The sequence below is a fragment of the Dromiciops gliroides genome, chromosome 4, assembly GCF_019393635.1.
Source record: "Dromiciops gliroides isolate mDroGli1 chromosome 4, mDroGli1.pri, whole genome shotgun sequence".
Classification (NCBI taxonomy): Eukaryota; Metazoa; Chordata; class Mammalia; order Microbiotheria; family Microbiotheriidae; genus Dromiciops; species Dromiciops gliroides.
In genome coordinates, this window is record NC_057864.1 from 322,236,522 (window position 1) to 322,308,610 (window position 72,089).

Here is a 72,089-nt window from a genome sequence, read left to right on the forward strand (position 1 = left end):
TTTATTCATTAAGGTAATGACTCTCCCACTCCACATAGAAACACACACGCAAGACCTCACATCACACTAACTTTATACTTCTCTGATACACTCATCACATAATGTTGTTTATTACAGCTATATATGTTTTAATCCCCCACTAAACTGTAAGCTTTATGAGAGCAAGGACTATCTTATCTAATTTTTTTAATTTTCCCTATTGCTCAGAAAAAACACTCTGAATATGGTGGGTATTTAATAAATGCTAATTGAATTTAGTTGAGTTGAATTATATTGAATTAAAGTTTAATCATCCACTCAACATGGAAACAAAAGCAGTGAGCCACAAATCAGTCAGAAGGTTTTTTTTAAGAATGACTATTATATTTTAGTGTTTCATACCATAAAGATGGATAGGTAAGCCCTCCATCTGTGAAATACTCCTTAGATGGAAATTTAAAGGAATTATTGTACACAGAGGAAAAGATAAAAATGCAATCTCACCTCTTCCTTGTCATTTCTTTATCCAAACTACCAAATATAAAACCCATTTTTTTCTCAGGGAATATGACAGATTTTACCTTCTTAAATTATTTCTGTATGGTGAAAGTGTGAAGAAAAAATCAAAACATCCATTCCTTTAATGCAAGGAAAATAGCTCACCCCTGGAGATTTGGTACCTCTGAGCCATGTGCTTTATGCCAAATCTCCCCATGAAAAGTCTAAGGATTTCTTTCATGGTTTCCCTCCCCCCACCCTTCCCTTCCCTTGCTCCTAAATAAACTATCACCTTGTTCTAACTATGTTTTGTGTGCAAGAGGGTGTAATTCTTTAAAGAGGAATTCCCAAGAACCCCAACCCCAACCCGTACCCCATTTCCCACTATATCATCTGGCGCCCGAACGTTGTAGGGACGTGGGATTTTCCTCTTTCCTCTTAGCACACAAAACTGGGGGGTGGGAACCTCCCTTCTGGGTTTCCTTTCTCCCTCTCCCGCCTGACTCAACCTCCCGTTTGAGTCACAGAGAGGTAGAGAGAGGGTCAGCTTTCGCACGCGACAGTGGAGGGCAGCCTGAGTCTCCCTCCCTCGCTGAAAGCTCAAAAAGACGTCTGGACCACGCTTGGCACAAAACCTGGAGGTAAGACTCAACCTCCTGTTTGAGTCACAGAGAGGTAGAGACGGTTGGCGTCTGTACGACAGCAGAGAGCAGCCTGGGACTCCTAGATGTCCGAACCACGCTAGGACCCTCAGACTACACGTTTCTGGGTAAGAACATTTATGCTTATGTGTCTATCCCTTACCAGCTCTCTGCTCTTGGTTCAGACTATTCTCCTTAGACAGTAGTTATGGGACAGAAAGGGAGTGTTCCGAAAAATTCACCTCTGGGGTGCATTCTAAGAGATTGGACTAAATTGGAACTTAAAAACCTGAGAAAGAGGTGCATGATACATTTTTGTAACAATTTATGGCCACATTATCCTCTAGGAAGTGAAGGAAATTGGCCTGTACACGGCACCCTTAATTATAATACCATCTTGCAATTGGACAAGTTTTGCAAGCGTGAAGGGAGATGGACAGAGATTCCATACATATCGGCTTTTATGAGTTTGAGCCAGAAATCAAAGGGAAAGGATGAGGTCCCCTTGCCGGTTGAGAATCACCGAAAGCCCAAGCAATTCGCTAACTCTTCGGGCACCTACTCTGAGACCTCAGCCTCCCCTCCTCCTCAAACTCATTCCCTACCTGTTTCTCGTTCCACTCCTTCTCCGCCTGCTTCCATACCTATGGGTCAACCACAGTCATATCACTCTATGACTGAGACCTCTCCTTGCCCACCGGCTGATCTCAGAACCAATTCCCTGTGCCACACGGGGAGTGGATATCAGTCTCCCTCTATCCTGCTCTACCCCATTTACAATCGGGGGGAACTCCAATATGTTCCCATTTCTCCTGTTTTTTCCATTCAGCCGACCCCATCTGCTTTACCTAATCTGCAGTCACCTACGGCTATCTCCCTTTCCCCATCTCCACCCATGCAGCAGCCAAAGACTGTTTCCCCTCCCCCACCTACTCCACAGCCAAAGGCTGTCACCCCTCCCCCACTGGGCCCTGCGCCCAATCCTCTGTCTCCACCTGAGCTATCTCCCCAACCCAGGTCCTTACCAGCGTCTCCCACTACTTCCCTGCTTCCATTAAGGGAATTTCCCATTGGGAAGGGCACAACAGTAAGGCATGCCCCTTTTTCTATAAGCAGGTTATCTCAGATTAAAGAGAAATTGGGGAGCTACTCAGAGAACCCCACAAAGTTCATAGATGGCTTTAAGTCTGTGACACTGGAGTTTGACCTTTCCTGGACTGATTTGCAAATTATTCTTGCCAGCTGTTGTACCCCTGATGAGAAAAAACAGATTTGGGACCTGGCGGTACAAGTTGGGGATGAACACTCGCAGGTTGGAAATTGGGTTGGGGTCCCTGGTTTTACAGCTGTCCCGGTCATAGAACCGAGATGGAACTATGATAACAGGGAAGACAGAGCTCGTAGAAATCACATGATCACCTGCCTAGTTGAGGGAATGAGAAGGGGGGTTAAGAAACAGGTCAATTATGGAAAGGTGAGGGAGATAACACAGGGGTCTGATGAAAATCCTGCTGTCTTCATGAGCCGCTTAGCAGACTCTCTGAAGAAATATACTAACCTAGACCCCCAAAGAGATGTAGGAATTACTGTCCTCAATATTCATTTTATCAGCCAGTCTGCTCCTGACATTAGGAGAGAGCTCCAGAAGTTAGACTGGAGTCCCCGGATCCCATCCTCACAACTCCTTGACATTGCTTTTAAGATTTTTAATAACAGGGACCTTGCCGTAGCCAAAGAGAGAGAAAAGATGGCTCGTGCCCGCTCCATAGACCAAGCTCATATAATAGCAGCAGCCATCACCACATCTGCTACCAGCAGAACTCTGGCTGGCCGAGATTCTGGCAGCTGCAGTAAACCGGAACACAGAAGTGGGGGACGCCGCACGAAGGTGAGGTCAGCTCTCCTACCTCTTTGTCCCCAGGGCAGCACCCGAGAGATTGGCTTAGCAAAAATCCAGGGCTCTGCAGCTTGCTCTCCTGACCAGCATCGTGTCAGGCCTATGGCCAAGCTGGACATAGGAGGCAAGCCTAGGAATGGTTTTGGGGCGACCTCTGTCTTACTCTCTGGTTCAGGTCCTAGCATGCAATCAAGGCACAAAGTGGGGATGGGATAAAAGGACCCTTAATGTAGACAGACACTGCCTATCACAGAATTAGGCTTGAACTCCCTCCTGTAAAGCAGGCCACACCCTGTCCTGCAAAAAGGTCCCACTTGACTCCTGATCTGATAAAGTCCCTTTTCCTTTTTTTGCTCTGGTCAGTTTTAATTTTTTTTTGTTTAAGTCTGTTCCATCTAGGCTCAAGGATTCATGACACTGTGCCTACGTGTTGCCTCTGGACTCTCTGGGCCCCTCACAACTCCGAGCATTCCGGGCCTTCTCCACTTCTCTCCCCTCCCCCTCCCTTGCGCCGTGATTTCTTCGACCCCCGGTCAGCATGAAGCAGTTTCAGAAGAATCTTCGTCCCCTTTCCTTATATATAGAGAAGTGGGGAATGTCATGGGGCGCAGAGCACCCCAGAATTTCTCTGGGGCACACCGAGGAATCTTCTCCTTGAGAAACTAAACCAGAGGACAGATAAGGCCTAGAGGAACCAAATCGGACTGAGCTAGCTTGGGATTCCTACCCTTCATTCCGGTCTCCCTTATCCTGGGGAGATAAGTTTGGGTGTGGCTTCGGCCTTTGTGTTCTGAAGAGGGATCCGTAGCCACCCCTCACCCAATTCCTCTAGTCACTACTAGTGGGGGATGGTCCTCCACTCCTCACCCAATTCCCCCAGCTACCACCAGTGGGGGATGGTCCACCTTCATTAAAGGAACTTTTCACGGGCAGATGGTCCACCCCCATCAGTCCTCTATAAAAGTACCTTCCGGTCTCCTGTTCGAGGAGATTTGGTACCTCTGAGCCATGTGCTTTATGCCAAATCTCCCCATGAAAAGTCTAAGGATTTCTTTCATGGTTTCCCTCCCCCCACCCTTCCCTTCCCTTGCTCCTAAATAAACTATCACCTTGTTCTAACTAAAAAAAAAAAAAAAAAAAAAAAAAAAAAAAAAAAAAAATAGCTCACCCCTTTAAAAAATCTTATAAGACCACTTCTAATCAATCGCATAGCCTGCTAATATGAAATATTTTCCATTTATGATTGTTCCATTTCTAGAACCCTTTTTTATTCTCTTAATCATATATATCCTCAGTAAGTCCAGTGATTCATCCAGAGGCACACAGAAACTGCTTGCGTGTTAATGTCCATTAGACTATAAAGTACATTCCCAATTTTGACTATCCCATGTATGTTAGTGTTACATATCTCATATAACTTGAGACTTAGTAACACATAAAAGAATTTGGATCATTGTTGATGGAGTTATTTTCCACAATAACAAAATCCCAGATCCTTAAATTATTGAATTATTAATGCAAAAGAGCTATGTCGTGGGCATGAATAGGTGACAAAACATTATAGATGAGGATTTATATAGGAAAAATAGTGTAAAACAGTGATATCAAACACAATTAGAAATGGGGGCTACTAAACCATACATAAAGATGTCTGTGAGCCACACGTTGACTTAGAAAACCACAAATTGGCATTACAGAAAGTTTATAGTCTTTCAATTTATTTTGCTATATATTTCCCAATTACATTTTTTGTTTTTGTTTTTGTTTTTTTTGTTGTTTTTTTTTTGTGGGGCAATGGGGGTTAAGTGACTTGCCCAGGGTCACACAGCTAGTAAGTGTCAAGTGTCTGAGGCCGGATTTGAACTCAGGTACTCCTGAATCCAGGGCCAGTGCTTTATCCACTGCGCCACCTAGCCGCCCCCCCAATTACATTTTAATCTGGTTTAAACCACACTCAGGCATGTTACCAGCAGCATGTTTGATGCCTCTATTGTAAAGGATACCACCAAAGAAAGGTATGCTAGAACAAGATGGAAGCTCACCTAGCATGAGCTATGAGCAAGACAAAATTAGATGGAGGGACAGCTAGGTGGTGCAGTAGAAAAAGTGCCAGCCCTGGATTCATGAGGACCTGAGTTCAAATCCAGCCTCAGACACTTACTAGCTGTGTGGCCCTGGGGAAGTCATTTAACCCTCATTGCTCTGCCCCTCCCCTCCCCCGCCAAAAAAGAGATGTAATTAGATGGGTTGCTTATATTCTCTATTAGTATCTTTGCATTCTGTACCAATGTCTTCATCGCCCCAGCCAATACATTCTTCTAGAATTGTTCACTGCTCTAGAACTGAAACTTCTTGAAATAATTAACTAGAGAGCCAAATGAAAAATACACACAAGACTTATACATAAGAAGGAAGAAGTGGGTCTTATGATTTTATCCTTTCAAACATATTTTAATGAGCATTGATTAACTCTTAGGGAAGAAGCAAAAATTAAAATTATGAACAAACAATAAATTAACAAGCATTTATTAATCAACTACTTTGTGTCAGGAGTTGTGGATACAAATACCAAAAAGATGTGTGTGTATGGGGGAAGGGGGTGGAAACTCCCTAATCTCTAAGAATTTAGAATAGAAAAACTAGGAGGGTAGTAGATACCTGCAATCCTCTAACTTTCTTATGGAGAAAAAAAAATAGGTGAAGATTCTGAATCCTGCTTCTTTCTCCACCACTGCTTCAAGGAAGTACTGATTTGCTTATAGTGTTTCTTCCTGCTCTAAGCCAGGCCAGGGCATTTCCAAAACAACATTCCACTGAAGACAAAGCCAATCCACCTGAAAATTTTTAAGGAGATATTTTATAAATATTGCTAAGGCATGTAAGTTGGAATTGGCGATTTCTGATAACCTTCCAAATTCTGAGTTGATTTAACATTATTCTAATATTCTATTTTATTTCTGCTATCTTTCAGGTAATAGATTGATTGGTAATTATATAAAATACTTCATATACTTCCCCAAGCTCTTTACTTCTGAACAGAAAATTATTTAGATGATAGTGTTGATGAAAAACATTATAAATATATAGGTCATATTTCATATTTGCAAACAATTATTTGTGCTATAGAATATAAATACAATTTCCAAGAATTATGGGAAAATGTTAGGGCAGCTATGTGGTGCAGTGGGCTTAGAACCAGAAAGATTCATCTTTATGAGTTCAAATCCAATGAACTTAATAGCTGTGTGACCCTGGGTAAGTCACTAATCCTGTTTGCCTCAGTAACTCATCTATAAAATGAGCTAGAGAAAGAAATAGCAAACCACTCCAATATCTCTGCCAAGAAAACCCTAAATGGGTTTCACAGAAAGTCAGACAAAACTGAAAAATTACTTAAAAACAAAATAAACATAAGCTGTTAACAATAAATTATTAACTAAATTTTAGGGTTTTTAAAATAAGATCAATGAGGTTGTTTATAAAAATACTACCAAACTTTACAAATGCTTACTATCAACCCTGAACAGTCTTGGAAATAATGACACTTTCATGTAATATCCAAGTTGGTATTATATGCCAGTAGTCATCTACACAATGTGACTTTTAAAGAGAGTTGAGAAAACATGAGTTAAACCTCATATTTTCCCCACCAGCTTGTATATTATGTTTAGGCCCACCATTGAAGGGTAAGCAATTTTATTTAAACTCTCTCTCTCTCTCTCTCTTCTGTTATAATGTAAGAATAACATAGTAAATTCGAAATTCTTGCTGTTTCTCATATATGACACTCTATCTCCAATAACCATTCCTTTTCACAGTCTGTTTTGCTGCTAATGCTTTCCCTCTGTGATAAAATAATGGAGTTTAGCAGATGCCCAGGGGCCCCATCTGATTGATTTAATATTGTTTGAATTGGGTGAAAATGAGCAACTGACTAAGTGCCTACTTGGGGATGATTAGATTGTAGCTACACCTGGCCAGCCCTGAGTGACGTGTGGTTGTATGACTGACACTAACAGGGGACCACTCTCGGCCAACCAACTTGAAGGAACTCCCCTTTGGGGGAGGAAGAGAGAAAGCAAGAGGGAGATCGCTGGCTCTGGGAAGCTCTCTTTCCTTTTGGTGAGCTCCAGGAGTGTACCAGAGAGGGACTGCACAGCTGATTCCCATTAAAACTACAGATCCCAGGTGGTGAGTTATTAGAAGCGAGGCCAGCTCTTCAAGTTAGCTGAGCTGGAAGCAAGTTTGGGGTTTCAGTCAGTCTTTGCTAGAGCCAGGGAGCTTATCCGTTTTTCTCTTCCTCTATTCCCTTGTCCCTGGCTTTATTAACTTCACCTTTGTTGTAAAGTTTATTCCCATTAATAAAGCCTGGTTTGTTTGTGGAAAAGAGGCTGTTAATCTCCTTTCTTATTAGCCTGGGAGAAATAACTAAAAAAAGGCAGTTTGGAAGGGAAGAAACTTTGGACCTAGAGGTCTCTCATTTTCTGAACCCCAACATTACAGTGAGCCACCCAATTAATTCTCCCCATAATAAATTTGGCCCTTACACCTCCAAAGATTACCTTTGAAAGTGTACACACATCGGGGGCAGCTAGGTGGAAAAGTGCATAAAGCACTGGGCCTGGATTCAGGAGGACCTGAGTTCAAATCCAGCTTCAGACGCTTGACACTTACTAGTTGTGTGACCCTGGGCAAGTCACTTAACCCTCTTGCCCTGCAAAATAAAAGTGCACAAACATGTGCACACATACATGTATACTTTTTTCTTACCCAATTGAATGTAAACTCCTTGAAGTCAGAGGCTTTTATTTTTGTCTATGTATCCTATCATCTGGCATAGTGTCTTGTAAATAGTATGTGCTTGGTAAATTTTTGTTGAGTGCTTGCTTAATTGAATAACCAAATCTCCTCTGAAGTATCAATAATTCAATAGCTTACCAACATGGCTAGTAGAGGGAGACTGGAACACAGGTAACTTTTGATAGGGCATAGGAGGGGACCACAAGAATGATTTTGAGCATGGAAGATAATAGACCTAAGTAGGGTGCCTTGGGCATAGTTCCAGGGGCTACTGGTTGTCCAATAGTGAAATAATGTTGCCAATGAGGTGGGAAGGAAACAAAGACAAGCATAACCTGCTTCACACCTTTGCTGGAACCTTCACTCCTATTGCATATTCCTTATTGTGAATAGAGTAATGGATGACTAAACTTCTACACATTGTCATAGAAGAGGGAATATATTGAAGTAATATTTTAAAATAGAAATATTTCATTTGCATATTTCCTATCTGTTCTAAGTCAACCTATTTCCAAAAATGTATAAATAGCTTAAATGCCATTGTATTATTAAAAAATCAATAATGTTAATTAGTTCAGTAATTTTTTTTAAAGAGCCACTGAAATCATAGGCATCTTCATTTTTGATGGATACTGGCAAAATGGCAACAACACATTCCCTAATGGAACCATACAATCATAAAATATTTCATGCATAAATATCGAAAATAAAATTAACATTTTCCTGAGATGGAAAACATTTCAAAAATTATAGTGTGCACAGCACTAAATTGATTTTATAAATGGATTCCCGAAAATCATTTAACAGATGGTTATATTTAAGATGCCACTCAAAGTGCCTGAATACTTTAAAGGTGGAGTCACTGATGCCCAAGCCCTTGTTGGTAACAAGAATAAGAAAGGACTTGAATTCTCAGAGGAGACAACATTTGCAACAAGAGTGATTTTCAATAGATCAGACTCCCATTCAATTATATGTTTTGGCTTACAGAACAAGGACATGGAAAATAAATCAGTCTTATAACTACTCATTCAACCTAATTTCACATAAGCAACAATCAATCATCATTAGTCCCCCAAAATTTTGCATCTGGATCATATTATAATTTTGATTGTCACTGAATCAATTACTTTACACCATTACCTCCTTGTTGTAATCATAAAGAGCATAAAAATATTTAGCAAGTCAAATTGTTCCATGATATTTTTAAAGACATTGATTTTTTCAGAAAAGTGACTCATTAGGAGATCCACTAGCACTTATTAGAATAGTGTACCCATCAAGTCAGTTATCAGCTATTCACTCTATTATCTTTCCATTGAACTACTGAATCAGCTGGAAGTACATTGAGAGCACTGGGGCTGGAGTTGGAAAGACCTGAATTCAAATCCAGTCTCAAACACTTTACTAGTTGTATGACCATGGAAAAGTAACAAACTCTATTGGTCTCAATTTTATCAAGTGTAAAATGGAAGATAATAACAACACCTACCTCAAAGGGTTGTTATGAGTATCAACTAAGATAATATTTATAAAAGTGCTTAGCACAGTACCTGGAACTATATGAAGGCTTATCTCCCACTTCCTCACCACTTCATATAATTTAGGAGCCCCCCCTAGCACCAGGATATGCAGTGTTTTGCCATGCTTCTATTCAAAGGAGTTTCCTGCTACCTATCTGTTCTATTAAGCTCATCAATCAGAGTTACCAGCTTCCCTTTTAGAACACAATGCCCTTTGCAAACCTGTTAGACAATAGAAATTAAATGTACCATCAGAGTACAGACACCCCAAATTGAGAGTGATGATAATACCCATGTATATGTGAAACCTCAATCGACCACAAATGATTCCACACTTAGCATTAGTTTCTAAAAGAACCCACACCTTTCGAAGATGGCCCATTCCATTTTTAGCATCTTTAAAATTAGATTGTTTTTCTTATCCAAACTTAACTTCTCTCTTTTCTACATCTGGCTGTATCTCTTATTTGTACCTTTTTTGGACAAGCAGAATAAGGTTAATACCTCTTCAAAGCTACAGCCCTTCACATATTTGAAAACAGTAATCATGTCCTCTGAGTCTTTTCTTCTGTGGGTTAAATGTCCCATTTCCTTCAACTGACTATTCTATGGCTATGCTGCAAGTTTTCTAGGCAGTTCCTATACAGTTAGGTGATATTGGATAGCAACAAACTGCAGAAGCAAAATTAATGATTTAAAAGTATACTGGAAGGGGCAGCTAGATGGCGCAGTGGATAGAGCACTGGCCCTGGATTCAGGAGTACCTGAGTTCAAATCCGGCCTCAGACACTTCACACTTACTAGCTGTGTGACCCTGGGCAAGTAACTTAACCCCCATTGCCTGCAAAACAAAAACAAATAAAAATATACTGGAAATGGAGAATAGCTATGGATTTCTGGAAAACTGCAGCATCAGACATGTCAATGTGAATAGAAGTATCAGAAATGATATTAGCAACCCTAGAGCAAAGAAGGAAAGGAAGACCAGAAGTATCCAAGTGAAGGTGCAAATTAACTCAGATCCTGCAATTCTCCAAAAGCCAAATTGTCTTCATGATATAATTGCCCCAGCCAAGATGTTTGTAATTATCCTTCTATATATTTGCCTTTTAAAAAAAGCATTTCCTCTCTTGAGAATAGAGTCAGGGTATAAAAGCCCTGTTTATAATTGCTTATCTTGTCTTCCAAAGTAGAATCTCTTTCAAATCATAGAAGGCTAACATCCATAAACACAATTTATCTATCTGATACAGTGGTGGAGACATAGCTATAAACTAACAAAAGTTGCTGTCTAGTAAATATTATAGATGTAGTTTTATGTACAAGAAATGTTTCTTCATTCAGAATTAATGTTGAAATCTTAGCAAACTGTTCCATCCTACTCTCTCCTGGAATACTAAAATTTTAGTGAGGTTGAGTGTTAAGTACTGGTTCAATGAAAAGAAATTAAAAGAAGAAACACAATCTAATATGTAGCACTTTCATATTGGGTAGATCATGACATAGAGCTTTCAGATACAAGATTACATTTCTTATTTACAAGATAAAATAATTTAGAAATATCCCAAAATGTTTAAGTACAAAATGATGGAAGCTTTATAAAAAGAGTAATTTTATAGTAAAATTTTGATTCATGGTCATAGATGGAGAGCTAAGGGGAATCTCAGAGGCTATTTATTCCAGTATTATAATTATGCACATAAGAAAATTGAGGAGCAAAGAGATTAAATGCTTATTTCAAGATCACATAGCTAATAAGCGTCAAAAGTGAAATTTGTCCCTAGATCTTCGGCTTCATTGGAACTGTTTCCATTGTACCATAATACCCCCATGAACTCAGATGTTATCATTCAGACATCTTCTCAAGAGTCTCATTCCTCTTTGAGTTCTTTCAAACATTTAAAAATGGTAAACATCGTATGAGGGGGGAAACAAGTTCTGTAGTCTCTTTAGTAAAATATTTCCATTATCTTCCTGACATAGCATGAACTCTGTAGATTCTAAAATATGATGATGTCACTACTCTGCATCTGCTACCCTCCCTGGTTTTTTCAACTCCAAGGAACAAGTTGTCATTCCCACATTAAATTCATCACCCCCAATTCCATCGCTTTGTTAACTCAAGTCTTGACTTTGGCCACTTCTATTTGTTAAAGCATCAAGAATATACAGGTACAAACTCTGCCATAGACCACACACTATTTGCATATCAGAACTCAGGGAGATTTATGTCCATTGAATGAATGTAATCGGGGCAGTTAGATGGTGCAGTGGATAGAGCACTGGCCCTGGATTCAGGAGGATGTGAGATCAAATCCGGCCTCGGACACTTAACAAATACTAGCTGTGTGACCCTGGGCAAGTCACTTAACCCCAAATGACTCACAAAAAAGAAAAAAAAGAATGAACTTAATCCATTAGATCCTATATCATATTTCCCATAGGTGCCGCTGAATGTATTTTCCTTACATGTTAAAAAAAATAGTTGAATTTGTACTTCACTTCTTTGTCAAGTCATCTCTTCCAAATGCAAGTTTTAAAATGGTATTTTAAAACTATAAAACAGGGGGCAGCTAGATGGTGCAGTGGTTAAAGCATCGGCCTTGGGTTCAGGAGTACCTGAGTTCAAATCCAGCCTCAGACATTTGACACTTACTAGCTGTGTGACCCTGGGCAAGTCACTTAACCCCCACTGCCTGAAAAAAAAAATTAAAAAAAAACTATAAAACAAGCATTAAATCAATATACAGTACTTTTTTTCCTTTTATATCAGATTTATATTTAAAAAGCCATCACTTTGCATACACCATTGTCTTACTTTCAAGGCATTTAACCAAAAAAGGCTTTCTGGTTTTTGTCATTCAGAAAACAGGAAAGCCTTTAACTTTGTACTTTCTTTATGACTAACCCTGATTAGGCCCTGAGATCTAGAAACACTATTCTTGTGTTTATTGTGAATTCATTCCTTTTATTTTTCTGAATGTACATGTTGTCTTCTCCTTTAGAATAAATGTTCTTAAGATCAGTGGGTTTTCATTCCTTTCTTTGTATCAACAGTATAACAGTGTCTTGCATGTATATTTTCCTTCATAAAGTATGTTAATTGATTGATTGAAAGCATTTGGAAGTTTCTGAGGATTGTCAAGTATTTAAGAAAAAGAAAAAATAATTGTCATATGAGAAAGGAAAACTATTTTACTTGATAATTTTGAAAGGAACATTAAAAAAAAGTTATATTGAGGTATTCCATCAGTGTAGTAAATTCCTTCCACAACTTCAGACAAAAACCTCTTTATAACAAACTTTATAGAGAGCTACTTGAATTACTAAGAGGTTAAGGAATTTACTTTGTCCTGGTCTCATAGCTAGGATGTTACAGAGGTAAGACTTGAATCCAGATCTCCTTGACTTGAAAACCAACTCTCTACCTAATATACCACTTGACTCTCATGAAAGTGTTAGATACTTTTAAAATCTACAAAAGGAGCTCATGGAATAGTGTAGTAGAGAGTCTGTCAGAATCAAGGACACCTGGATTCAACTAGCACCTTGGACATACACTGACCAAACAACCTGGCCAAGTTATTTAACTTCTAAGTGCTAAAAACAGCTCTCCAAGACTCAAAGTTGAAAAACAGCATCTGATCTGCATCTGTAGAAGAGTTTTAAAGGGAATTCCATACACAAAGGAAATCAGATTTCTAGACCACTTTAAAGAAAATTTATAAACAAAGATGGTATAATTTTTAAAAGCAAAAGAGGAACACCTTTTGGTTTAAAAAGTAATTTTATCTTTAATATTTAAAAAAATTAAATGCTGAATTTTCTCTTCCCAATGATAAAGCAATATTGAAGAAAGGTAGAAACTGCTTCATGGGCTTTGACACTGTTGGTATTCTGTATGCTTGATGCTCAACAATATGCTTCCCGCTGTTAAGAGGCTCAGAATTGCACTTCTCATCACTGACTTCAACTTTCATTTTGTTTTATTCTTACTGTGAAATCCGCTTAAGGAGACCACCCAAGGTTCCCACGAAAAATGATCTTTGTTGTGGTTTACTACAAATGCATATGGGTTGTGTCTACACAAGAAGAAAGGATCTGTATACTCAGTAAAAAATTTAGTCATGTATTCATATGCATTTGGTTTGGTTCAGTTTGGTTTTATTTTCCTATTTTTATATTGCTCAGTTTTCATCCAGATATGTGGTAGCCTATACACACAGCCACAGACAACAAAGTATTCTACTTGTAAGTGTGAAATTATAGACATTTAGAGCTTTTCTGTCCATATATGCAATTAAAAGGCCAAGACTACAGTAAGATGCTTAGAGGTAACAGTGCCCTGAGCTCTCTGGACTTACCTTTGCCTATGCATCTTTTCCTAGACCACTTGTCTGCATGAGAGAATGGAAAAGATTTGGAATTTAAAGACAAGAGTACTCCTAGCCCTGGAAGTATTTGGCAGTTATTGGGAAAATAGTAATTAAATGAATAACCAGAAGTAGGCCAAGCTTCAGATATTAAAATCAATAAGTGGAGGAAATAGAATCATAAATCCCCTCTGAGAGAAAGAGATTCAAGACCCTAGACCAGGAAGTTTAATAAAAAAAGAAAAAAGGATCATGCATTGGCTAGCTAGAAGGACTCTAGGTACTAAAAAGGATTGGCACTTAAAGCAAAAACAAAACAAAACAAAAAAAAACTCCTATTGCAGTGAGTTGCTCTCTAGCAAAGAATCTATGGAAAAGAAAGACAAGTAACTAAATAACTGAGAAAATACAGAGTTTTTATATAGCCCTTCTCTTTCGCAGGCTCATGTTTTTTGTGCTTTTCTAAAGAGCTATCTTTCTAAAGAACAAAATCTTAAACTTTTGAACTAAACAAGCAAGATAGTGCCTGTTTTTTGTTTCAATTAAAAATATATAGTACTGTAGCCAATGATTTCAGAAGAAATCAGAATCTAAGAAGCAGAGAGTTGCTTTCCTGCCATATGTTCAGTGGCAGCATCCAGCAGGGACCACATATCTAGAGGAGCAGTATCCAGGGGAGCAATGGTCCACAAAGACTTCTCACCCAATGGTTCAATGAACAAATATTTATTAAATGCATACTCTGTTGCAGACGCTAATAGTGGGGATATGAATACAAAGGTAAGACAACCTCTGCCTTCAAGGAGCTTATGTTTAATCAGTGAACACAATATTGCTTAGGGAAGTGGTGGCCAAGGAAGGGATTTTTCAGTCTAGGAAGTCACAAGAATTATGAGGAAAGCCATAGACTGTAGATTGTCAGGCCATTTTCCATAGCAACAGTAATATTTGTTTATTTATTGCTCCCAAGAAAGAATAAGAAGTTGAATGAGGTTTCCCGTGTGTGTGTGTGTGTGTGTGTGTGTGTGTGTGTGTGTGTGTGTACGCGCACGCGCACATGGAATTAGGGCATAAAACAAGATGTACATGCTGGGTAGGACTCTGTACCTTGCTATATAGTTGGATAGGAACCACCATTCATTGTGTTTGTTGGAGGGTCAGTATACATCTTCTCTATCTCATAACTTTAAGTAACTTGCTACTGTTTATAGCTACAGGGACCATGGAGGGACAGGTCATCTTTTTATTTCTCTAAAATGTCTACTGCTCAGGCAATCCACTTAACTCTCTGGAATGTCTGATCACAAAACTCTCACACTTGGGGTTACCCCCAGGGTGACTCTGTTGTGCTCTTGTCTGTACTCAAGTAGGAAAAACAAGAATAAAAGGAGATAAAAGCATTCTCCTGCTAACTTTTATAGACAAAGGACTAATTTCTTTTACAAAAGTCCTTATTTCTTAGAATTTTGGCTATCCAAATACAGTGAGGACAGATAAAGTCACAGGAAACCAACCAGGAGTTATTTTTGTTCTCTTAAGAAGCTGCCTCTTACTCTTGATTCCTTTCTTGTTATATTTTCTCAGTTCTTTGGAAAACAGGAAGGTGTTAGGTTGGGCTTTTTCTCTTTTATGTTTTGGTTCATTATTCTTCTAGACAGTGTTGTACAAGCATCATCATGGTGAAGAATTTTATTCTCTCTATTCCATTACTAATGGGATATATAGCTATTTTGCATGAGTGCCATAAACTGAAAACATTAGTTTAAGAAAATAAAAATGTTCTTCACTTTTATTAGTGAGGTACATTAAAATATTGCCACAATTTTTCTGTTCTAACAAATATCTCTCAAAAGATTATTTTAAAATATTTTGAGATATAGCAAAGCAGATAGAGTAGTAAACTTAGAGTCAGGAAGACATGGGTTAAAATTCCAACTCCAGGACAGTAACTGTGTGACCATAGACATATAGGGTTGTCTGTATGTAAAAGTAAAGATAATAATACTAATACATTATATTTGAGAGGGCAGCTATGAAGCTCAAATGAGACAACATATGCAAAGTTCTTTTGCAAATTATTATTATTATCTCTTCATATTTTATGAGGTTCAGTTAGAAATGCTTCTAGGACAAGTCAATATTCTGCTATTATTCATTTATATTGAATGATCTATAGAATGTTACACAGATACATAAAATGTCTGCCTTTAGTAGATGAAGAAAATTATTAGGATGTAAGCTCATCGTCTATAAGATCACTGAAAGCATCTCCAAACCAAGGCAAACACTCTCTTAATGAAATTTAGATCTCTCCCCAAAGGGGAAAACCAAGAATGCAAAGTCCAGTTCTTGAGATTTAAATTCCCTTATTCCGAAAAAGGAAGGAAACGAGGGAAAGACGATGTGTAATGATTGGAATGACGCCACCTGCTGGAGACTTACTGTAGAAGAGTTCCACCCATGAAGCGAAGGTCTTTGAGGGCAAGACCAGGAGTCTTTTCTTTGGCATCAGGAAGTGACGCTGGCTAGTGGGAGGAGGAAGGAAGAGACTGGCGCTCGCTCTGGCGCTCTTTCCTCTGGACTCTGGCAGAGAAGGGAGCTAGAAATGTGCTCTCCCTTTAATAGATAGGAATCTAGGCCTTTTTCTCTCTTTACCAAATTCTTATTCTCCTTAATAAATGCTTAAAAGTCTAACTCTTGCTAAAGCTTATAATTTATTGGCGACCACTCATTAGATATTTTAGACAGTTTAGCTAGAATTTTAGCCCTGAACAGATGCCTGTAAAAATTAAAAGAAAGGTTTATTAAGCAGGGAAGAAAATCTAACATGATTATTGGTGCTATCCAGCCTATTACTAAATAGGATGCCATGAAATAGATTGCAAGGGTTTATTTAAAGTTTAAACAAAGGCAGGTAAGGAATTTGGAGGAAAAGTGGGCTTAGAAAGGCCCACTCCTGGGGCAGCTAGGTAGTGCAGTGGATAAAGCACCGGCCCTGGACTCAAGAGGACCTGAGTTCAAATCTGACCTCAGACACTTGACACTAGCTGTGTGACCCTGGGGAATTCACTTAACCCTCATTGCCCCACCACCAAAAAAAGAAAGAAAGGAAGAAAGGCCCACTCCCAAAGTAAAGGGGTGTGTGTGTGTGTGTGTGTGTGTGTGTGTGTGTGTGTGTGTGTGTGTGTGTGTGAGGAATTTCAGGGGTAGAGGATGTGGGCTTTGATACACAAATCAGAAAACATTCAGTTCAATTCAAAGTCTTGATGAAGTGATCTCTTCAAAAAGAAAAAGGCTTATAGCTGAAGATAGGGTCCATATCCATAGGATTGCATATTCTACAGGTCAGATAAGTCTTTGATTGACTTCCCAGTTACTGAAAGTCCAGCTAGGCTTACTCTCAGTGACACAAAGGATTGTTGGTGTGCTAGCTAATGAAGCCCCTGGAGTAAGCCCCTTAGTAAATATTTTAATTCATTCATGCATCCATTCATTCATCCATCCATTCATTCATCCATCCATCCCTTATACTGGTAAACAGGAGAAGAGGTCATGTGATCCTGGGCAAGTTATTTAACCTCACTGCTCTGGGCAACCCTATAAGACTGTAGGTTGCAAACATGTCAACCTGCATTAGTAGAGGAAGTCCCTTATCTGATGAACTCTTTATCCCGCCCCCCAGAAAAAAAATCACAGGGACAGGGCAAATTCCTTTTATGAAACAAATATGGTGTTGATACCTAAACCAGGAAGAGCCTAAACAGAGAAAGAAAATTATACACCAATTTCCCTAATGAATATCAATGTAAAAATCTTAAATAAAATATTAGCAAGAAGATTACGAAAATTTATCACAACAATAATACACTATAAACAGGTGGGATTTATACCAGGAATGCAGGGTTGGTTCAACATTAGGAAAACTATCAACATAATCAACCATATCAATTATAAAATTAACCAAAATCATCTGATTACCTCAATAGATGCAGAAAAGACTTTTGACAAGATACAAAACTCATTCCTATTAAAAACACTAGAGAACATAGGAATAGGTGGGGCTTTCCTTAAAATAATAAGCAGTATCTACCTAAAACCATCAGAAAACATTTTATGTAACGGCAAAAAGTTAGATGCATTCCCAATAAGATCAGTGGTGAAACAGGGATGTCCATTATCACCTTTATTATTTAATATTGTACTAGAAATGTTAGATTTAGTGGTAAGAGAAGAAAAAATGAATTAAAGGAATTAGAATGAGCGAAGAGGAAACAAAACTATCATTCTTTGCAGATGATATGATTGTATACTTAGAGATTCCTAGAGAATGAACTAAGAAACTACTTGAAACAACAACTTTAGCAAAGTTGCAGGATATAAAATAAATCCACATAATCTTAATCAGTGTTTCTATACCCAACAAAGCTCAACAGCAAAATATAGAGAAATTCCATTTAACTGCAGACAATATGAAATATTTGGGAGTCTACCTGCCAAGACAAACGCAGGAACTCTATTAACACAATTACAAAACACTTTTCACACAAATAAAATCTGTTCTAAATAATTAGGAAAATATCAATTGTTCATGGATAAGCCAAGCTAATATAATAAAAATGATAATGATACCTAAATTAATTTACTTTTTCATTGCCTAAAAATTACTTTATAGAGCTAAAAAAATAATAATTCATCTGGAAGAACAAAAGGTCAAGAATATCAAGGGAACTAATGAAAAATAATGCAAGGAAGGTGGGCTAGCCATACAAAATCTGAAGTTATACTATAAAGTGGCAGTCATAAAAATTATTTGGTACTGGCTAAGAAATAGAGTGGTGGATCAATAGAATAGGTTAGGCACAGGAGACACAATAGCAAATGACTTTAGTAATCTACTGTTTGATAAACCAAGACTCCAGCTTCTGGGATAAGAACTCACTATTTGACAAAAACTTCTGGGAAAAGTGGAAGATAGTATGGCAGAAACTAGGCATAGACTTGCACTGCATATCAAAATAAGGTCAAAATAGGTACATAATTTAGACATAAAGGGTGATACCATAGTTTACCTCTCATATCTATAGAGAAGAAAATAATTTATGTCCAAACAAGAGATAGAGAATATTATGAAATGCAAAATGGATGATTTTGATTACATTAAATTAAAAAGGGTTTGTACAAAAAAAAATGCAATTCAGCCAAAATTAGAAGGGAAGCAGAAAACTGTGAAATAATTTTTACATCCAGTATTTATGATAAAGGCTTCATTTCTTATATATATAGGAAACCAAATCAAATTTATAAGAATGCAATTCATTCCCCAATTGAGAAATGGTCAAAGGAAACAGGCAGTTTTCAGATGAAGAAACCAAAGCTATCTATTGCCATATGAAAAAAAATGCTCTAAATCACAATTGATTAAAGAAGTGCAGATTAAAACAACTCTGAGGTACCACCTCACACCTATCAGATTGGCTAATATGACAAAAGAAGGAAAATAACAAATTTTGGAGAAACTGTGGAGAAATTGAAACACTAATGCCTTGTTGGTGGAGTTGTGAACTGATCCAACCATTCTGAAAAGCAATTTGGAACTATGCCCAAAGGGCTATGGGGTAGTGCATACACTTTGACCCAGTAATCCCACTACTAGGTCTATATCCCAAAGAGATCATAAAAAAGGGAAAATGACCCACATGTGCAAAAGTATTTATAGCAGCTCTCTTTGTGGTGGCAAAGAATTGGATATTGAGAGGATGCCTATCAATTGGTGAATGGCGGAACAAGTTGTGGTATTTGAATGTAATGGAATACTATTGTGCTATAAGAAATCATGAATTTGATGATCTTAGAAAATCATGAATAGACTTGCACATTAATCAAGCATTTTTAAGCATTTTCCATGTGCCAGGAATTGTGCATGGTGCTGAGGATACATATATAACCAATAAAACAATATCTCTCCTTGCATATTCTAAGTCACTATAGTGATTTTTATTCTTATTTGACCATCACTTTTGTTCATCAACACCTTGGTTTTATCTATATTAACTTCTCTTTTCTGTTCTTTGATTATTGTCATTTCTGTTCCAAATTCTTCCCCTCTTTTTTCCCCATTTGTGCTCTCCATCAATTTCTTCTGCAGATGAGAATGCTTATTATATTCTTTAAATAATTTGGGTTTACTCTTTCCTTTGAGAGCTTGCTTCATGGAATTTGCCTATTATATATTCCATACTGTTGTTGGGAATCTTTCAGAGGAAGCAGAAGTTTCTTTCTCTTTTGGTTTAAATTCTTCCTTATCTAATAGGAATTTGTTCATTCTCCATGTGACCCAACTTTTAAGGAATTATTTTGGGGGATATAACATATCACTATCAGGAAAAGTACCTTTCATTTTACAAACACAATTTTCTATTCTTTTTAACACTGAAATTGTATCAATCACACTGGTTCACTTCCCTTTTCTATAAGTAACTTTTTAACTGTTAGCATGTTTATCTGAGCAAGTAACCTCTTAGTACTGTATTCATTAAAAAAAAAACTTTCTAAATTGTGTTTTCTTGTCACTTTTCCAGTGCTTCTAGCTGTTATATTCCCTAAATTGCAAATAAAATGTCCTTCTTAAGTTCCATTTGTATTCAGGAAAGGGGTCCTCTTCTTGAGCACCTCCTTCCTATCACATTTCTTTTCTAATTGTTATACATTCATAAATCTTATCTTTCCCTTCTATAATTGATATTTGTGATTATGCATCTCTCAACTAAAACCTCATAACTTTCTAACATCTGCATTATATTTTGTGATAAGGACTGAATAAGGACTGTCCCTGTGATTTTTTTCTGGGGGGCAGGGTAAAGAGTTCATCAGATAAGGGACTTCCTCTACTAATGCAGGTTGACATGTCTGCAACCTATAGTCTTATAGGGTTGCCCAGAGCAGTGAGGTTAAATAACTTGCCCAGGATCACATGACCTCTTCTCCTGTTTACCAGTATAAGGGATGGATGGATGAATGGATGGACTAAGCTCTGGGGATATAAATAGGAAAGTAAGAGAGCCCCTACTTTCAAGGAGTTCACATTCTAACAGAGGATACAACAGACAGAGAGGCTTTTAACTTCAATGCAGATGAAAAGGTTGTATGGTCCTTGGAGTGTAAAGCTAGAGTAGATGGTAATGCATCATTCTAATGTCATCTTCATTGATAAAGTGATTTCATTTTTTTTGGATGTTGAACCATATAATAGTACCATGGACTTAGTAAGAATTATCATCGGCAGACCTTAAGTAGCTGTGACTATAGGGCTTGCAGATGCAAATGTCAAGCCATATCTTCCATGGGGGTGCTTTCTAGGGGGATAGCTGTGATACCTGAGTCAGAAGTAGGACCTTTGGTCTGGGAGTGCTATTACCTCCAACTCTGACTACCTGCTCATTGGTGGCAGTTGATGAGTGGTTGGCATTTGATTTTGTCCAAAATGTGATCTTTTTAGAGCATCAGCTTCTATCTAAAACAAAGTTACAGTTTCTTATGCAAGCATTGGCTTAGTAATAAGGATTTTTTCTCAGTAGCTTCTCTCCTAATGATGGTTTTAGGACCTGGGTTAGAAGTAGGTTCTCTATACTAAAGCCTGAGCAGAGGTGGTGGATAAGGAAATATAGGTGGTTTGTCTCACCTGTCATATGTCATATCCTTTCTTTCTCTAAGAGAGTCTTGCTACCTCAAGCCTAATCCTTGAATAAAAAAATGCTCAATATTTTCTCATATCAATTCATCCTTGTTTTTACGCTAAAATTATATCCAGTTTATTTTTTAATCAAAACTAGTGATAACCGATATTTTATACATTAATACTATGTTGCTACTTTAAATTATGATTTTTTACTTAGTCCTTTACAACATATTTCTTTCTCTTTATATTTCTCCTTGGATTCCTCTTTTTCTCTTCCACATATCTCATTTTCCATGTTTCTCCCCTTCTTGTATTAATGATTCTTCTTTCACTACACTTTCTAATTCCACTAAAGTGGAAATTTGTTTAACATGATTGTACTGTATAACCTCTATCAGATTGCTTGTTGTCTTGGGGAGTGGGAGGGGAAGGGAGGAAAGGAGAAAAATTGGGAACTCAAAATCTTACAAACATAAATGATGAAAACCATCTGTACATGAAATTGGAAAAAATAAAATACTATTTAAAAAAGAATATGTCAAATAATTTTTTTCTTTTGATGGGCATACATCAATTTTTGTTGATTAAGCTCAGGTTTGTATGTCACTTTGAGCTACAACTTGAGTTCCTTTACTTTTGGGGATATATTGTGCCAATCCCAATTCCAGTTTCTTATAATAATCTTGTATTATGCTTTTTAATTCATTCATTCATGCAAACATGAATTCTTTAAATTTGATGTTCTCATTTTAGAGATGAGGAAACTGTGACCCAGAAAGTGATTTTCCCAAAGTTACATAACAATTTAGGTCACCTAAACTCCAGGTCAAGTCCACTGATTCCAGAGCTGATGCATTTTCCACTATAACATAACATCAATAGTCTCTCAATTTGCAGGTAAGTTAATAGACCCAGAGAGACAAAATGTTTTAGTAACGTTCACCAAGGGACTTAATGGTACAATTTAGAGTTGAGGATTTCTCATTGAGGACAATATCCATCAGTCAATATTGTGTCCTCTATGGAGTGTTTCCTATATATTTACTAAGTGCATCTCATAGCACCTCATCCATGTTCCTTTTCATCTGAGAGCCTTTCCTCACACTTTACCCTCTAAATTGAAACCATTAGCCAAGGGCCAAGGACTCTCTATTCTCCCTCTTCATCTGACATCACTCATATACCTTATCCCACCATCCTCTCTATTCCATCACATACAAAGGAGTCCTCCTTGCTAAGGCAAAACTCTCTCCATGTACCCTTGATCTTATTCCCTTGAATCTTCTCTAGCAACATTTCCCTTTTATCATCCCCACTATCTCTAATCTTCACTTTGTACATATTTACTTTTCAGCTGCCTGGAAACACATCCATGTCACCCCTACCCTTCAAAAAACCCTCAATTAATTCAACTATGCTGGCTGTCACCCTACAGTTCCTCTCACTTTCATGTTGAAACTCCTTGAGAATGCCATAGAGACTCTTGCTTTCATTTTCTCTCTTCAAATTCTTTTCTCAACTCTCCATATTCTGGTTTCTAAACTTCTTATTCAACTGAATAATCTTCTCTCCAAAGTTACTAGTAATCTCAGTTGTAAATTCTAATGGTCTTTTCTTGATCCTTATCCTTGACCTCACTACAATCTTTGACCCTATCAATCACCCTCCTCTCTTTGATACTCTCCTTTAGTCTTTGTCATACTCCTCTCTTCTGATTCTCCTTTTAAGTACAACAACTGTTTCTCAGTCTCCTCTATTGATGCTTGCCCCAGGAAGTGGGCTCCTTCTTAGTCCACGATCAAATAGTATAACACCCTCTTTTAGGCTTTTAAAGCTCTTCTTCACCTGACCTATTCCTCCCTCTCTAGTCTTCCTACACTTTACTCCCCTCAACACATTCTGTGACCCAGTGGCACTAACCTCTTTGCTGTTTCTTGAACAAGACATTTCATCTCCTAAAAGTGTCTTTTCTTGGACTGGCTCTTATACCTAGAATGCTATTTATTACCTCCTTTCTACTGCCTGGCTTCCCTAGATTCCCTCAAGTATTAAATCAAATCCCACTTTCTGCAAGAGGACTCTCATGGTCCCCATCCTGGCCCCCATATCAGTGCCTCCCTCTGAGATTATCTCCACACTCACATGCACATATGTAATACTATATTCCATACGTAATGTGTAATATTATACATGATATATAATTATATATATAATATATAGAGTATATATGGAGAGAGAAAAAGAGAATAGTTGTTTGCATGTCATCTCTCCCATTTTAATGTCAGCCCCTTGAGGGCAAAAGTCATGTGATTTTATTTGTATTCCCAGTACTTGGCACAGTAACTGGCACATAGTAAGTATTAATTCCATGCTTGTTGACAGATTGACTATTGGGCACTGACATTATACAAAGATATTTTTTCACCATTCATTTGCATAGGCCAGACTCATAACATTGCAGGAATGTTATAGAGGGCAGGAAAGGGCAGTCCCCTCTCCATTTTTTTTTTAAGTGAGGCAATTGGGGTTAAGTGACTTGCCCAGGGTCACACAGTTAGTAAGTGTTAAGTGTCTGAGGCCGGATTTGAACTCAGGTACTCCTGACTCCAGGGCCGGTGCTCTATCCACTGCGCCACCTAGCTGCCCCTCTCTCCATTTTATAAACGTAAAATCTGATACGAAGGGCTCAGAAATGTCTGGGATTGTGTAATAGTTTGGATAGTTAATCAGACACATGAATAATAGGGAATTACCTACCAGTTCACATCTCATTCTTGGGAAGGAGCCTTAATGATTAGACTTTCCTACTTCATAATGGACTACTACTTTATATTTCTTTGGTGGGGAGGGAGTGGTATATGATGCCTATGTTCCACTCTAGTGTAGACTTCAACAAATTTAGAGTTCAGTGAAGGATAATTTTTGTTTTTTGTATTCTTCAATTGCCTCAAATCCCTATCCCAAATCAAGAGGGACCCTGTAAAATTATCTGCACTTTACTAGCAGACCAGAGAGGGAACAAGTATTTTTAAAAAGAAAACATTTAATAAGGATTAAAACAATTAGCAAAACAATAGCAAAACCCATCTAAACACCCATTCTTGGGAGAAAGCAAGGCTACCCTCAATTCCCACAAGAATAACCAGAAGAAATAGAATTTCAAAGACTCCTGAGTCTGAAAAGTCAAAAAGATTTCTCCACCTCCCAAAAGTATCTGCTGGCTAAGGCTGGGTTGCTTTCTTTTGCTCTCTATCTCCCACTTTCCTCTATCTCTTTTCTCTTCCTTCTCCCTTTGTGAATCAAACTATAATGGGATGACACTGCTTTCAATATAAAGTATCTTTGAGGGGGCAGCTAGGTAGCACAATGGATTAAGCACTGGCCCTGGATTCAGGAGGACCTGAGTTGAAATCCAACCTCAGACATTTGACACATACTAGCTGCGTGACTCTGGGCAAGTCACTTAACCCTCATTGCCCTGCAAAAGAATAAAATAAAAATAAAGTATCTTTGAGTCTGAAAACTGCTCTTGATCAAACCTCATGATCCAGAATAAAAAAGGTGTTAGAAAATATTCTGGCATGGCTGGATTTTGTTTGGCAATTTTGTCCATGCATTGAATTGATCTTGTCATTTAGCTTCCCCATTTCACTACCTCTCTACAACCTAGATGTTTCTTCTCCTTGCTTTTGTTCTTTTTCTTGTAGGAAGCTTGCATCAGCATAAGAGCTTCTCTAAGCAATTTCTCCCTTCTTCTCCTAGTTGGGAATTTCTTTCTATTTTCTATTTCTGTTTTATTTATTTATTTATTATATTTATATTTTCTATTTTTTATCTTTCTATTTCTTTCCCAATACAAGCAATTCTGTGTGCCTTCCATATTTTACAATCATTCAGAGCTGAAATACACAGTCTCCTTTGAAATGGAGAGCTGATGAAATAGATTTATGCCTATCACAAGAACTCTCTGGTGGAAATTTATTTTGATTTGGGGACCCTACCTTTAGGATGAGATTAGAAAGCTTTAGGCCCTCAGAGTCTCTCCCCCGAGTCCTCAGCTTCAGTTGAGTGAAAAAGCCCCGTGGGCTATACAAGACGCCAGGTCAGACAGCAGGGGGGGGGACCGGGGGGGGGGGGGGGGGGGGCGGGGGGGGGGGGAGCCTGGAAAGATCCCGGATAGCCTGTGCTGAGGCACGGGAAACTTGGAGCGCATCCCACCACCACCACCACCCGCAGCCCTGGCTAGCGGATTAGCTTGGTCTGTGGGGGCGAAGGAAGCCCTGAGATTTGAGTGGAGAGAAGAAAAGGTATATATAGACCTGGGAGTGAGACTAGGAGGAGAGGCTGACTAGAGCAAGGAGGGACTAGATAGAGAGACAAGATTAAGGAGAGGGGCTGACTAGAGGAGGACACGAACAAGGACGGAGGAGAGTTCTGTTCCGAAAAGGAGACAGGTCTGACAAGGTTGCAGGACTATAATACAAACCAGGGAAAGTGTAACGTGCCCTGAGGCCGGAGGCGGCTAAGGCCCTTATTGTATTCAAGAAGTTCGAAGTACAGCAGGTGGGAAAGAGAGGGAGTGGAAAGAGATGACAGGGAAGCAGTCAGGTTGTACACTTTATTTCCCTGTATTCCTAATTTTAAATAGTATCTCATAAATAAACTCTGCTTTGATTATTTGGTTAAGAGACTTCTTAATCTTTAGTCTATCAGTTTGGGAGCAGTGTGGTGGAACTTTATAAACGGCCCACATTAAATTAACGTAGTCAGATAGCCAAATAGTCAAAGGTACCCAGATTAGTCCTCCAGTCAGATTAGCCCCCCAAATTAGCCCTAGTCATCAAAAATATTTAACACACTGAAGCATAGACTTGCCTGCTTCCTTTTAGATGGGTACATCTGAAAGACTGGAATATGTGATATAATGCTTCACACAATTTTTAACATAAGTATTAATTTAGCTGTTGTTACTACTCCAAATGTGAAATCTTTGTCCAGTGACCAACAAATAGACATAATATTTGAGAACAAATTTTAAAAAGTGGAGTGTAAGGGAGGACAGTGAAAAATGTGCTGTGGGGGGGGAGGAAAAGAGAGAGAGAGAAAGAGATCAAAGGCTCTTAGATAATATAGAAGCTTCATACTCATATAGCATGAATGTTTTCTTCAAAAGAATCAGATGGTACCTGACACATGAAGCATAAAATAACATTCTAAAAAGGGAAACATTATATTTTAACAGACATTAAACCACTGATTACTGAAGTGTGAATCATTTACAAATTAGTTTTTATTTGTAGTCAGAAAGCCTTTTGAGAATAAAGATCAAAATCAATATCGAATTAGAAGAAAAATTAAAATGAAATAGCATATTTGAGGCAACTCTAACCTGACCTATTTTTTCTGACCTAATTTTTAAAAAAAATATTGCTTTCTCCAAAACATAAAAGGATCAAAATGGTAGCTTAGACTGGCACCATTTGCCAGGGAATTTTAACTGATCAACATCAATCATCACAATGAAAAAAGCAAAAGAGCCTAAAAACTGCTTCAACTAGCAAACACTTGACCTGGTTGCCAAGTATAATGATATATTAGTCAAGGGTAACACTAATTAGTATATAATCTTATGCATGTATATACATAAATACATACATACACACATGATATACTAATAACACCTTTGTGATATATGTCATGATATAGTAATATGTGATATATCAATATATCATGTTGCTATTTTGATTATAATATTGATGTATTTATATAATATATGTAATATTACCAAGAGGGTTATTAGTAGTATCATCTCTTCAAACAGTAAGAAGTAGTGAATAAAATACATGTTTACACAAACCTTAATCAAGGAACATTAATCAAAATCATATCCTGCTAAAGGCAATTTAAGAGTACTGTAAAGAATTAATTGTTATTTGAGGTTTTTATGACTGCATCTTTTGGCTAGAATTCTTTTAAAAAACACCTCAGCGTGCACACTGGCCTCTGGGGCTCTGCAAACAGCGTGGCACTCCACCCACTGGTTGTAGCCGTCGCTGTGGTGCTGGTACTCGCTGACACCAACATGAGCCTGGCAAAATTATAATGATTGGAAGCCTAGTGAGGGCGGTCATGTGACTGTCAGAGCAGCCAGTTAATTGGCTGGGGGTTGCCTGGGGTTTGCTGGGAAGAGGGAGGAGATTTTTGTTCTATCTGGAAGCTGAAAAGCGAGAGGATGCTGCTGTGTATTCTCAGCTGATTCCTGGGTAGTGGTGTTATTCAGGTTGTATAATTTCCCTTTCCCCTTTTTATTTCCTTCCCCTTGATCCTACTGATCCTGTTTGTGTTTTTTTTTTAATTCATTTTTGTTAAATAAATCCTACTCTGTTTTGAGGGAGGCTGTCTCCTTCCTTGCCCCAATATTGCGGTGAGCCGCTTAGCTAACACTCCCCAATTAAAAATTGGTCCCCAAAGTTTCTAGTTCATTAAGTGGATAAAATACCAAGGCTAGAGTCAGGAAGACTCATTTTCCTAAGTTCAAATCTGGTCTAAGATACTTACTAGCTGTGTGACCCTGGGTAAGTCACTTAACCCCGTTTGCTCCAGCTTCCTAAACTGTAAAATGAGCTGGAGAAGGAAATGACAAACCACTCCAGCTTTTTTGCCAAGAAAACCTCAAAATGGGGTCAGTAAGGGTTGGACCCAACTGAAACAACTTAACAATGACAAGGACAATTTTAGATGAAACTGAAAGAAATGGACTATTGAAAAATGGAAAGGATCTGCCAATATGGTTCTAACATTCTTTTTTTCCATCAGTGATAAAGGAATCATGACTTGTTTACCCCATTGTAATTGTATCAGTGATTACCCTAGCTCCCCACACTTCCTTAAGGCCAGGTATATCATATTTACTTCTCTTGTACCCCAGCATTTTCTAGTATAATTAGCAATGTATATAGATGTCTAGGCTCTCTGATATTGCTCTAAACTCACCAATAGTATTCTCCCGATTGTAAGGGTCCCCTGAAACCTAGTTCCATTTAACTGCTTTGAGGTCGTAATTGTTTTACATTAAAGGTATAGGAAGAATAAAAATACAAATATATTCCCAATCCATGGGGGTATAATTGCCCACCCCTGGACCACCTCAGTCTCTGGGAAGGGAGAGGGATTGAATTTACAGTTTATCTTGGTTCCTACATACTAAAGTCACAAACTACACATCCAAAATTTGTACTTAAGCATGAGTCCCAGGCACCCTGGCTACTCAGGGCTTCCCTTCTGTATTGATTGGTTACAGAACTGGTTAGAATCTTGAGTCCAAAGTTCTAAACTGTTCAGAAAAATTAATAAAAAAGAAAAAGATGAAATAAGCATGTGAGTATGTGTGTAAGCATGTGTGCAAGAAAAATAGAGAGAGAGAAAGACAGAGAGAGAGAGAGAGAGAGAGAGAGAGAGAGAGAGAGAGAGAGAAACCCTTACTAGCCATGAGCTGCGAAAAACAAAGGAATGGGAGAAAACTTATACATAAGCATAATCCTCCTATGAGGGGACAAAAATACATAATAGGCAAGAAATTGAATGAGATCATTCCATACCAAGAATCAGCTGGTACTATTATTCCAATATAGTCCAACTGATGTTGGGAATACATAAGGAAGGTTATACCAGGGATGAATGGTAACATTAATGCATACATGGCATATTTGTAAAGCAGATGTTACTAACTCACGAATGCCTGTATACAGTTCTGCATACCAGAAATATTCTGTTTAGATAGTGTTCATATAAAAACATAGGCCCTATCAATAAAAAATATGTAATATGCACCCATCAACTTAATTTCTCAATATACTGAAGTATGCATCCTGGTATATATATATTCTAGAATCTTCTAAAGAAAACACTGCATTCTAATGTGGGGGGTGGTGGAGAAGATAATAACCTGCCCTTAAAAAAAGAAGAAATAAGTAAAGTCAAGTGAACTAATGAAGTCATAGACTTAAAAGAAGGTTTTCAGTACCCAACAGCTGAATATATATCTAATAGGGTTTGGTAATGATTTTCCAGTCCATTGATTTAAGTAGAGAAAGGGACCTATTTTCTTTAGACTATTAATGTAATGGATTTCAATAGAAAGCAGTTTCAAGTACTTTGTAGTTGCACCTGATTACTTTGTGTACTTTGGCAAATTATGGGATGAAGAAGCTTTGAAGAAAAAACTGATAAGAGTTTTTATTAAAAATGAAATTCAATTTCTTTTTGGAAGGTTTTTTTTTTCCTAATTAAATAATCCACTGTTGGTCTTGCCTATCCCTGAGAAAAAAATTAGTCCCATTTTATTTTATTTTATATAAGTTGCTATATAAAATTAGGACATGAGTAAATGTAAAATTTTAGAATCTAGGCTACAAATTATAACCTATTGCTCCAAATGGAACTCAAATTATTTTTAAAAGTTGTTTTATCAGTTATGAATCAGACTTAGCTTTTATTCAGAGACATTTTGTTGCATTTATCTAAGATGCTTATTCTTACAAGTTTCCCTGCAATTCTCATAGGATATCATCAAATTCATAATAACAAACATTTTTAAAAGTTAAAGCTTAAGGAATCCAAAGGAACGTTTATAAAGCATTGAACTAAATGCTAAGAGCTTTGGGTCCTATTTCTCTTTCATATTAACTAGACTTTATCTTGGCTAACTTACTATTGCTATACCTGTTTCTTTATTTCTAAAAGTGAAAAGAACAAAGGATTTCATTAGGAGTGAATGCATTAAACTGATGATAAAAAGTTGACTCCTCTATGTTTTTCAGGGAATGATTTAAGTACAATTATATTGTGGAATCTTGCGGTAAGCGATTTGACCACATAAAACAAATATTTTTCTCTACAACATCTCAGAAAGATGGTAACTCAGCCCCTGTTTGAATATTTTCAGGGACAAGGGACTATGTGATTAGAGATTTCATTCCATTTTTACATAACTTTGTAAGTTCTTCATATTGAGCCAAAATCTTTTCCTATAATTTCTACATAGTATCCTTAATTCTGACTTTGAGTTATATAAAATAAATCTATTCTCTCTTCCATATAATAGCCCTATAGATACATAGGCTCACAAGATCATAGATTTAGAAATATTAGAGTACTTACATAATGTCTAGCCAACAAATCAATCAATGATCATTTATTGAAGACCTATTATAAAAGATGCTGGGGAGACACAAAGACAAGAGTTAAATGGTCTGCCTTCAAGAAGGTAAATTGTATATATTATATGTATATTTTTTCTGCCCTGATTCAGTTCCTTAAATGCAAGGACTGTATCATTTTTGTCCTTTTATCCTCAGTGCTTAGAACAGTTGTAGATATAGAAGGCATTATTAAATGTTAATTGAGAGGGACAGACAGACTCAGGCTTCTATTCTTCATTTTAATAAGTAATTTTTAGCATCAAATGTCTCTAGGGGTCATTGGTAGAAAACAACAGAATAGATTAAAGGTGTGGCATATTTTCCTTTTTTATACTAAAATTTTCATTATCACTAAATATGTGAAGAGCTTCAAAGGCAACTCACATTTATATATAAAATCATCATAAACATCCTTCTATTTACTACTAAACACATTTTGAGTCTAGCATTCTTTGAAATAAGATGCACACATTATAAACACAGCTAATGAGAGCTGTGCCACTTGATTTGACAGAAATTCAAGTACCCACACACTTATTGGTACATGCCATCCGGAGAGAATTGGAGGTGGATATTTACCAACTTGACAGCATAATTATCTGTGACAAGAGAAAAGATTCAGGTGAATTAATTAATGGCCAATTCTTTTTCAAGAAAATGTGAGTGGGGTATTTTTAGGGAATTTTAAAAATATCATTGTCAAGCAAAAATTAGAGCTTGTCAACAGTAATGAGGATTCAGTCAAATATGCATTCATGGTTTTTCAAAGCCTTTATAGCTTTGTCAAGGAGCCTTATGGGCTATAAGCTAATTAGCAATGTACTTTATACAAAACCAAAATTCCTCACTAAAAGAAAAAAGATGTAGTTGTTCAAGAAATAATCAGGAATCAATAAAATGTATTTAATTTCAATTGTTATATATTTTTGGACATGGTCAATGAGGAAATTTGCTACAAAAGACTACATATTTTATATAAAGGTTTTACTTTTCTTTTATAACAGGGTGTTTAGAGCAAACTCAGATTGTCTAAAATGGAGGTATTCCTAAAGGGGTCTACCTGGGCATGCCCACATCTTCTAAGATGGAGGTATTTTTTGTCCCCACCACATGGAAGTAACCTCCTTTTCATTAGCTGTTTAACTATAACTTGTATCTTTAAAACAAGTGAAACTAAGACAGTCGTTTTTTCTGGCTTTCACTCTTTTCTACCCATAATGTCCTCTGCTTTTAGGAGGTGAAGATCACAGTTTACCCATAGTGCTGGCACTATGAACTGAACTGGTAAGAAGGAAAGGAACATTTTTTTTTCTGTTCCATCCTTTACCCCAGCTCTGAGAAATGGGTCTAGACTATTTGTTCTATTTTGTTTATTCTCAATTTCTAATGCCTACAGTGATCCCCACCGGAGCCATGAGTTAGAGTTGTGACCTTTGAGTCAGGATGATAGGCGGTATATTTGCAGCCAGGCAATTGGGCAGGAAGCTCAGAGAATCCAGGTTATATAGAACTCAAGCACAAATAGGATTTTGGACTTGGAATTGGGATGGTGTTCTCTATATCAGGGCTTCTTAAAATGTTTCTACTTGCAACCCCTTTTTGCCCAAGACATTTTATAAAATAGATATACAAATCAAACATTTATTGCCCAATTTTTCAAGATACCCCCATTCAGTTACAAAACCCCATATGGGAGTGTGACCCACAATTTAAGAAGCTGTGAACAAAATTCTCTTTCCCTCCCCAGAGACTGAGGTCGTATAAGAGGGAAAGAATATTCTATCTCCTGTCATTGTAAATTTGTATACTTGTTAATTATGCCTTTGAGTAAATATTTCCTTGTAAAAGATAATCCAGCTGTTAGTAGCTAAATGAAAATATGGTGCAGAAGACCATCTTACTCTTAAGGGAATACCATTGAGAATGTTAAAGACATTTATAGAAAACCCAGATACCAAAAAAGCTCTTTAAAGGTACCAGAGAATGCCAGGGCAGAGGTGAAATGTAATCTGCTTAACACGGAAGCAGTGAAGGCCAAGGTGAGTGTTATACTCTTAGTTGTTTATTCAATTGAGTAGGGAATCTTGGAGGAGAGGGAAAAAATGTGTGTTAGTTGAAAAAAAATTAATTTAACAGAAAGCAAGTACTACAATGGATATTTTGAATTATTGGAACAATGCTTCTTTTCCAAGACACTTCCAAAAAAGGTCAATTGAACTTTAAAATCTCTATTGCTTTGTCTATGGCATGCATGTGCTTGGGCAAAACTCAAAATCTTTCTAAGTTGAGGCAAATTGTGCCCACTAAAATGTATCTATTTATTGCTTTCTTAATCTGTTTCACAACATCTTCCATGCTATATAAAGTATTTTCTGTGTTGTCTGTTATCTGCAGAGGCTGCATAATATTGTGGAAATATAGCTGGACCTGGAGAAACCGTGGGGTCAAGTCCCACCTCTGACCCTAACTGTGTAACCCCAAGCAAGTCACTTAACCTCTCAGTGTTCTAGGACAGGGGTCAACAAACTGGCCTATGGCTACATCTGGCCTACTACTTGCTTTTGTGTGATTTGGAGCAAAGAATTCATTTTTAGATTTTTAAATAAGTATAGCTTTATTGTACTTATTGTTTTATTGTATTTAAAAACATAAAAGGCATTTTTAAAAAACAGGCAGCAGGCTGAACTGGCCCTCACTGTAGCTCATCAACCCCTGTTCTAGACATTCTCTAAGAATACAAGTTATAAAGAAAGTGATGGCCTGTGCTGATTAAGGGAGCTTACTATCCAAGAGGTTTTCTTTTTACAATGAAATCAAAAGCCCAATCCCAATCCTATCCTTATTTTACATGTGTCCTATTTGAGATAGCTGGATGTTATCTGAATAAAGGTCTTTGAGTATATTGAAATTTTATTGATCATTTTCAACAACATACAAGTTATAGTTTCTTGTTCAGACACCTGAGGAAAAGGTGAGAAAAATGGTGAGTAATGTGACTTTTTTACTCATGTACACCAGTCTCTAGTCACTATACCATTGTGCTAACACTGACCAGAAACTTCAAGGGCATGTGAAGATTGTAGTGCTCTATACAGGGAGTAGGGGGAGGAATAAATCAGGGAAGAAGTAGAATATGCTCTAATGTTTTGACAGGAACACTCTAGTGGGGTTAGAAGTGCATGGTGAGGGGGCAGCTAGGTGGCGCAGTGGGTAGAGCACTGGCCCTGGAGTCAGGAGGACCTGAGTTCAAAGCCAGCCTCAGACACTTAACACTTACTAGCTGTGTGACCTTGGGCAAGTCACATAACCCCAATTGCCTCACCAAAAAAAAAAAAAAAAAAGAAGTGCATGGTGCTCTAAAAACATGACTCTGAATCAGAAGAAGGTCTGGAGTGGAGATGATAGTAAAGACAAAAACACTCTGTCCCACAATAATTGAGAATAGTCTGAAACTTACCAATCCTTTTCTTTCAGCCATGTGAACAAAAGTGTAAACTAGTGATAGTAATCCAGTAAATCAACATTAGCACAAAATAAAGTCTCATGATGCAAAGATGTAGAAGGAGGTAGAGCATGACCATAAAACAAAGTGCCAGATCAACAATGAGGACTATAGAAAGGAATAAATATATCAGGAGATACTAAACACTACAGATGTCCCAAAGACATCCTACAGGTAAATGCGAAAGAAGAGAGTAACCCCACAACAATATAACAAAGTCTTGGTCACAAAAACTACAATACCTAGAATAAATAATGCAAGAGATAAAAAATGAAATCAGAGTTATGGAGGGGGAAAATGGAATAAGAATCAATAGTTTAGGAAATCTGGAAAATGTTAACCTAGGAGTAGATGCCCTGAAAATCACAATGGAAAAAGTAGAACTGAATGACTCAAGAAAACAACAATAGATATTATTTTTTAAATCAAAGATTAATAAAAATAGAAGACAATATAAGGTAGTTAGTATCAAAAACAAGTGACCTGGAAAAATGGTCAAAGAGAAATATTTTAAGAATCACTGGATTCCATGAAATCTATGAACAAAAGAAAATCTACAGGCCATATTTCAGGAAATTATAAATGAAAACCTTCCAGATCTTTTAGAAGCAGATGGAAAATTAGTAGAAAGAATCCACCTGTGCTCGCTTCGGCAGCACATATACTAAAATTGGAACGATACAGAGAAGATTAGCATGGCCCCTGCGCAAGGATGACACGCAAATTCGTGAAGCGTTCCATATAAAAAAAAAAAAAAGAAAAAAAAGAAAAAATCCACCTATAACTTCTTAAAAGAAACCCCAAGTAAAAATGACCATGAATGTCATCATTAAATCCAGAATTTCCATGTCAGAGAAAAAATATTGCAAGTAGTTAGAAAGAGTTCAAGTACCTAAGAGCCATAGGATCACACAAGACTGAACAGAGCTGCTATGAGGGGGGGGGGGGAAATATTGGAATATTACATTTCAAAAGGAAAAATGTAAAGATTTGAAACCAAGGATAATGTACTTCCTCAAAGGACAATATAACGCTACTAGGGAAAAGGAAGAGTGAGAGATGAGTCTTTAAAGGAACAAAGGACTTTCAAGGAATCCTGATGGAAAGACCAAAGCTAAGAAGGAACTTTGAAGTTCAAATATGGAAGTCAAGAAAACATTAAAAGATAAATATATGTGAGCAATTGGATAGGGCTAAATGATAGCACATTCACATTCTAATAGAGAGTAGACAAGAATCCTAATGTCTTCAAAATACCACATATGGTAAATAAGATAAGGGGGAGGTGTTTTGTTCTATTTCTATAGTCTTAAGAAAGGAAGTAAGGAGGAATAGGGAAAGGAATACTCAGGAAATGACAGAGTTTACTATTTTTCATAAGTGGGGTGAAAAGAATATATAGACATGAAGGTGAAGGGAGGAGAGTATGAAGTAGGCATTATATGAACCTTACTTTTACCTAAACAAAAGATTGTTGAAAACACACACAAACACAAAAATACACAGAGTTTGATAGAGAACTTCATTAAACAACAGACAGAAACAAGGAGCAGCAAGAAGGCATTTTAAAAAAAAAAGTAAAGGTGGGGAAGAAATAATCATAACAGCTTCAAATGGTTAGTTTTAATTGCAAGACTAAAAGGAAAGAAAGTGTAACCATCAGTGATCTTAGATAAAGAGAGGTAGGACAGTGATGTAAAAAAGACCCCTTTAGTTATAGTTTACCAATGTTGATCACATTCCTTCTGTTTTACTTGACCTTCTTCTTCATTGTTGATAGAATATGATAAAAGTTAATGCAGGGGCAGCTAGATGGCACAGTGGATAGAGCACCGGCCCTGGAGTCAGGAGTACCCGAGTTCAAATCCGGCCTCAGACACTTAACACTTACTAGCTGTGTGACCCTGGGCAAGTCACTTAACCCCAATTGCCTCACTAAAAAAAAAAAAGTTAATGCATAGGGGCAGCTAGGTGGTGCAGTGGATAAAGCGCCCACCCTGGATTCAGGAGGACCTGAGTTTAAATTCAGCCTCAGACACTTGATACTTGCTAGCTGTGTGACCCTGGGCAAGTCACTTAACCCTCATTGCCCCACAAAAAAAAGTAAATGCTTAATTAACAATCACAACTGTGAACATCAATGATATACATTCACCCTAAAACAGAAGATAGCAGAGTAAATTAGAAATCAAAATCTGATATTTACTTACAAAATTGTCACTTATAAGAAATATATTTGAAATAAACATTCACACAAACAGTTCAAGTGATAGACTAGAAAAAAAAATTAGGTCTCATTTGAACTTAAAAAAACAGAAGTAACAATGATGATCTCAGACACAAACATGAAATAAATAGGGAATAGATATTACACTTAAAGACACTATATGCAAAAAATAATGTCAATGCTCTATATGTATAAATTGAATGACATAATATCTAAATAATTAAAGGGAGAAATAACAAAAATATAAGTTAACTACTTCAATATTCCCATTCTAGACCTAGACACATCTAGCAAAAAGATAAACAAGAAATAAATTTAAAAACCCAAATTTAATTTTAGAAAACTCAAATATGCTAGATCTGATAATTACTAAATAGGAGTAGAAAAATATAGACATTCCTTAGCTATAAATGATACCTCTTAAAATTTGTCATGTTCTAAAGCATAGAAACCTCGAAAAATGCAGAAAAGCAGAGATATTGAACATCCTTTATCAACCAAGTAGAATAAGATTCATCAACACTAAATAGAAATTGAAGATAGGTTTTAACCTTAAGCAGAGAATAAATAATTTAATACTAAAGAATTGATGAATCAAAAATAATAAAAATAAAATATAACACTTCACCAAAGAAAATTACATTAATAAGAAATAACACCAAAACTTTTGGATTGTAGTCAAAGTAATACATAAAGGAAAAATTACATCTCTAAGCAATCATATCAAAAGAGAGAAAGAAGAGAATGATGAATTAGACATATCTCCTAAATAAAAACCAAAAAAAGAAATTGTGTTGAAAAAAGAGTAACAATATTTAAAGCAAAATAAATCTTTACATTGATAAATGAAAGTGATAGTTCATTTTAAAAATACTAATAAATTTAATGATTAGCTTTATTCAATTGACTTTAACTTTATTTTAAAGATGGACAGGATAGGAGAAGAAAACTAATTAGCCAATATTCAAAGGAAAAGAGAATACACAACACATAAAGAAAATATTGGAAACTATTTTTTCTAAATTATATTCCCAAACTGACAAATAAAATGGTTTACTATTTTTAAAAACAAGAAATATCCAGATTAATAGAAAAATTACAGAACAAGCAATAAATGAATTCCCTAAGAATAAAACCCAGATCCAAATAGGTTTGCAGGTAAATCTTATCAAATATTTAAAGAAACTTTAATATTGCTATCACATAAACATTTAACAGAAATGGAAAAGGGGATCCTAATAAACTCCTTTTTAAATGCAAATATTTTGATAACCAAGCCAGGGTCAGAAGGAAACAACAAAGAATAAGAGAAGTATAGAACAAGTTCCTTAATAAATATTTACACAAAATATTAAGTAAAATATTAACAAAAAGATACAGAAACATATTACAAAGATTTTGCATTCTTACCAAATTTAATTTGTACCAGTATTGTAGAGTTTGTAAAATAAGAGGAAAATGTTAACTATAATAGACTGTATTCATAATAAAATAAAAATCACATGCTTACTTAAATAAGTAGATCCCGAAAAGGCCCTCAAGGAATATAATACATTTTTGTTTAAAAAAATAGCAAAGGGGGAAAACAAATGAAATCTTCCATTAATATGTTATCTTTCTAAAACCAAGACCCAATATTAACCTGTAAAGGAATGTCTCGAGAAGCCTGTCTAATAAGATCGGGTGAAATCAAAGGTGTTCCATATCATCACTATTATAGGTCAAGCGGCAGCTAGGTGGCGCAGTAGGTAAAGCACTGAACCCAAAGGTGGAAGGACCTATGTTCAAATTTCACCTCAGACACTTACTAGCTATGTGACCCTGGGCAAGTCACTTAACCCCAATTGCCTTAAACATCCAGGGCCATCTCCAGTTGTCCTAATAATATTTCTTTCCACTTAACCCAGATGGCTCTGGGAGAGAGCGAGGTTGGTGACCTTGCACAGACCACTTTCACTTAAATCCAATTCAGTGCAAGTCACAACATCTGGGGACGTGCTCTTTGAGAATGAAGGACAAACAGCAACAACAATTATAAGTCAAAGAAATACCCTCCGCCCAAAACACATTTTTTAAATGAAAAAGAAATTGCAAAACTCTATAATTGCCAAAAACATCTCCCAGAAACAAAAGCCCATCATTTGTGTTGTATCCCTGTTTAGTGGGTTTATGGAGTATGTAAATAATTTTGACTCAAGATGAGCAAGCATAGTTGGATGGGTGGGGTTTTTAATCACTGAAGGGAACATTCACATCTATGAGATCTCAGATTATCTTGCATTTTTTAGAGTTTTGTTGTTATTCCCCAGGACAAGCTGCAAACCTAGAAGTGGGTAGAATAATGCTTGAACCCAAGGTATTGAAGAGGTTGTCTACCATAGTTTCTCTTCTAAGACAACTCTTCCAGAATTATGGAATAGGAAATTAAATGCTGAGCTTGTAGGTAGAAAGACCTGATTTTTAATCATGGCTCTCACACACTAGCAATGTGCTTGTGGTTAAGTCACACTGCCTTTCTGAATCTATTTCCTCTTCTATAAAATAAAAGTAATAACATCTGCAGCACCTGCCTCAAGGAATAATTTTCAAATAAGGTAACGCAAAACATTTTGCCAATTTTTAAACAGTATGTGAATTTCAGTTATTATGCTCCAGAAATAAGCCTTCAGCCTAATAGATAGGACAAAGTCTCTAATGGAACTGTTGGGATTCTACCCTTGCTTCTTTTTCTCTGTGATCAAATAAAAGAAATTTGATTTTTCCATAGAAAGCTGATTTAGCTTTCCTCTGCTCTCCATTTTTAAAATAATATAAATAAATGGTTTCTTTCATTATTTTTTTAAAATAATATTTCATGATTATTTTATATAGGGGTGGCCAAGGCATGGGCTTGGCCTATACGCAGTTAGGGTTGGTTATGAACATGGCATGCAAGATATGCCCATCATGGCCTGCACCCCTCTTTTTTCTTTTTAAGTTGGCTTCTAAATCCCAATTTGCCTTTAACCTAGCATGTCTGGTTTTGTTTTTCCCTGAGAGATTTTTTTGTTTGTTTATTTGTTGGGGGGGGGGAGGGAGGGGCAGATCCTATACTACAATTACTCAAACTTTCTTTCTAATTCCTTGAGGTAATCATGGTATGGTTAGGATATAGTCTTACTATTCATCACTATAGTATCGGTGCTTCCCATTTAGATAAAATTGATCAGTCTGATAGCAACACTTAAACATAAAATATTTACTTAGTGATAGGACAAAAACAAGACCAATCATTATATTTACTCATTCGATCAGAGTAGGAAAATCTTAACAATCCACCCAAAACATGTAGTCACATTGTCTCCCAAATTCACACAGTATCATTGAAGGAAGTAGAGACATACTTGCAGAAATCTAGGAGGGAAGCACATGAATAGGAAAATCCACATGCTCAAAACCTCTCCTAACTCTAGACTATAGATGTCCTTGGCCCCTTCTTTGTTAATTACTTCCCTTTTGGTCCTCACTGCTCCTTTGCTGGGCAAAGTTATTCCTCTTCTCTCAATCCAATGAAACTGGCAAGTTCTCACAGCCACTGTTTACCAGGCACTGAGAAAGTATTAGACTATTGTGGCGACAAGTAGTTTCCCAAAGTTGGAGAGCTGCCAAGCTATTCAGATTTGCAAATAGAAGAGATTCTGCTTTGTCCAACTAGAAATAAGCCTCTTCTTAGAGTAAAGCACAGCTCCCTGCAAAACAGATGCAAAGCCTGTCTTTCTTCCTCTGTTTCTCAATTTCAAACCAGAAAGGGCAGTAGAGGGAAACATATCACCCCTGAGAGGTTTCCCTTTTCTCAGGCTATAGATGGCGTCTGAAAGTAATAAGCCCCAATAGCCATCCACACTGCAGGATTCAGCTCTTTTCCAATGGGCTTCCAGCAGCTGCTCCAGCCTTTCTCCAGCCAGTCACAAAGCAATGACTCTCTTCTAATCAGTAAGTTCCCAGAAAAGCAATTGTAGAGTCAGAGTCATCTGTCTCAGCTGGAAGCCTTCTAAGTCTTCTGTTTGTGGCTTCTTTTTGATTCTCCCTTCAGTCAACTTACTCCCCTGCTTCTTCTTCTATACTTCTTATAGCTTTTTCCCCTGCGGGCTTCTTAAACATCTTTTAATGCCTCAAATTAAAGTCTTCAGGTGGTCAGTGATTCATTTTTACCTTATGAGAAAAAAAATCAAGAAATCTACTTGTCTGTCAGGTATGAACCCAACCATTTTTGGATAATTTTCACCTAATCCTGAAGCAGTTATTTAATTTATAATTTTGTCACTTAAAAACTTTAAAATTCTAAAAAGATGTGCATATAAATAATAATAAAAGCTATTTATACGAATTCTAAAGTTTGCAAATCACATGATCCCATTTAATCCTTACAACAGCCCTGTAAAGTAAATGCTATTGTTACCCCTCCCCCCTTTTTACACATGAGGAACTGAGACTAACAGGTTAGGTGACTTCCCCATGATCATACAGCTAACAAGAATCTGACTCAAGATTCAAACTCAAAAGTATTTCCTTCCTGATTCCAAGTCCAGCACTTTAGCTACTAATCACACTACCTTAGCAAATGAGCTGATAGATCAAAATGTCCTAAAAGCCATCTTTGCCTCAGTCATTGCTTTGTCTTCTAACAGATCCAATCAGTACAATCATCTGAGAAGCATTCTATACTTAATCTTTAAGCAGGCTATGTCTCTCCTCAAAAGTCTATCCAATCCAAAAGACTGTTTCTTCACAAGTTGATTTTATCAATTTTCCTTTAAAAATATACTTTTTCTACCCCCTTTCATTTTCTAAATTATTCACAAATGAAAGGGACATTATCTTCCCTATGTAAAAAATACGATGGCATATGACAACAGATGACTGAATAGAACTGAACTGTTCCTAATATGACTGAAATGAGGCTGATTTTTTAAAGTCTATTCTTGTAGCATCATCAATAAGATAGGGTAAGGAAGGATTTTGGTGCCCACACTGTAATGATCACAGGTTAACAGATCAAAATTATGTTAGAGGTAAATGTACTTCATCAATAAAAAAATAGAGTTTTAAGGGGGAAATGTGTGTAAGTCATTTTTCTATCACCATATTTCTACCACTGCTTATTTTCATGAAGAATTTCCTGATTTAAATCTGGCACCCCATCCCTAAATTCCATTTCAACTCTTGCTGAAAATCTGGTTCTAGATATGGCCCAGCTTCTGGCTTATTCTCTCCCTAGGATCCTAGATGGGACCACACCCCTTCTTCCCCAGGAAGGACTTCCACTGAGATCAAGTGATTGATGGTAACACAACCGCCTCTGCTACATGTAAGTACAGAAAACAAGAAAAGCATCTTGGTGTAGGGGATAAAATACGGAGCTGAGTCAGGTAGGCCTGAGTTCAAATCCTACTTATTATCTCTATGACTCTAGGCAAGTGACTTAGTCTTTCTCAGGCATATTTTCCTAATCTATAAAATGAGGACATTAATAGCACCTACCTCACAGGATTGATGTGAGCACCATCTAAGATAATATAGTTAAATAACTTTCTAAATCTTAAAGCACTATATAAATTCTAGCTATTATTATATGATCCAATGCTTCATAATTATAAGTTTATGTGCTAATTACTTTTTGCAGTTAATTTTGTATTTTGTTTTTTGCTTCAATACTGAGATTGTCTCTACCTTAGGATGGATATGAGATAAGCAGCTACTCTATAAAATAGATATACCTTTTTCTTCTTTCTAAGGTATATCTAGGCAAAGGAACAAGGTGCCGTAGAGAAAATAAGGGAGATGAAATTAGCTCTAAGGCTGCCACTGTTTTGCAGACACAACTGTCATTTGAGCAAATCATTTGGTAACCTCAAGTTATTTAGAAATTTCCAAAGGACAACATTATATAAAACCAGGAAAATTTTGAAATCAAAAGAATGTTGAGGTATGGAAACAATGAACCTAGGATCAAGTCCTGGTTTTTCAAGTTACTATCTGAAGCAAATAGTGCAACTTCCCAGGCCTCATTTTTCTCATCTGTAAAATGGAAAGAGTATTTTGGATGAGTTCTGAGGAAACTTTAATTTCTGAAATTATGAATTTTTCCATCCAACTTTCCAGTCCATCAAGGGACATGGCCCCTTAAATGCTAACTGCTCATAGGCAATCTGCTCATATCCATTTATTTTTAGTTCTGCCGTCACCTTTATTGCTCTTTAACTCTAAATTGCAAGATAACTTTCCACTCTAAAGTTGCATCTCTCTAAGTCATTTTCCTTCCCTGCACACTGTAGGCATTTCAATATTGTTGATGGACTGAATTAAAGGTCATTTGTATACTTGTTAATGTGACTATAACTTTTTTTTAAATAATGGACATATTTGACCTATAATGACTTTACTCTCTCAAAGACAAGCTTTTGTCCTAGTAATATATTTCTAATATCCTCCAAACTCTGAAAGGTTCTCATTTAGCCTGTTCATTTCAGGGATAAACTGCTCAATCTACTACACAGTCTAAGACTACATTTTCCTGTATCAGATTTGTTCCTGGTCCTGGAAATCTTCTTATTACCCATCAGTCAACACACCATTGACCTTTTTACCTGTTTCTTGATAAACTCGTCACTCACCTCCCACAGACCTCTATTAAAAGGAGCCTTGCTTTGTTTCAGTAGCCAGTAGGGAGAGGGAATGAAAATCCCATTTTAATAAGAAAAATATATCTTTAAGATTTTTTTAAAAAGCAAGTCATTGCTTGTAGCATTGCTGAGCCATAGCCTGCCAGTTTCTTCTTAGTGGAATTAATGTAAAACAGTCTTTCCTATTAGGCAAAAGACAATATAGCTGAACAGGGAGATAAAAGCACTTAGTGAAGACAGTAGTTTGACATCCGTATATAAGATAATCTTTGCTTTACACTAGACTTAATGACTTCCCCCAAACTTGGCCTTTTATGTAAATCAAATCAATTGGCCTTTGATTCTTTGTCGCTGATACATCAATCATTAAACCTTCAATGCCTGACTTTGCCATTAAGCTGTGCTGTGGCACTTCTATAAATAAAATCAATCACTGCAAGCCTCCACTAGCAGCATCGCACCCTTGAAGTAAAAGTAATCAGGAAAACATGAACCAAAGGAAAGTATATAGCTTGTGATCCATTTTTTTTTTTACATTGGATGAAATGGGTATAAATCTATGCTATATGGAAAAATGAGGGTAGGAGGTCAATTTTCAGTCCCGAAAAAAAGGTTGACAGAAATTAAAGGAATATTTATGATGTCCACATACAAGAGATGATAGATCTAGGCATGGAAGGATCCTCAGAAGTTCTCCAGTTCAACCCTTTCATTTAGTAGAAGATGAAACTGTGCTACAGAGGTTGACCTACCCATAATCCAACAGGGAGTAGATAAAAGATCATTATCCATACTCAAATTCTAGACTCCCAGTGTAATACACTTTCCCCTACAACAAACTCCCTTTATGATGAGTTCCTAGTCAGATGCACACCAGCTTGTCCCAGAGTGCCAGTCAAAACCAGGATAACTTTTGGATTTATAACCAGAGAGAGATAACTGTTTTGGTTTTCTTTTCTTTTCTTTTTTTTCCCAAGTCTATCAGAATTTAGAGGATGCAAACAGAACTTATACTTCTTTAGCAGCTGGAAACAACTAGTCTTAGAATTTCAAAAGAATAACTAGTTAAAACAGGAAGTTGTCAGATATTTCCTCTCGTAGTGGTGAGGCCTGCTCTTCCCACACACACAAAAACAGTGTCCAGAAATCTCTGCCCATATGGGCTAGTACCGCAGGATGTCTTCACTGAAATCAACTAAATTTGTTTTTAAGAAGTTGATTCAAGGGTGATTTTTCAAGATGCTTTCCCTAGGCATACTATGAGACTTTGAGAAATTTTGCTCAGGTACCAAAAATGCTCTGCTATGCTTAGGACTCCTACATTGATACAGAACCACCCTAGGAAACCTTCCCTAGCTCTGGCCTGGTTCTTGATCTATCATATTCCCAGAGGAATTAGTTTTGATTCACTTGGAGCGTTTTGCTTATATTCAGTAAAACTTTATCTGGACACATTGGAGCCTACTCAGTCACATGGGAATGACCCAGACAGAATAGTGAAACTGTTTTAAGACATCTTTCTAGACCTTTTTTCTTGGGTGGTTTTAAAAACTGCTAAGGGCTTGTGGGTGAATAACAGTAGCCTTTTTTGAGGGGAGTGGGGTGGTATGTGTTTTCTTTCACAACATGGCTAATATGGAAAGGTGTTTTGGTGCAGAAGAGAAAGGGAGGGAGAAAATTTGAAAGTCAAAATTTTTAAATATTAATGTTAAATTATGTTTACATGTAATAGGAAGAAAGGAAAATACAAAAATTGAAAACACACAGAAAAAACCTCCTACTTAATTAACCCTACCATTACCTTAAGCTTTCATTCTATATTTCCCTTTCCTTCCAAGGTCAAACTCCTAGAAAAGTCTGGGTTTTTTTTTTTTTTTTCATTTGTTGCCTTCATTTCTTCTCTTCTCAACCTACTGCAATCCTGCTTCTAACCTCATCGTTTAACTAAAACTACTGTCTTCAAAGTTTCTAATTATCTATTAATAGTCGTTTATATTCTCATTCCTTATACTTCTTTTCCCCTCTGCAATATTGACACTATTGACCACCTTTTCTTAGATAATCTCTTCCTTCTGTTTAGTTTTCATTGTTTTCCCTTGCTTTTCTACCTCCTAATAATAATAGCTAACATTTCTAAAATGCTCTAAGGCTTGCAAAGCAACTTGATCCTCACAAGAATACTGTGATGTTGGAGTTATTAATATCCTTATTTTATAGAAAGGGAAACTGAGGTTGAAAGTAGTTAAGTGACTTGTGCAGGGTGACACAGCTAGTAATTCTCTGGGTGGGATTTGTACTCAAATCTTCCTGACTTCAAGTAAAGTATTGGAGCCACTGTGTCACCCAGCTACTGTCAGGATGTTCATTTTCAGTCTTTTGCTATTCCTAATCTATTTTCTTCCTATTAATTCAGGGTGTAGCCTTAAATTCAATCCTGGACATTCCTTTCTTCCTTCATTGTCTTATCAGCTTTCATGGCATCAATTATCATTTGTATGACAATGATTCCCAAATCCCTATCTCAATATCTGGTCCTAGTCTCAGTCCTGATCTGCAGTCCAACATCATCTCCTGATTGTCTTCCCCAGGATGTTTCACAGGCAACTCAAATTCAACATGTTCAAAATAGAATTCAATATATTCAGTCCTCCCTTCCCCACTCCCAATGTATTTCCATATTTCTATTGTGAGGAATGTTATCTTTCCAGAAGTTGTTGGGGGGCAGCTAGGTGGTGCAGTGGATAAAGCACCAGCCCTGGATTCAGGAGGACCTAAGTTCAAATCCAGCCTCAGACACTTGACATTTACTAGCTGTGTGACCCTGGTCAAGTCACTTAACCCTCATTGCCCCACAAAACAAAAAGTTGTCTTAGACTGTTCACTCTTCTTTTTTACTCCCTTATATCCAAATAGTTGCCCTGTCTTGTGAATAGTTAGAATGCATTTTTATTCAGTCCTTACCATGTACCTGGAACTTTGCTAAGCTCTGGGTCACACACATACACAAACAAAAGAGGTAAAACCCATTACTGACCTTAAGGAGCTCCCATTCTAATGGGAGAAACAATATGTAAATAAATATGTAGTCAATATATAGAGTGTAAATTAAAGGTAACCCCAGAAGGAAGGTCCTAGAAGCTGGGGTGGGGAGTTACTTCAGGGGGTAAGTCTCCTGTATAAGAGGGGATATGAACTGAGTCTTTAAGGAAACTAAGAGGTAGAGGTGAGGAGGTGGGTCATTCCAGGTGTGGGAGACTATCCAATATAGAGCTAGGAGACAGAAAATCATATTAGAGAAATTTCAAGTTAGCCAACATTACTGGATCAAAGAGAGAATGAATGGAAGGGAGTGAAATATAATATAACTGGAAAGCTGGAAAGTGACCAAGTTATGAAGAGTTTTAAATCCCCAAAAGAGGAGTTTTTATTTGATCATAGAAGTAATAGGGAGCCATAAGAAATTATTAAGTAGGGGGATGACGAGATTGAATCTATAATTAGAAAAGTCATATTGAAAACTGAATGAAAGAGGGACTGGAATAGGAAGGAGCTTGATACACAGAGATGATTTGTAAAGCAATTGTGGTAGTATTACCAATAAGGGATGGGGCCTGAACTAGGGTTGTAGCTATGTGAGTAGAGAGAAGGGGTTGTAGACAAAAACACATAGAAAAGATAGAAATTACAGAATTCTTACAATGGTTTGGATATAGAGAGTGAGAGAGAGATTCTAAGGATACAGGTTGTGAGCATGACTACCAGGAAGCACGGCACTGTCCTCAATAGTGTTAAGAAGTTTGGGGCAACTAGGTGGTGTAGTTAGTAAAGCACTGGCCCTGAATTCAGGACCTTAGTTCAAATCCAGCCTCAGACACTTGACACTTACTAGCTGTGTGACCCTTGGGTAGTCACTTAACCCTCATTGCCCCACAAAAAAAAAAAAACAACAACAGCTTTTATGCTCACTGATTAGGACAAACATCTTCTCATGAAAGCTCATTGCTCCCATTCTTAGTACTTTTTCTGACAGAGTGCCAATTGCCTAGCTTCAAATCACTATTACAAATATCTCTTAGCCTGAAAATAGTAAATGCTGTTTGGATTGGGTTATTCTGAAAATTTTGGCTTAAAGCACATTGGCTTTCTGTTTATTCTTTTGGATCACAATTTGGACCATGCACTTTTTGACACAAATGGGTTTATTCCCTTGGGGCCAAACTAATTGTCTGCTAATCACTGTTATCTTTTATTCCTATCTCTACTCTAGGAAATTAGACATTCTGAATAATGCATAGTAGGCAAACCTCAGTTTTCTCAACTATAAAATGGAAATTGTAAGGAATTAATTGTGATGTGGGGTTTCTATGGTCCCATCTTTGGCTAAAATTAGAAACCCTAGTGCTTGCCCATGCATGCTGACCCCCCTGGCATGCACCATGCACATTGACCTCACGCCAGATACCCGCACGCCTACATGGGCCTGGCCAAATTATACTGTAGGGAAGCCCTGCCATGACAAGAAGCCTGGTGAGGACAAGTCAGGTGATCTTCAGAGTCCAGAAGCTGACCAGCTTGTTAGCCCTGTCAATCAGGGCTGCCAGCCAATTAGCGTGTGTGTGTGTGTGTGTGTGTGTGTGTGTGTGTGTGTGTGTGTGTGTACATGGCCCTGTTTCCTGTCGGGGAGGGGGCTTCTCGGAGAGAGAAGGGAGGAGATAGCTCACTCTCTTACGAGTGAGACAGAGGGAGAGAGATGCTGGGGTGGCGGACTTTTGGACTGAGCTGGGAACACTGCGCAGCTAGTTCTCCCTGGAACTGCAGATTCTGGGTGGTGGTGAGTTTGTGTTGTTGAGGCAAGGCTAGCTCTTTGGAGCTAGCTGGGCAGAGGCAGGTTAGCGGTGAACCTCACTTGTGTTTTAAATTTGTTCCCATTAATAAAACCTGTTTTATTTTTAAAAGAGGCTGCTAATCTCCTTTCTTACCCCATAAATGATTATTCACTTCTCCCTTCTAAATAAATGTGCATTTAATTTATTTGAAAATTTGAAAATAATATAAAATATTAAATTACATTAAAATGACAATAAACATTTTATAGGAAGTTAAATCTTGAACCTCCATTATAGCCATACTTATTATGAAAACAGTTTTCTTAGCTACATTAAAAACATCATAAAAGTTCTTTCTTTATCTATGCTTAGGCCCCCTTTCAAAGAAAAATACATTTAAGTACAAACTCACCCACTAGTTTGTCAGAAAGTTATGGTAAAACCTTCATGAAAACAGAAATTCCTTTTCCTCATTAAATCTGTGCTTGGAACAGAATAAAATACTTCAACAATCAAATGTAAAATGTAAGGCCAGATTTCTCTGAATGGCATAGCAGAAAGCTCAAGCAACTGGAGTCCTGTGCTTTTAATTCCAACTCCACCCCTTAGTAGCTTTATGACCAGGGGAAAATGACTTAACTTCTTTCATCCTCAGTTTTATTTCAACCATAAATGGGAATATTAATTCTGGTACTACCTACCTCACTCATGGGGTTAGCACAAGGATCAAATGGGATCAGTTAGCAAGACTACATTGTGACAATTAAATGTGATATAATTATAAATTACTTACCATTATCATTTGACAGATAGGTGGGTTGTTTTTGTTTTTGTTTTACCTTGTAGCATGGCAGTTCACAATGTCAGAGACTTGACAAATGAACTGTAAATATTTTTCTATGTAGATCTGAGCATTTAGGTAACACATAGGATATAATGCTAGGCTCAGAGTAAGAAAGACCTGAGTTTGAATCCTGCCTCAGACATTTACTTGCTATGTGAATCTGGGCAAGTCATTTAACCTATCTTAGGCTTAGTTTGCTAAAATATAAAATAGGGACAATAATAGCTCCTAATTTTGTGTAAACACATTTATTATTGTTTTGAGGATCAAATAAGATAATAGATATAAAGAGCTTTATAAACTTTAAAGTGCTATGTAAAGGTTAGCTACTATTAGCTATTATCAGCATAAATGGACAGTGGCTCTTCATGTAGATAGGATGTGCCCAACTTTTTCAGCTACTGTCCCATTGCAGTATTAATTCACCCAAATTGGCAACTGGTAGACAAAGCAACATAAATATAAGTCACCACAGGCCAAATGTGTTCATTATTTGGTATTTAAAAAGTTTTTTTCATACCAAAAATGAAAAAAGCTGATATGATAAAAACAGGCTGAAGGTCTTCTTATGTTAGCAAGAAAAGGAGCCAAACTAATTAAAAGTAATGCTTTGAGCCAGTTTGTAAGTGTATTTGTAAGATATATCAGTTTACTTTTAAGTGCTTCAAAACTGAGTAATCATCATTTTTTAATTGATTGGTATTAACATTATAAGAGAATTAGGTTAGTTAAATGTTTCATTACATCCATCGAAGCCACCAAATAGTTTCAATTAGTGGTCTAGAAATATGCACAAACTTAACGTTTTTTTTTTAAATTTAAATGTATTATCACTCAGTTTAAGATTTCAGAGACAAATAAATAATATTTGTGCTCAAATATTTTAATAGTTAATAAGGAATACAGTTTTCTTTTTATTTAATACGGATATTTTCTTCTCTGTAATAAATTTGTTTACACAAAATTAGTGTAAATTATAGGCTTTTTTATAAATCAAATAGGATAGAATGATGTAAAACTCTTTATTCAAAAGAATTCTATGGGCATAGTGGCACATGGAGTCTCAGGCTGGAAGATCACTTGAGCTCAGGAATCGTGAACTGCAGCACACTAAAACTGATCAGATGTCCATACTGTCTGGAACCAAAAGGGTGAGCCCCTGGTAGCAGCAGTCAACCTGAAAAGCTAGTTTTGCCATTGTTATATAGCATAGATATTAACTTTTAAAGAGAGTTTGATACCACTTTCTAAATCTGAGAGGTGGACATAGGCCTTCTTCCTTGCATTCTTTTTTTTTTTTTTTTTTAGTGAGGCAATTGGGGTTAATTGACTTGCCCAGGGTCACACAGCTAGTAAGTGTTAAGTGTCTGAGACCGGATTTGAACTCAGGTCCTCCTGAATCCAAGGCCAGTGCTCTATCTACTGCGCCATCTAGCTGCCCCTTTCCCTGCATTCTTAACATCTCAAATGTATCAAAAAGGAATCTGTATGATTTGGTGATTAGAGCAATAATAACTCTGGAATTCTCAGTTTGCAATTTTATTTCTTACTCTGCCAATGGCCTACATGACCTTCACCACCCTTTGTACCAGAATTTCCTCATTTCTCAAATGAAGACCATAATGTAACAACCTGTTCCCTCATAGGCATGCTTCCAGAACTAATGGGGAAATATTTTTAAAGCCCATGCTAGATGAAAAATATTGTTGTTATTAAATATGTGATGAATTGTTCACAATCATATTAGGCGACATTGTAAGTGTCAGTAGTATTTGAAAACAAAGACTCTCTGGGGTATAAACCAGTGGATTCTATGCAGAGGAGATTGAATTACCTACTAAATTGAAAATATCATTGAGAAAACCCAGCAGTATTCCTGATGGAGACAGAGAAGCTATTACATCTCAACAGAATGCATTGTGAGCATAGTGAAGTTGGAAAGGAATAGGATATTACGACATTGCTTGAGGCCATGGAGGCTTGCCTTTCTGTACTACAGATACCCATTCATCAGGCTTTTGACCAGATTGTTTCCCCTTTGCACAGAAGAATGTAAAGTTTTTAAAGAAATCTTCTGAAGAAATATTTTATATAGAAAATTCTTTTCTTTTTTTTTTTTTTATTTATTTTTTTTTTGTTTTTTGGTTTTTTTTTGCGGGGCAATGGGGGTTAAGTGACTTGCCCAGGGTCACACAGCTAGTAAGTGTCTGAGGCCAGATTTGAACTCAGGTACTCCTGAATCCAGGGCCGGTGCTTTATCCATTGCGCCACCTAGCCGCCCCCGAAAATTCTTTTCTACATGAAGAAATGAAGGCATATAGATAAATTCATTTCCCAAATATACATACAGACTTTGTATTTTGGAAGTCTTGCCTTATCAGTAAGTATAAACTTTTAAATATGTAAATGCTAGTACACTTAAGCTTCCTTCAGAGTCATCAATTTGTAATGTGTGATAATTTAGTGGAGGGTTAAAAATTTACCCTTGAGACATGAATACATTGAATAAATACCTGCTTCCTTTAGGAAGGGTAACTTTTTCTGCCAATGAAGATTACAACTTTGGAAATGCTCTTCATTCTGTGTGTGATGGTGCATTCCTGTAATCTCTGCTACTGGTGCTGGTGGATTGATCACTTGACTTTGGGAGTTCTTAGCTGCTAAAGGACTAAAAACATTGAAATTTTAAAATTAAGTCCAGCATTAATATGGTAAACCTATGGAAGAGGGGGAATACCAGGTTACCTAACAAGGGGTTAATTGGTTTAGGTTGGAAACAGAGGCGGGGCAAAGCTTCTGTGGCAATCATCAGTTGGGTTGGGCCAGTAAATGGATATTGCATGTCCAGCTTTAGTGAGGTGGGTAAAGCCAGTCTCAAAAAAAAAAAAAAAAAAAAAAAAAAGGAAGAAGAAAAGAGAAGGGAAGGCAAGGCAATGGTCTTCATGAGTGGCTGCAGCCAAAAATATCACCAGCTATTGGCTTCTGGTAATAAGACTCTCCCATACTTAACTAGGATATTAAATCTTAATAAGCACCACAAGGATTGGTGCTCTGAACTAGAAAAGAACTCCAAAAAATCTGAGCCAGGAAAAAAGTATCTGCACATAGACCAAGCTTTAACTGCTACTATTCTACCAAAACATGGTGAAATACTACCTAATGTTAAGATACTCCTAAGTTTCTTGGTAGGCTATTTAACTAAAGGAGATCAAAGCCCAGTATACAAAATTTTTAATACAAGAAAAGGAAAAACTACTCTAAGTCTCTATCAATTTATCAATCGATACGAGGTTCTCAATTTTGTGCCAGCAACAGGAGCTATGAACCACAAAAAAGAAACAATTGTAAATAATAAGAATTATAAGCCTTATGTCAAAGGGCCTGGTTCTGTTTGGGGACCTTTAAACCATCTCTTGTTTCATTATTCTCTATGATATCAACAATTCCTCCTACAAGCATTCAAATTCATGAGAAATCAAACAGGAAACCAAATTTTCAATGAAGTATAGACTACTGAGCCCATCAGGAAGAGGCCCTCAAGCCCTTTTAGGGGGTTCTCCCACATCAGAGATGTACACTTTCCCCATGACTCACAATGCTATTCACTCACACAGGGTGTGGCCCCAATAGAAGACTAAGGTTCCATTGAATATTATTATTTCTCTTTTCCCATTGCTCTACAAGAGCTCTACTCCTGCAGGGCATCTGCAGTTCCATCTTGTAATGGTTTTTGGCCTTACCTCTAGTCCAGCATAATAGTTTTTCTCTCCATTGTTGCTGTCTGTGTTTCTGCTTCACTGATTCCTTCTCTTCCCCCCCCCTTTTTTTTGGGTGAGGCAATTGGGATTAAGTGACTTGCCCAGGGTCACACAGCTAGTAAGTGTTAAGTGTCTGAGGCTGGATTTGAACTCAGGTCCTCCTGACTCCAGGGCCGGTACTCTATTCACTGCTCCACCTAGCTCTCGGTTTATTCAAAGATGCTTCATTAGTTTACTAATTAGTCTACTATCAGTGTCTGTACTAGTAAGCATCTTATATCCTCCCCATCCATTTAAGAATTGAAGGTTGTTTAGCCTGGATAAGAGAAGAATTACATGAGATGTGATAGTTGTCTTCAAGTAGCTAAAGGGCTATAATGGGATGAGACAGCTAGGTGGTGCAGTGGATAGTGCATTGGACATGGAGACAAAAAGACCTGAGTTCAAATCTAGCATCATGTACTTAGCACAGGGACACGTCACTTAACCACTGCTTGCCTCAGTTTCTCTATCTGTAAATTGAAAAATGATAATTGTACCACCTCCCAGGGCTGTTGTGAGGAAAAATGACTCAATATTTATAAAGCACTTTGCAAACCTCAAAGTGCTATATAAATGAGTTATTATTTTTGCCGCTGTTGTCATTTAAATTGAAAAAGTATAACCAACAGCAATGGATGGTAGTGCAAAGAAGCAAATTTAGGTTTGATTTGAGGGAAAAATTCCTAATAACTGCAGCTGTCAAAAAGTGGAAAGGATTGCTTTGAGAGGTGGTAGTCTTCCAAGAAGGTCTTCAATCAGAGGATGAATGACCTCTTGTCAAATGTGTCATAGTGGGCATTCTTTAAAGGTATTGTAATAGTGGTAAATGGAGTACGGGTTGGGTAGGGGTTGGGGTTCTTGGGAATTCCTCTTTAAAGAATTATACCCTCTTGCACACAAAACTTAGTTAGAATGAGGTGATAGTTTATTTAGGAGCAAGGGAAGGGAAGGGTGGGGGGAGGGAAACCATGAAAGAAATCCTTGGACTTTTCATGGGGAGACTGGCATAAAGCACATGGCTCAGAGGTACCAAATCTCCTTGAACAGGAGACTGGAAGGTACTTTTATAGAGGACTAATGGGGGTGGACCATCTGCCCATGAAAAGTTCTTTTAGTGAGAGAGGACCATCCCCCACTGGTGGTAGCTGGGGGAATTGGGTGAGGAGTGGAGGACCATCCCCCACTGGTAGTGACTAGAGGAATTGGGTGAGGGGTGGCTATGGATCCCTCTTCAGAACACAAAGGCCACAGCCATACCCAAATTTATCTCCCCAGGGTAAGGGAGACCAGAATGAAGGGTAGGAATCCCAAGCTAGCTCAGTCCGATTTGTTCAGCTTATCTCTCTAGGCATTTTCTGTCATCTGGTTTAGTTTCCCAAGGAGAAGGTTCCTTGATGTGCCCCAGAGAACTTCTGGGGTGCTCTGTACCCCATGACAGTATGCTTTACATTAGATAGATGCTGAGCTCTCTTCCAACTAAATTCTATGATTCTATGATTCTTCTCAATTCTCGTTCAATCAATCAATAAAAATGTATTAGGTGTCTATTATGTACCAGGTTATACACATATGTGTATGTATATGTATGCATGTGTACATATATATGTATATGTCCTTTTCCTCTTCCTTTTATCTCTTTAGGGTATGTTCTACTGTCTTTTCTTTTTTTTTTTTTTTTTTTTTTTTTTTTTTTTTTTTTTAAGGTAAAGGTACCTTTATTTTTATCCTTTGTACCTGTAAGTACAGAATTTATGACAATTTTAAAAACCAGTGTCATTGTAACATGTTTCCTAAATTAAGCCACTAAGGTCTCTTTACTGTGGAAGACATTCATCAAAAGGCCATCTAATACTTTTACAATCAAAAAATGCTTAAGCCCCCAAACAGGAAAAAAGCAGACTTTTTTCCACCCTTTTTAAACTGTTGAGGAAAAATGGAAATGGAGGGTAAACACCATACACAGTAAAAGAAATAAAAATTTAAGATCTTATCAGTTAGCTGTAATAAGATTACCTAAAACCTGGAGAGCAGACTCTTTCCCCAAAGTATCCCAGTCCCATTTTCCCTGACTCTGCCTGCCCATCACTCTTTAGGGCATCACAGACTGACCACATTTAGTGTTTTGAACCAAATATTGGTATAAGACTAGGTGGTGATTTTTTTCCAGTGAAATGCAGGCCCAGGATAAGGATGAAATACAGGACATAGAGTATATGTCTATCCCATGGCTTCCAGTTAAGCTTAAAACACAGCAGCACTGCCAGTGGAAATGACTGCATGGATCCATTTCTCCTAGGATTAGGAGTAGTACGCTAAGGAAACCTTTAGCTCACCCCCAGTCCCTCCAACGAGCCAAAGCTGTAGTTTACAATGATTCATTTACCATTTTATTATTTCACCAAAAGAAGAAACAGAAGTAATCTGACTTTCTTCACACCAACCAATCATTTTGCATTTTAAAGTTTGGGATGCTTTTCCATAATGAGCTGAATCAAAAATCTATTTTGAAAAATATATATTTATATAAAAAAAAGATTCATTAAGTTTTTGCACGTAAAACATCAATTGTTAAATTGTATTTCTTATCTTTGATTCCACACTGCTGGAAAAAAGTTTGACCAAGCTTGCATGCTAATTTGTCCTCATTTGCAAGTATAGGCATTTCATACTTTGCCCAATGAAAGTTAACCTTTCTTGACACAATCATGACAACAGTGATTCTGAGGCAACATCCTACCCTTAATACTGTCAGTTTGAAGCCATCAACATGAAAATCCTCGATAAGGTGAGAAGATGTCACTGGGAATCAGTTAACTGATGTGCCTAAAGTTCGGCAATACTATTTTTCTTAAGTCTTTTTGCACCATTGATTGATTTAAAAAAAAAAGAAAGAAAAGAAACACCCATGTTTGTTTTTCCTCTTTCCAAACTGTCCTGTGCAATATGACACTGGCCCTCTGAGGGTGTCACCCTTTGAGCCCTCATGTATTTCAGCTTTATAGGATGTTCACGTCCCATTGTTTTTTGCCTGAAATTTGTTGAAAATGTTGATGTCATAGATTCATACGCAAGTGTTCTGGCCGTTTGGAAATCATAGGAAAAGCTTGTTTTTTGTATGGCCCAGAGTTAGGCTGTCGAATTGGAAGTGGTGCTGATGCCTCTCCACTCACCGTCACATCCATTTGTTCTATTCCACTCGTCTCCATGGGATAATCCACAGGTGTCTGAGTAGTTGCTGCACTGGCTGAAGCACCTCTTCCCCAGAAATCCCCAGGAGAAAATTTGACTGGGCTGACAGGTGTCCGAGGGCTGCCAATGAATCTTCGAGGTGATCGGATTTTTGGTTCAAATGAAAATTTTTCTTTCACACTTTCAAGTACAGATGGAGCCACATATGTAAAACCCAGAAAGACCTGGTTGGCACTTTCACTGAGAGTTGAGTCATCTGGGCTGTCAACAGGTGTCTGACGTGTAAACTTTGAATCAAACTGGCTCACATCCTCTTCAGATTGCAAAAGCGGCTTAAAGGGGGGCTCCACCTTCCGAGCCAGAAGTTCTTCCCAGTTAATGTGTCTGAAGAAAGGATGAGCCTGAACTTCTCCAGCATCCCCAGGACCAGCTCCAAGACGCGAAGCAGCATTTCTTTTTAGCAGCTTTTTAAGCAGATCTCTGGCTTCTTGTGTGAGGTAGGGAGGCAAATTAAGTTTACATTTGAGGATTTTGTCAATTGTCTTCTTTCTGTTCTCCCCAGTAAATGGGGGTGCTCCAGTCAGCATGTCATACATTAATGCCCCCAAACTCCACCAGTCCACAGCACGATTATGGCCACTTCTCATCAAGATTTCAGGAGCCATGTATTCTATTGTTCCACAGAACGTGTGTGTAACTGTTCCATCATGAATGGATTCTTTGCATAGTCCAAAGTCCGTCAATTTCACATGACCTTGGTGATTAAGCATGATATTTTCCGGCTTCAGGTCTCTGTAGATGATCCCTTTTTGATGTAAATGCCCCAAAGCCATGGAGATTTCTGCCAAGTAAAAGCAAGCTGTATCTTCCATAAATATTCCCTCTCTTTCTAACTGCATAAATAATTCTCCTCCACTGAGATACTCCAGGATGAGGTAGAGTTTTCCACCGGTCTGAAAGGCATAAATTAAGTCCACAATGAAGGGATGTTTGACTTCCTCAAGGATATTTCGTTCTGCTTTTGTATGAGCTGTATCTTTTGCATTTCTCACTATCATAGCCTTTTTAAGCACCTTCATGGCAAATATTTTCCCAGTATTTGCTCCTGTTACTTTTCGTACTTGGAAAACCTTTCCATAGCCCCCTTTACCAAGTACTCGAAGTAGTTCAAAACATTCTGGTCTTATTTTTTCTGGCCCTTTGTTCACACTAGTTTCTGAGATTTCAAATTTTTCACAATGTTCCATGCCAATTTCATATGGTCCAACTCCCCCATGGTCCATGCTTTCACTTAATTGACCCCCTTCCTCCAGCTCATCCTCAGAGCCTGCGTCCTCTGGCTGGTCCAGGTCGATGTCAAAAACTCCTGCCATGGCCTCAGCTTCCCCGTCTCTGAAGTCTGGCGCTGGGTAAAATTCGTCCCGCCGCCGCCGCCGCCTCATGGGCCCGGACCCGCCGCAGCCACCGCTGCTGCCGCCGCCATCACCAGCTGCCTGGTCTCCTCTACTGTCTTTTCAAAGCTGCTTTCTGCAGTTGAAGTTGCTAGGAGCTGGTAAGAGCTCTTACACCTGAACAAAACATGGAGAGATTATTTGGGATCCTAGCTGACAATGCTGCAAATCTTTCACGGCCCTTACTGTTCCTTTATACTGTGTCCCACAGTTCTACTCCACAATTGAAGGGTCTTTTCAGGAACTATAGGAATTACCTTTCACTTATACTGATTGAGACTTTCTCCATTTCCCAGACTTGGCAGCAAACCTGGCCTATTTATCTTCTTCTTTCTTCAGGATCCAATTAGTGTGCTTCTCACTGTCAACAACTTCTACTTAGTCACTGAGAGTTATGAGTAGTACTAGTTGTTCTGTCCACTCCTGCCTTTCTCTGGCATAGGTGGACCAGGCTATGAACATTAACCCAGAGCAGCTTGGAAACAGTGATGGAAAGGGATTGAGAAAGGGTAGCTAGCTATTCCTGCCATGTTATGGTGATATTAACCAACATTTAAGTAGTGCTTTAAATACATAAAATATTTATTTTATTAAAGTATTTATTTGCAAATATCTTATTAAGTTCCTATAACAATCTGGTACATGTTACAGTTGTTATTATTCCATTTTTCAAATGAAGGAGCTAATTATTTTTTAAAAAGGCTAAATGATTTGTCCATAATTCCAATGCTAGTGTCAGTAACAAAATACAAATACTGTACTTAATTTCAGATTTTTTTTTTAACACATTGATCACTTATGATGATTTTTTCTTCTTTTTTTCCCTTTTTTGTCTTTTAAAAAGACACTGTTATATGTCATGTCTTTCTGGGAGGGAGGGGGAAGGATATTTGGAGAAATGATGGTGATATTAAAAAACAAAAGACATCAATAAAAACATTAAAATAAAGTAAAATACACATACAAAAAACCAATTATATCAAATTAGATGTTTTTTTAAGTTCACAAACACCAAGTTAAGAACTCTCATTAATACAAGTCCTATTCTCATCAGCAAACCAATGTCTTTTTTGCCATCTGCAGAGAAACTCAAACTATTAGAAATCCTGGTTCTCTGAGAAATCTAAGTACAAGACATATGTTTTTGTACCAGTTCCTGAAATTCAGACTTTAAAAAAAAATGCATGAAGACACCAAACAATTGAGGGAGACATTCTAGAAACCATGAGGGCAAAGATGCTTGTGAATATTCTCCAGCTACAATCCTGCCTATGATACCCTCCATATGAAACTTGGAGCCCAGCATATCTGTTGAGGAGCTGTCTTTGCTGCCTGTTATATGCCAGTCATATAATATGTTTAACCATTCCCCAAACAATGGGCACTTACTTTGTTTCCACTTCTTAGCTATAGCAAAAAGTATAACAAAAATATTTGGTGTATATGAGGACTTTCTTCTTATCACTGGTTTCCATGAGGTATGTCTAGTAATGAAATCTCTGGGTCAATGGTTAAGGATGTTTTAGTCACTTTATTTGTATGATTCCAAATGGCTTTCCAAAATGGTTGTACTGAGTCTTAGCTACAATGCATTAGGATCCCTACATTCCCTCATAACCTCCAATATTGACTATCACCACCTTAATCATCTTTGCCAATTTGAAGGGAATGAAGAAAAACCCTGGGGGAGTTTTTTTTTAATTTGCATTTTTTTATTATTTGTGATTTGGAGATACTTTCATATGATTGTTAATAGTTTGCACTTCTTTCAGAACTGTTTTTTCATCCTTTGACACATCTTTTGGAGAATGGTTTCTGGTTACACATATACACATCCTCACTCTCTAATTCACACTGATTTCTTTTTCCCATTCCTGTGCTTCCTTTCCTATGCATTAATTTTTTTTTGTACACAGACTTTTCAATTTCAAGTAATCATAGTTATCTATTTTATCTTTTGCCTCTATCTCTGTTTGGTTAAGAATATAGGTCCTACTTAAAGTTATGAAAAGCATATGATCTGTTTCTTTTCTGATTATTTAAAATAATGTGATCTTATAAGATTAAGGTCACATATCCATTTAGAATATATTGTAGAATGTGGAGTAAGGTATTGGACTAAACTTTTTCCAGAACTTTTTTTCATTGAAAAGCAAGTTTTGGAACCAAGACAGCAGGGTAGAGAAGGCAGTCAAGCTTTCTCAACTTTCCCCTCCAAACAACTTTAAAATAAGGTCTCAGATCAAATTTCAGAGTGGCAGAATCAACAAAAAGCAGACTTTTTTCAAGTCCAAGACAGCTTGGAAAGTTGTCAGGAGAGGTCCATGACACTGGGGTGTGGGCTGGGCTGGAGCCTACAAGATGGCAGCAAAAGCAGTGGGCTTTAGAGGCCACAACAGCAGCAGCAACAGCTTCAGAAGTTCTCAAGCTAGAAATGGTAAGGAGATCTAGCAACTAGTCAGAGACTGCAGGGAAAGCCTGTGCTAACACCAAGTCAAGGACAGGACACTATTTGGCTATTCCATTGCCTATAGTCACTTCTAGTCTCCAATCTCAGGGTGGAAAGAAGAACTTGCAGTCTCAAGGGAAGAGGCAGGGGCCCTGAGGAACCGAATCTCTAAAATTATGCATACTTTTTTATCCATCAATACCACCATAGGTCTTCTCAGTGGGTAAGGGAGGAGCAAGAAGGTGGGAGGGAATTTGGAATTCAATTTCTTTTTTTAAAAGTGAATGTCAATAGCTGTGTGACCCTGGGCAAGTCACTTAACCCCAATTGCCTCACTAAAAAAAAAAAGTGAGTCAAAAATAAATTTTTGCTTTTTTTTAAAAAATATTCTTTACTAAGTACTTTTTTTCTATTTTACCAAGGTCTATTGTTTCTGATTCTTCCTTGTCTATTCTGTTTCATTGATTTACCATTCTTTTTTTTTAACCAATGTGACATGGTTTTGATGACTGCTACTTTATACTGTATTTTGATGAAAGTGCTATTTTCCCTCCCATCATTCCTACCTCTTTTTTTTGTTGTTATTTCCCTTGATGTTCTAAATCTTTTATTGTCCAAATGAATTTTGTCATTTCATTAAGAAGTACACACTTGACAATTTGATTGGTATATCATTAAAAGTATGAATTAATTCTTATACTATTGTCATTTGTATTACATTGGTATGATCCAACCATGAGTGCTGAATATTTCTTCAGCCATTTAAGTAGTTCTTTATTTCTTTGTAGAGCACTTTGTAATTAAATCACGAGAGAGAGGAGAGAGAGAGAGAGAGAGAGAGAGAGAGAGAGAGAGAGAGAGAAAGAAATTGAGATTGAGATTATAGTGGTAGATTGAGCTCTACATGTTATATACATTTTGCAATTATTTGGAATAAGATTCCCATTTCTACTATTGCCTCTAATTTTTTTTTTTTTGGACCCCAGTGAGCTTATCATCTAATTGGAGGAGACAACACATGAAAGAAAGTTCAGCTTCAGGGTAAACAGGAAGTCCTGGAAAGGGTGCAGGGGTGAGGTAGGTAATGATGATGATGATGATAACTAGCATTTATATAGTACCTACTATGTGCTAGCACATAGTAGGTGCTAGACACCTTACAAACATTTCATTTGATCTTTACAGCAATACAGAGATAGATACTATTATTACCCTTATTTTACAGTTGAAGGAACATTCAAATAGAGCTTAAGTGACTTACCCAGGCTCACACAGCTAGTAAGTGTTTGAGGTGGGATTTGAACTCAGGTTTTCCTAATTCAGGAAGTGTCTGATTCTTCATGACCTCATTTGGGGTTTTCTTGGCCAAGATATTGAAATGGATTTCCATTTCCTTCTCCAGCTCATTTCTTCTTCTTCTTCTTTTTTTTTTGTGGGACAATGAGAGTTAAGTGACTCGCCCAGGGTCACACAGCTAGTAAGTGTCAAGTATCTGAGGTCAGATTTGAATTTAGGTCCTCCTGAATCAATGGTCAGTGCTTTATCCACCTTGACACCTAGCTGCCCCCTCCAGCTCTTTTTTTTTTTACATATAAGGTATTTTATTTTTTCCGTTACATGTAAAGATAGTTCTCAAATTTGTTTATACAAGCTTTACAATTTCAGAATTTTCTCCCTCCCTCCCTTCCCTCCCCCCTCCCCTAGACAGCAGGTAATCTGATATAGGTTATATCTATATATCATATCCACATCCATATAGATATATATATATATATACACACATATATATACACATAATAACATTAATCCTATGTCTGCATTAATCCTGTCACAAGAGAAAAAATCAGAGCAGTGATGCAAAACCTCAAAATTAAAAAAAAAAAACAACAGCACTCAAAACAAAAGAAATAGTATGGTTCAATCAGCATCTATACTCCACAGTTCTTTTTTTTTTTTTCTTGGATTTGGAGATCCTCTTCTATCATGAGTTCCCTGGAACTCTTCTGTACCATTGCATTGGTGAGAAGAATATAGTCCATCACAGTAGGTCAACACTCAATGTTGATGATACTGTGTACAATGTTCTTCTGGTTCTGCTCATCTCACTCATCATCAGCTCATGCAAGACCCTCCAGGTTTCTCTGAACTCCTCCTGCTCATCATTTCTTACAGCACAATAGTATTCCATTGTATTCATATACCACAACTTGTCCAGCCATTCCCCAATTGATGGGCACCCCCTCAACTTCCAATTCCTTGCTACCACATAAAGAGCAGCTATAAATACTTTTGTACATGTGGGTCCCTTTCCCCCTTCCATGATTTCTTTGGGAAAAGACCTAAAAGTGGAATTGCTGGGTCAAAGGGTATGCACAGCTTTATCGCCCTTTGGGCATAATTCCAAATTGCTCTCCAGAATGGTTGGATCAGTTCACAGCTCCACCAACAATGCATTAGTGTTCCAATTTTCCCACAGCTTCTCCAACATTTATTATCTTCCTTTTTTGTCATTTTAGCCAATTTGAAAGGTGTCAGGTGGTACCTCAGAGTTGTTTTAATTTGCATCTCTCTAATCATTAGAGATTTAGAGCATTTTTTCATATGGGAATAGATAGCTTTGGTTTCTTCATCAGAAAACTGCCTGTTCATATCCTTTGACCATTTCTCAATTGGGGAATGACTTGGATTCTTATAAATTTGATTTAATTCCCTATATATTTTAGAGATGAGGCCTTTTTCAGAAGTACTGGCCTCAAAAATTGTTTCCCAGCTTTCTGCCTCCCTTCTAATTTTGGATGCATTGCTTCTGTTTGTACAAAATTTTTTTAATTTAATATAATCAAAATCATCCATTTTGCATTTTATAATATACTCTATCTCTTGTTTGGTCAAAAACTGTTCTCCTTTCCAAAGATCTGATAGGTACACTATTCCTTTCTCTCCTAATTTTCCTATGGTATCACCTCTTATGTCTAAATCGTGTATCCATTTTGACCTTATTTTAGTATAAGGTGTAAGATGTTGGTCTATGCCTAATTTCTGCCATACTATCTTCCAGTTTTCCCAGCAGTTTTTGTCAAATACTGAGTTCCTATCCCAGAAGCTGGAGTCTTTGGGTTTATCAAACACCACATTACTAGTGTCATTTACTACTGCATTTCCTGAGCCTAGCCTATTCCATTGATCTACCACTCTATTTTTTAGCCAGTACCAGATAGTTTTGATGACTGCCGCTTTATAGTAAAGCTCCAGGTTTGGTACCGCTAACCCACCTTCCTGTGAGTTTTTTTTCATTATTTCCCTGGATATTCTTGATTTTTTGTTTTTCCAGATGAATTTTGTTATTATTTTTTCTAGCTGTATAAAATAATTTTTAGGTAGTCTGATTGGTATGGCACTGAATAAGTAAATTAATTTAGGCAGTATTGTCATTTTTACTATATTAGCTCTGCCTATCCATGAGCAATTGATATCTTTCCAATTATTTAGATCTGATTTGATTTGTGTGAAGAGTGTTTGGTAGTTGTGTTCATAGAGTTCCTGGGTTTGTCTTGGCAAGTAGACTCCCAAGTATTTTATATTATCTACCGTTACTTTAAATGGAATTTCTCTTTCTATTTCTTGCTGCTGCACTTTGTTGGTCATGTATAGAAATGCTGATGATTTATGTGGATTTATTTTATATCCTGCTACTTTGCTGAAGTTGTTATTTGTTTCAAGTAATTTTTGAGTTGATTCTCTAGAATTCTTTAAGTATACCATCATATCATCTGTAAAGAGTGATAGTTTTGTTTCCTCCTTGCCTATTCTAATTCCTTTAATTCCTTTCTCTTCTCTGATTGCTAAAGCTAACATTTCTAGGACAATATTAAATAATAGGGGTGATAATGGACATCCCTGTTTCACCCCTGATCTTATTGGGAAGGCCTCTAATTTATCTCCATTGCATATAATACTTGCTGATGGCTTTAGGTAGATACTGTTTATTATTCTAAGGAAAGCTCCCCCATTCCTAAACTTTCTAGTGTTTTTATTAGGAATGGGTGTTGTACTTTGTCAGAAGCTTTCTCTGCATCTATTGAGATAATCATATGATTTTGGTTGGTTTTCTTATTGATGTGGTTGATTATGTTAATAGTTTTCCTAATGTTGAACCAGCCCTCCATTCATGGTATAAATCCCACCTGGTCATAGTGTATTATCCTGGTGATCACTTGCTGTAATCTCCTTGCTAATATCTTATTTAAGATTTTAGCATCAATATTCATTAGGGAAATTGGTCTATAATTTTCTTTCTCTGTTTTTGCTTTGCCTGGTTTTGGTATCACCACCATATTTGTGTCATAAAACGAATTTGGTAGAACTCCTTCTTCACCTATTTTTCAAAATAATTTGTCTAATACTGGAATTAATTGTTCTTTAAATGTTTGGTAAAATTCACCTGTAAACCCATCTGGCCCTGGGGATTTTTTCTTAGGGAGTTCATCAATGGCTTGTTCAATTTCTTTTTCTAATATGGGTTTATTTAAGGATTTTATTTCCTCTTCATTTAACCTGGGCAGTTTGTATTTTTGTAAATATTCATCCATTTCATTTAGATTGTCAAATTTATTGGCATACAGTTGGGCAAAATAATTCCTAATTATTGACTTAATTTCCACTTCATTGGTGGTAACATCCCCTTTTTCATTTTTGATACTGGTAATTTGGTTTTCTTCTTTCTTTTTTTTAATCAAATTAACCAATATTTTATCTATTTTATTGGTTTTTTCATAAAACCAGCTCTTAGTTTTATTGATTAATTTATAGTTTTTTTTGCTTTCAATCTTATTAATTTCTCCTTTAATTTTCAGGATCTCTAATTTAGTGTCTAATTGGGGATTTCTAATCTGTTCTTTTTCTAGCTTTTTAAGTTGCATGCCCAATTCATTAATCTCCTCTTTCTCTTTTTTATTCATGTAAGCATTTAGAGCTATAAATTTTCCCCTAAGCACTGCTTTGGCTGCATCCCATAGATTCTGGTATGTTGTCTCATTATTGTCATTCTCTTGGATAAAGTAATTGATTTCTTGTTTGGCCCATTCATTCTTTAGAATGAAATTATTTAGTTTCCAATTGATTTTCATTCTACTTTTCCCTGGCTCTTTCTTACATGTAATTTTTATTGCATCATGATCTGAGAAGGATGCATTTACTATTTCTGCCTTTCTACATTTGACTATGATGTTTTTGTGCCCTAATACATGGTCAATTTTTGAAAATGTGCCATGTACTGCTGAGAAAAAGGTATATTCCTTTCTATCCCCATTCAATTTTCTCCAGACATCTATCATGCCTAACTTTTCTAGTAATCTATTCACCTCTTTCACTTCTTTCTTATTTATTTTTTGGCTAGATTTATCTAATTCTGAGAGGGGGAGATTCAGATCCCCCACTAGTATAGTATTACTGTCTAATTCCTCTTGTAACTCATTTAACTTTTCCTCTAAGAACTTGGATGCTATACCACTTGGCACATACATATTTAATATTGATATTACTTCATTATCTATAGTACCTTTAAGTAAGATGTAATTTCCTTCCTTATCTCTTTTAATGAGATCTATTTTTGCCTGCACTTTGTCTGAGATAAGGATTGCTACCCCTGCCTTTTTTACTTTAGCTGAGGCATAATATATTCTGCTCCAGCCTTTTACCTTTACTCTATGTGTATCTCTCTGCTTCAAATGTGTTTCTTGTAAACAGCATATTGTAGGATTCTGGTTTTTAATCCACTCTGCAATTTGCTTCCGTTTTATAGCAGAGTTCATACCATTCACATTCACAGTTATTATTACTGACTGTCTATTCCCCTCCATTCTATTTACCCCCTTCTTTCACCCTATTCCTCCTCACCAACGTTTTACTTCTTACCCCTGCCTCCCCCGATCTGCCCTCCCTTTTCATCACCCCCCTCTCTTTTCTTTACCCTTTTCTCCCTTGCTTTTGTCCTCCCTTCTATCAGTCCCCCCCTTTCCCTTCCCCTTTTGCTTCCCTAAAGAATGAGTTAAGTTTCTTTATCCCAATGAACGTATATGTTATTCCCTCTTTGAGTCAAATCTAATGAGAATAGGGTTGAAGCAATGTTCCCCCCTCCTTTCTTTCCCTCTAGTGTAATAGGGTTTTTTTTCCCACCTCTTCATATGATATAATTCATCCCATTCCACCTCCCCTTTCCTCTCCTCCCCATAGACTCCCTTTTTAACCCCTTAATTCTTTTGTATCATCACATCAAAGACAATTTATATTTATACCCTCTATGTAAAGTCCTTCTCTCTGCCCAAATACATTTACAGTTCTTAAGAGTTATGAGTATTATCTTCCCATGTAGGGATATAAACAGTTTAACCTAATAGGGTATCCTTTTTTTCCCCCTCTGTTTACCTTTTTAAACTTCTCTTGAGTCTTGCATGTTGAGATCAAATTTTCTATTCAGTTCTGGTCTTTTCACCAGGAAAGATTGAAAGTCCCCAATGTCATTAAATGTCCATCTTTTCCCCTGAAAGAAAATGCACATTTTTGCTGCATAATAGATTCTCGGCTGCAATCCAAGCTCCTTTGCCTTCCGGAATATCATATTCCAAGCCTTGCAGTCCTTTAATGTTGAAGCTGCCAGGTCCTGAGCAATCCTGACTGTGGCTCCATGATATTTAAATTGCTTCTTTCTGGCTGCTTGGAGTATTTTCTCCTTCACCTGATAATTCTGGAATTTGGCTACAATATTCCTTGGAGTTTTCCTTTTGGGGTCTCTTTCAGGAGGTGATCGGTGGTGCCTCTAATTTTTAAAGTTAATATCTTGAACAGCTATTTATTTCTAAGGGTTTAGTTTGAAGCTTATAACTCTGCTGAAACTACTGATTATCTCAATTAATGTTTTTGCTGATTCCTTAGCATTTTTCTTAGTAGACCATCATATCATCATCACCATTGTTGTTGCTAACATTTCCAAACACATATCAAACAATAATGGGAGATTAGACATTCTAGCCTTACTCTTATTTTCATTGCAAAAGGTTCTACTGAATATTGCATATTTTGCTTGGTCTCAACTTTACTTTTTTTTTTAAATGAAAGTCCTTCCAACCTTGTTTTTGTAGAAATTTTAGCATAAATGAATAACTTTTGTATTTTGTCAAAAGCTTTTTTGCATATATTAAGATAATTAGGTAGTTGCAATGTTTTTGTTTTTATATGAAACGTTGATTATTTTCCTAATGTTCAGTGATTCTTGGCTTCTGGTATAATTCCAACTTGGTCATGATAAATGATTTCTTTGATGAAGCACTACAATCTGTATTTCAGGATTTTATTTAAATTTTTTGTCCTATATTCATTAATGATGTTAGTCTATAGTTCAACTTTTTATTTTCTTCTATAGATACTATTACATTTGTCTCTTTAAAAGAATTTCGTAGAGTAATATCTAAATGTTTGAGAATTATTTTTATTGAATTGCTACTGTTTGTTTAAGTGTTATAGAATTCTACTATGAATCTATCAGGACAAGGAGGGATTTTTTCCCCCTTTGGTAATTCCTTGATATATATTTAACTTTTCTTTTCTATTTGATTAACTTGGGTATTGTATATTTTATCCTATTGGCTAAACTTTTATTGATTCTATTAATCTTTTTTAAATCAGCTTTTATTTTGTTCATCATTTAAGTAATTTTTGCTTTCAAATGTATCTATTTCTCCTTTATTTATTTATTTGTTTGTTTGTTTGTTTGTTCATTTAATTATTTATTTATTTAGTGAGGCAATTGGGTTTATGTGACTTGTCCAGGGTCACAGAGCTAGTAAGTGTCAAGTGTCTGAGGTCACATTTGAACTCAGGTCCTCCTGAATCCAGGGCCAGTGCTCTATCCACTGTACCATCAGCTGCCCCTCCTTTAATTTTTAATATTTATGTTGTGCTAATTTTAAATTTGTTTATTTGTTGGCTTTATAATTTTTAAAATGCATCCTCAGTTCATTAATCTCTTTTTTTCTGTTTTGTTCATGTGTGTTTGAAGGGACATGTTTTTTTCCCTGGAGGACTGCTTTAGCTATATCCCTCAAATTTTGGTATGTTGTTTCATCATCACAATATTCTTCCACATAATTATAAATTGTATCTATAATTTGCCCTTTGACCTAGTTATTGCTTAGGATTTCATTGTTATATTTCCCTTTGGATTTGTGTGTTTCATTTGTACTCCCTGAACTAATTGCTATTTTTATTTATTATGGTCCCTAAAGGATATGTTTATTCTTTTTAATTTATTTTATTTTTTGGCAACATCTTTATGTCCTAGTACATGGTTGATTTGGGGGAAATGCCATATGATTCTGAGAAATACTCTTTACAAGACCCATTTAAAAACTACCATGAGTCCTGATCTCTAGGCTTTGTTTTTGTTTTTTTGTTTTGTAATTTATTCAATTCTATATTTCCTCTTTTGTTTATCTTTTAATCAAAATTATCCAAAATGAAGAGGGGAACATTAAACTCTTTCCACTACTATATTACTTTCTGTGTCTTCTGGTAATCTTTTCCTTGATAAATGTAGGTGCTAAGATATTTAGTACATGTAAGTTTAATTTTGATATTTGTTTGTTGTCTATGGTTCCTTTTGGCTGTGAGGGTCAAAATTTGACATATGGAGTGTTATTTGGGTGACTCACCTTAATGTTGGGGTCCTGGAAATATGAGGGACCTTTTAGATTTAGCCCTCCCCTCTGAACTGCCCTTTTTCTCCCAGGCCAATAAGAAAGGAGCCTCTAAGCTTTAGTTCACAAAAGGATCAGATTTTATTACTTTGGAATTAATTAAACAACAAAGGTGAAACTATTAAAAATCAAAGATAAGGAAATAGGAAAATAGAAATACAGAGAAATGCTCTTAACTCTAAACTTAGCCTATTAGGGTTTTCTGTAATTAAACTCACCAAACACCTGAACAGTCCCAGTCTAAGGTTGCTCGCAGGCCAACTGGACCGCAGTAGCCACACCGAGAGCATGAACACGGGCCACCAGAATAGCAATAGCCAGAGACAGAGCACTAACAGGCACCGCCAGCACAGGGGCCCAGAAAGAAAAAAGGGCCGAGTTCTGGAAGCAGCCTGCCTCCCTTCAGCCAGCATTCAGTTTCTCCTCCCCCAAAAGGGGAGGTCCTTCAAAAGCTGCCTTTCTGAGCTCAGTAGCATACATAACCTCAGGGTGGGCCAGCTGTGGCCCCTCCCAAATGAGTTAGCTAAAAACAGGAATATTAATCTTTGTCACAAATAATTTTTACCACATGGCATAATGTAGTTTTTCTTGTTTATCTCTTTTTATGTTGTGAATGTTTTTACTTTGCCTGACAGCATGATAGCAACTGCTTTTTTAATTCACTTAATGCATTCTTTAAAAAAAATTTTCTTATTCCCTCATTTTTTGTACTTTAAAAAATTTGTTTCTCTTTAGCAACAGATTGTGGATTTTTGTTTTCTTATCCAATCTGTCACTCTTTCTACATTTTATTGTACTGTGTTTAATCTAATCACATTTAAAGTTATGAGACTTAGGTTTATATTTTCCTTCATTTGTTTCTAATATTTTTTTCCAAATTAAAATTTCTTTCCTTCTTCCTTTACACAGTACTTTATTTCTTCACTATTTTAGCTTAATCTAAGTCAACCTTATTCACATTGTCTCTCTTCCCCTTATCCTTGAGTTCCATCTTGTCCATTTAATACCCCTTTTCCTAGTTTTGGGGTTTTGTCTAATTTATTAGTTCCTTTTTTCTTCTTCTCTTTGTTTCATTACTTATTATTCCTTTCTTTTTTCCCCTTTCCCCTTTCCCATTTAGTCAAGTACAATCCCCTTTCCTCTTCTCCCCTTCAATTTGTTGTGTTCATTAACATTTTTTCTGTACCTCTTGCTAAAAAGAATTTCTTTTCCTCATTCTCTTCTTTATCTTTCCTATATGTTTAATCTAGATTTTCATTCTTTGAATAATGGCTCTTAATTATTTAATCCTTCTTTGTTTTCCTCATAGAGTTAAAATGTCTGAAGTACCTGTTTTGGATTTTATCTTCTAAATAGTTTCTTCCTTATTGCATTGTAACTTTCATTTCCTGGACCCCCATTTTATGATGTACCTCAGTCATAGAAATGCTAGTTCCTTGTGAATGATTTAGCTAATCTCAGCAATACAAGGATCCAAGACAATCCCAAAGGACTAATGATGAAGCATACAATCCACCTGCAGAGAAAGAACTATTCTTGCTTGAATAGAGACTGAAACATGCTTTTTTCATTTTCTTGATTGTATTTTTTCTTTTGTTGAAGTCTTCATATGTAAAAGGATTAATATGGAAATATTTTATATAATTGCACATGTATAACCTCTATGTAATTGCTCACCACTTGGGGGGGGGGTGGGAAGGAGGCAGGGAGGGCTAGGATTTTGAATTCAAAACTTTAAATTAAAATGCTTTAAAAATAAAATTTACAAATGCCAGTTTCTACTGGTGATAGATAATTTTTGCTGCAATAGTAGGAATTTTCCTAGGTCCCTTATTAGGCAAGTCATTATTAACCTTTGCCTTTTTACTAGTATCTTCCCCCCATTTGCAATGCAGTCTCTTCCCTGAATCCATGCCTCTGATTCCTCTGAGTGTCAATTGTCCCCAGAGCTCTTATTCCCCTTGTTCCCCAGACACAGGCTGAGAGGTATCTCTAAACACCAAATCACTACATATTATACTGTTATCCCTTTTAACAGAGCATATCTTTTCTCTCTCGAAGTGTTTATTATTGGTATCCCCATCTACTACTGAAACAATATTTACTTCCCCCTGCCCCATTTAAATCTCTTCCTTTATCTTACTTGACCAATTTCTTGTAGGCTTTCTTTTTCCTGATTGACTAAAGGATTATTTTTTTACTTCATTGTTAGCCTTTGACTTATTTAGAGTACATCTCATATTCTCCTCTATTTTATCTCCCCTTCTTCCCTTATATCTCACCAAAAACAACAACATATACACACATTAATTTCTCTTTAAGCAGAGTGTTGTGAGGATTTATCCATGATATTTCAGGTCCATTTCTCTACACTCACTTCTTTGGCCTACTGCTTTCACCCTTGGTTTTTTGTGTACTTTTAGAAAGAAATCTCTTCAGAGTCTCTCTTTTGGTATTTTGTTTGCCCTTGGTTTACCTTTCTTTGATTTCTGTTGTCTGAGATATTTGTGAAGCAAATCATTTGTTTATGTCTGGTTTTCTTTCTAGAAATACTTTTAACTACTCCTTATTGAATGTCCATCTTTTTTCTTTAATGGTTAGGTTCATGTTTGTAGGATATGTCACTTTGAATTGCATATTGATCTCATTTGCTCTTCTTAATACATTATTCCATTCCCTTCTTCATTTTCTTGTGTTTATAGAATAGTCTTATGTTATTTAAATTTTATCTCTTTGTGATTGAAGTTCTTATTCCTAGTCATTTCCAGAATTTATTGTCATCAAAATTGTTACATTTAACCATTATGTATGTATCCTTTAATTTTCGGCACAGGGTTTTTTGTTTGCTTTTCTAGAGTAGATTTGTGGATTGATTCAATGGGCATTCTGTTTTTTGTCTTCAGAAGGTCTGGACAACTTTTTTTGGATAATTTCTGGCATTATGTTGTCTCTCCATATCCTGTCTTCAAAACCAATATACTTTGCTTGTAAGGAGGAAATAGTGTTTTAACGTCATTGCCTTTCTCTTCTTCCAGATTGTCCTTCACTTGTATGTTATTATTTCCAACCAGTTATTCCCTCTTTGGTTTCTTTGATGAGATTTGCCACAATTAATTGAATTTTATTTTCTATTCTGCCAATTATTTTGGCTGTATAGGCCATAGATTTTACTTTCACAGTTTTTATTTCTCTTTTAAATACTCAGGAACATTCTTAGGGGCTTAGGATGCCCAGAAAACAGAACAAATGTATCAAGGAATCACGGGTCTATTAAAGTTTAACTTAGCCAACTAGATATCAGGATGGACACACCGAAGAATTAAGGGAAGATCAAATTTTATAGCAGGAAAGTCAATTATGTTTGGCTACTGACTGGAGCCAGGAGACAGAGATAACTCCAGAAGTCAGGACCATCATTCCTAAAAAATAATTTCCCTCCACTCTCAGGAATGCCAAACATCCAAGTTTCCCTCACTCTACCCCCAAAAGGAACTTTCCATTTTCCAGTGGTTCTGGGAGGAAAATGTTTTCAAGCTCTCCTCACCTTGAGGCTGAGTCTGTGACTTCCCTCTGGGTCACTTTCTCTAGAGCCCAATAAAGGACCATTTTATTCCTAATTGGACTGTGTGAAAGAAGTGTAATTCTTTAGAAAGGAATACCTAAGGACCCCCACCAGCTATTTCCTCCATGATATTCTGGAATCCAGAGTTCTCTGCCTCATTAGGGGTTGATTCATTTTCTCATCTTGCAATATTTATTCATAGATGTCTCAACTTTTTTTACCTGATCTGGAAGCCTTATGC

General features: G+C 36.8%; 1 protein-coding gene and 1 non-coding gene across 2 annotated transcripts; one reads left to right on the top strand and one right to left on the bottom strand.

Annotated features, from left to right (window-relative positions):
- Positions 1 to 34,728: 34,728 nt before the first annotated feature.
- Positions 34,729 to 34,835, top strand: LOC122726884. The gene has a single exon (XR_006352877.1). It is a non-coding gene; the product is annotated as a U6 spliceosomal RNA (small nuclear RNA).
- A 19,976-nt stretch (positions 34,836 to 54,811) lies between these two features.
- LOC122725581 (ribosomal protein S6 kinase beta-1) lies at positions 54,812 to 57,124 on the bottom strand. Its single transcript, XM_043962773.1, has one exon. The coding sequence runs from the start codon at positions 57,076 to 57,078 to the stop codon at positions 55,501 to 55,503; it is 1,578 nt and encodes a 525-aa protein (XP_043818708.1). The 5' UTR covers positions 57,079 to 57,124; the 3' UTR covers positions 54,812 to 55,500.
- Between the last annotated feature and the right edge of the window lie 14,965 nt (positions 57,125 to 72,089).

Excerpts from the sequence above, each read along its gene's own strand:
- LOC122725581 (XM_043962773.1), bottom strand. The coding sequence starts at position 57,078 with ATGAGGCGGCGGCGGCGGCGGGACGAATTTTACCCAGCGCCAGACTTC.